The 69,701-nt window shown below is 40.8% G+C and overlaps 6 protein-coding genes and 1 long non-coding RNA gene across 11 annotated transcripts in view; 3 read left to right on the top strand and 4 right to left on the bottom strand.

Moving 5' to 3' along the window:
• Nucleotides 1–6,489, bottom strand: part of ssh2b (slingshot protein phosphatase 2b) — a 20,736-nt gene extending 14,247 nt beyond the window's left edge. The window contains exons 1-2 of the mRNA XM_080041060.1: nucleotides 6,234–6,489; nucleotides 2,434–2,477 (exon numbers count right to left, since the gene is read on the bottom strand). Coding sequence (XP_079897186.1) covers nucleotides 2,434–2,477; nucleotides 6,234–6,296 — 107 coding nt within the window. The 5' untranslated portion in view covers nucleotides 6,297–6,489. The remainder of the gene's footprint in view (nucleotides 1–2,433; nucleotides 2,478–6,233) is intronic.
• A 4,356-nt stretch (nucleotides 6,490–10,845) lies between these two features.
• Nucleotides 10,846–15,006, top strand: nsrp1 (nuclear speckle splicing regulatory protein 1). Its single transcript, XM_080041073.1, has 7 exons — nucleotides 10,846–10,866; nucleotides 11,772–11,862; nucleotides 12,035–12,091; nucleotides 12,267–12,395; nucleotides 12,519–12,726; nucleotides 13,196–13,298; nucleotides 13,432–15,006. The coding sequence occupies exons 1-7, from the start codon at nucleotides 10,847–10,849 to the stop codon at nucleotides 14,198–14,200; spliced, it is 1,377 nt and encodes a 458-aa protein (XP_079897199.1). The 5' UTR covers nucleotide 10,846; the 3' UTR covers nucleotides 14,201–15,006.
• A 120-nt stretch (nucleotides 15,007–15,126) lies between these two features.
• On the bottom strand, nucleotides 15,127–21,992 carry LOC307260760 (calpain-1 catalytic subunit-like). The gene is made up of 22 exons (XM_080041069.1): nucleotides 21,909–21,992; nucleotides 21,551–21,816; nucleotides 21,319–21,406; nucleotides 21,088–21,209; nucleotides 20,855–20,988; nucleotides 19,792–19,984; nucleotides 19,635–19,709; nucleotides 19,390–19,475; nucleotides 19,173–19,244; nucleotides 18,784–18,941; nucleotides 18,338–18,495; nucleotides 18,125–18,136; nucleotides 17,804–18,006; nucleotides 17,019–17,109; nucleotides 16,835–16,915; nucleotides 16,655–16,712; nucleotides 16,469–16,524; nucleotides 16,255–16,323; nucleotides 16,025–16,103; nucleotides 15,812–15,925; nucleotides 15,643–15,695; nucleotides 15,127–15,291 (listed from the first exon to the last, which is right to left on the bottom strand). Exons 2-22 carry the CDS (start codon nucleotides 21,788–21,790, stop codon nucleotides 15,265–15,267), a joined length of 2,169 nt encoding a protein of 722 aa, XP_079897195.1. The 5' UTR covers nucleotides 21,791–21,816; nucleotides 21,909–21,992; the 3' UTR covers nucleotides 15,127–15,264.
• A 10,030-nt stretch (nucleotides 21,993–32,022) lies between these two features.
• LOC307260767 lies at nucleotides 32,023–36,590 on the bottom strand. 5 transcript variants are annotated; one of them, XR_013845195.1, is made up of 14 exons: nucleotides 36,360–36,590; nucleotides 35,740–35,808; nucleotides 35,502–35,548; nucleotides 35,234–35,300; nucleotides 34,961–35,029; nucleotides 34,695–34,763; nucleotides 34,429–34,482; nucleotides 34,163–34,231; nucleotides 33,899–33,971; nucleotides 33,598–33,636; nucleotides 33,320–33,400; nucleotides 32,811–32,863; nucleotides 32,577–32,621; nucleotides 32,023–32,264 (listed from the first exon to the last, which is right to left on the bottom strand). It is a non-coding gene; the product is annotated as an uncharacterized lncRNA (long non-coding RNA). The 5 variants fall into 5 exon arrangements; XR_013845199.1 differs by having other exon boundaries at nucleotides 35,502–35,543; XR_013845196.1 differs by lacking the exon at nucleotides 34,429–34,482.
• Nucleotides 36,591–37,903: 1,313 nt separating this feature from the next.
• On the top strand, nucleotides 37,904–43,171 carry rab34b (RAB34, member RAS oncogene family b; the record flags this gene model as incomplete). Its single annotated transcript, XM_080041074.1, has 10 exons — nucleotides 37,904–37,951; nucleotides 38,635–38,726; nucleotides 39,416–39,481; nucleotides 40,409–40,510; nucleotides 42,030–42,094; nucleotides 42,183–42,234; nucleotides 42,358–42,439; nucleotides 42,590–42,680; nucleotides 42,811–42,918; nucleotides 43,056–43,171. 10 exons carry the CDS (start codon nucleotides 37,904–37,906, stop codon nucleotides 43,115–43,117), a joined length of 768 nt encoding a protein of 255 aa, XP_079897200.1. The 3' UTR covers nucleotides 43,118–43,171.
• Nucleotides 43,172–44,040: 869 nt separating this feature from the next.
• Nucleotides 44,041–61,120, bottom strand: supt6h (SPT6 homolog, histone chaperone and transcription elongation factor). Its single transcript, XM_080041059.1, has 37 exons — nucleotides 61,021–61,120; nucleotides 59,787–59,897; nucleotides 59,515–59,691; nucleotides 59,022–59,095; nucleotides 58,691–58,874; nucleotides 58,509–58,590; nucleotides 58,039–58,288; nucleotides 57,781–57,882; nucleotides 57,500–57,613; nucleotides 57,283–57,372; nucleotides 56,174–56,316; nucleotides 55,829–55,974; nucleotides 55,603–55,710; nucleotides 55,183–55,463; nucleotides 54,894–55,048; nucleotides 54,247–54,442; nucleotides 53,910–54,049; nucleotides 53,577–53,694; nucleotides 53,398–53,474; nucleotides 53,155–53,290; nucleotides 52,844–52,981; nucleotides 52,242–52,409; nucleotides 52,014–52,141; nucleotides 51,672–51,879; nucleotides 51,310–51,457; nucleotides 50,982–51,124; nucleotides 50,757–50,897; nucleotides 50,402–50,597; nucleotides 50,082–50,227; nucleotides 49,400–49,492; nucleotides 49,156–49,263; nucleotides 48,902–49,026; nucleotides 48,503–48,615; nucleotides 48,326–48,403; nucleotides 48,069–48,244; nucleotides 47,340–47,620; nucleotides 44,041–46,000 (listed from the first exon to the last, which is right to left on the bottom strand). Exons 2-37 carry the CDS (start codon nucleotides 59,884–59,886, stop codon nucleotides 45,808–45,810), a joined length of 5,256 nt encoding a protein of 1,751 aa, XP_079897185.1. The 5' UTR covers nucleotides 59,887–59,897; nucleotides 61,021–61,120; the 3' UTR covers nucleotides 44,041–45,807.
• Nucleotides 61,121–61,434: 314 nt separating this feature from the next.
• sdf2 (stromal cell-derived factor 2) lies at nucleotides 61,435–67,927 on the top strand. Its single transcript, XM_080041075.1, has 3 exons — nucleotides 61,435–61,661; nucleotides 64,138–64,334; nucleotides 66,334–67,927. The coding sequence occupies exons 1-3, from the start codon at nucleotides 61,478–61,480 to the stop codon at nucleotides 66,631–66,633; spliced, it is 681 nt and encodes a 226-aa protein (XP_079897201.1). The 5' UTR covers nucleotides 61,435–61,477; the 3' UTR covers nucleotides 66,634–67,927.
• The last annotated feature ends 1,774 nt before the right edge of the window (nucleotides 67,928–69,701 follow it).

Here is a 69,701-nt window from a genome sequence, read left to right as displayed (position 1 = left end):
AAGTCGATTCCCCTCCCGTGCTTTTATATTGGGACAAAGAGAGTTGTCCAACTAAATATCCTCAAGGTATAACCGCAGCTTGACTAAACTATGCATGTAAACATACTGAGTGATAGATCAAGGGTATCAGGAACAGTTTAGGGCCATAAAAATGCCCTCAGTCTGTAGCCTCCTAGTGGTCCTTGGACTAGGTTGCTTGCAGTGTTGGGTCCCATCTCTCAAGTTCCCCTACTTACTGTTCTCTCATTTGAGCGCTGAAATTCACACCGTCCAATGACAAATAGTGAAGGCCAGGATGTGGTTGTTACACCCAGACAGACACCAGACACTCCTCTGTTGCTCTTCCGTCTCCAGGTATACAAACACACCGATGGTCACCCTAGTGATCACATACTTTACATATATAATAGAGCGGTCTTAATCAATCTGCCAGAATTCATACTAAACACACCACACATATGGTTACAACACAGTGAGTGAAGATGATTTATTGCGAAGGCGCACAAATGTAAACTGCAAGGTGAACAGCAATGTGGTGAGACTACTAATTTAAACAAATATTCACATTCAGACAAATAATTCCTTCTGATTCCAATCTTTTTTTAGATAATATATTTTTTAATCTCTTCAATTGAAGCCTCCTAATAATTTCCTCTTTCCCCCACAGATTTCTCTTCTGTAGTGCCCTCCAGTGACGTTGCTGCTTTAGCCGATGTCACTATTCTGTTGATATCACCGGCTCTAACCAGCAGCTCTATTCGCCTCACTCCAGTCTGAAGGGATGTCACTAGCTGTGTCAGAGATGAACTCTCCTGCACAGACGTCAGCAATGTGGGGATTTTTTTTTTCAGTATTGGAAAGTGTGTGTAAAACTGTGTTAAATGTTTATCTATATATGCTTAATGTGTATCAATAAGTTCGCATATTTTTTTGTAACAATGGGCGCTAAGAAGGGACGTGTGGGTGGTGAACGACATCTCTGAAACCACTATTTCAATGGCTCAAACTAATTATCATAACAGGCTCATTTCCCTTCACACACACACTGACCATCTCATGCCTTTACAAATAGAACACATATTTGTCCAAACAGCAGATACATAGGGAGTCCCTACCTAGAGGTGACCAGAACTAATGATAAATTGACCCATCTACCTATATCTATTACACCATTTCCACCGGCAAAAAATGTAGTATTTCTAGGACTCTGCAGCCGAGAATAATCCGTTACAGTATAAACAGCTCCTAACTGGAATAGTTAGGCAATTAAAGAGAATTTACTATATGTCTGAACTTGATATTCAGTTATTGGTATGTGCTCCTTTGGAAAAATAGCATGTCCGTACAAGTCACAAGGTCACGGTGTTACAGATATTCCATAGTTGAGTGGAACAGTAGACAAATCAAGCAGCAACAGGGCTCCCATTGAAAATGTCACATTTAGCCAAATGTATGGATGGATTCATTACTGGGGCGTATAAAGGACAATGGTCCAATAATATTAAGATTTCAAAACAAGATATTGAACATAATATTTATACTATTTATTTTCTTCTTCTTTTTTTCTTACAAAATGCTGTGCTTACACACGAGTCACACACAGACTGCTCCAGTGTGTGAGTCTAGATTACACTCCCAGCTGCACAAATACAGAAATCCCTGTCAGTTGGAGGGCAGCACAGAGCTCCAATGACCAGACAGACACACAAGCAGCACTCTGACTTTGGGAGGAGCTACCAATCTGCCCTGGGATCAGCAGTGAGGCTCCCCTGACCCACATACCCAGACCTGACTCACAGTGAGCCTGCTGCCCTCTAACGGACAGCCAGCAAACAATAGATCGATCTCATACCAAGAAGATTTTAAGATTACATTTTTCTTATTTAAAAGGCCAAAACAAAACAAAGGAGAAAGAAAGAGTGATATTGTGACCAAGTTTTCGAAAGTGTCAATTTCTGGTGGTCTAAAAACAGGTGCAAATGTGGTGGGATGAAACAGGATAAACCAGATTCCCAACCCCAGTTCAACTCCCGAGGCAACAAGGGACTGCACATGATTGTTTTGCCACAATAGCACAACAAGTCTTTGTATTATTTAAAAAGGAAGGAAGTCCTGCACAGCCAGACTCATTTAATGATTAAACATCACGTGCTGCTTCTGGTTAAGTCCATTTTTGTCTAGGTCAATTCATTTCAGGTCAGAGGTCAAAGGCAGCAACATAACACACCCTCTGTTCAGACACTTGAGCAGATGCTATCGTCTCTTTAACCAGCTTGACATGGCATGCTGGTATAATATCACTGTGGTCCACAAAGTCATATCATGTTTATGAGGTGACATTTTACAGCTCAAGTCAGGGAAAAGCAGAAAGGAAGGTGAAGCTTTGTCTGAGACAGAGCCGGTGCTGCATCACAACATCTGTCAAGTTCTTACCTCCTCGGCTGAGAGCGACGATCATCCTCCCCACTACCGGACTCCTGCAGAGAGAATATTACGTTTAATAAAGTGTGCATATGATGTAATAATGGTCGGTCAACAACTGAGTTACAACACAACATAACATTGCAAACAACGTTTTTGATGTTTGCTTCACAATGATTGCGGAAAAATGCAAAACTGTAACACTCAAACTATGTTTTCATTAGGCATTTTATTTCAAACATTTTAAAAAGAGTTTCTACAATTAACGGCAATTTGAAAATATTCCACTTTCTGGTGACAATTCGTGTTTTTAGTAGGAAATACTTTACTGTATATAGTAAAAAATATATTTATATATATTTCTAAAAGTATTCATAATGTCCATAACGTTGATCTAAGCACTATTTTTTTATGCTATGTGTGAAGTGAAACTACTACTAGCTTGAAAAATTCTGTGTCGATAAAAACTACCAAGCAAAGCCCGCCTTCCCAATACAGTATCCAGTAGTGACTGAGCAGAGACAGAGGACAGAGTTCAGCTTCAAATCAATTTGCACACTCTCCAGGAAGATGACCTCAGTCTGTTTTTAAGGTGTGGCCGGTCAGAGAATAACAAATTCTCACACAACAACAAAGTGGGTAGATGAGGACAAGAGAATAAGAGAATGAATAAAAATCCAAATCAGCACAACGTTGAATATGAGACTTTGATAAATGAGAGGGGGAAAAGATTAGTGTCCGATTAACACCTGGCACTTATCTTTTGCTGCCTGGCTGGCACTTATCTTGTTTACACGGTATGAAGGCTTAACTCTCCTTAGTAATATTACAAAACCATTACCGGCTTCAGAGCAAGTGGATTGCACGTTGATGAAATGCCTTGATGAGCAGAAATGACAAAAACACGGCTGCCTCCGTGCGTTTGGTCTGAATGAGTGGGTGAAAAAACACATCACAGTCCTTTTTTTATCATGAGTGTGAGTGTAACACAAGCCCCAACCTCAGCGATTTTTACCAGCATCCAATAAGGAAGTGACCAGGATAATTGGATGCCGTGTGAATAATTGAGGTCAACCCGGATGCTATGCTACATCCATATTATTTACTATCTATGGTGTAACACAGTATAAAATGGTCAGTTTTGGCCTCCCTAAAGCAAAGATGACAGATTTACTGCCTGGTCTTTTGCTCACCGTCTCTCTCGGCCATATTATCCAAAGCAGGTTTCCATTGTTGGCTCTCAAACTCAACATCACAAGGGATATTTAAAACACATCTCGTGGATTGGTTCCAGCATCACATGTTTATACATGAGGTGTTTAACAATGTGCCAATAGTTGTTTCCTGCATTCAGTTTCACGTCCTATACTTCTTATATCTTACTTTGTGTTACTGCACACACTTTGTTTATACTGTAAACTACAATAGTGTAGTAGACGTTTTAGTTTTAGTTTAGTACCAGATAAAACATATTTGCCATGTCATTGCTTCCTATGTTGTTGTGACTTATCACCCGACCTTTGTTCAGATTGGAAAACATATATTTGCATATATGAAAATGTGAGAAGATTTTACAAACTTATGGAAATGTATGGCCTGGATGTGCAGGATTGAAAACAAGTATGTGCTACACTGGGGAAGTTACACCACCTAGTAGAAACTAGTAAAGGCGTGTGGAGTGCAGAATGTGTGTTTTCCCTGCAAATACCCTTATTATGAAGCAGACACGCAGCAGTGAGGCTGAACAGGTTCATGTAAAGATGGGGGAGACAAACACAGATAGCAGGCATCTCAAGAGACTACACAAGCAGACAAACACACATACACACACACAGACACAAGACATGCTTCTGTGCAATGCGTTATCACTGTGTGTGTGTGTAGTGAGACTGCGCGTTGCAACTTGAAACTTGAATATTTCCACAAGAAAACACATGACATCCTTCACCACCCCTGCCTGCCTCACCTTGCTAAATTACACATCTTCCTCCTCTGCAGCTTGTACTCCTGTTGTGATTATGGACTCCTGGTTCACTAACACATCTTTTATACACATCACGATAATTAAAACAAATAGAAAAAGATATGCACACGCTTTTGACGCTTGCACCTCTTGATACGGATTGCTCAATTCTGGTTTCATCCATGCTTTTATATGTTTCAAGTTGTTCTGAATGACAGTCAGAAGAAATTCCACTAAAATGCGTGTTTGCAAGACAGTTATCATTATGCCTAGTACTCACAGAACCAGTTTTGCTCGGAGAAGACAACGAGGTGTGAAGGACAGGGTCTCTTTCAAAGCCACTAAATCTAGAGAGTTTGTGACAGGCATTCTCGGTAAAAGATAACCTCGACATGTGAAGTTCAAGTATGTGTTATTGGACATTTGGGGGTAGAATGTACTATATTTTTTCCAATCCCAATCCTTAAACTTGTACTGGGTCCAACTACAAATGAAAACGCCTTTCCTTATTTCACTGTACTGTAGGGTTCGTAAACTGGCCAATTCTGTGAAGCAATAAAGCTGTCAAATATCAAAGATTTTGCTACATGTTTTTATATTCTCTGCCGATTATGTGAAATCAATAGGACTGTATGTTAGCCAGCTAGACATGCACTTTTTCTAGTAACTCATGTGAGGTGAAAAAACCTTAGGCTATATCTTCTGATCCCTATTTCTGACAACATTGATTTGGCAGATATTAAATTCACCAACACATTAGCAAAAACAGACATTACAGTCTGGTTATTTGACCCAAAAACACTATCACAATACTCTATATCAATATCGCAATTTAAAATTATACTAATACACAATGTTTGATATTGGATTTTTATCCATGGCAGCCATTCTTATTATTAATAGTAAATAATTAATAAGTAGTAACTAGTATTTAGGAGTAACATAAACACTGCCTTATCGACCAACACTGGGAAGTCAAGAGCTATCAACATGTATTGCCTAATTCAATACTGACTGCTCCACTCTGCCGAATACAATACAAAGCAGAGTGTGTGAAGTTATCTGAAAGGGAAACAGTGAGCACCTGCTCCTCGCTTCACTACACGCACACATGAACAGAAGCAGACAGGTATGAAGCATGCGGACGAAAATATCAGAGAAAAACCCATGTCCACAGCCTACGTACCAGGACAGCAGACAACAACTATGCAAGAGTAAATACCGGCATTCATGCATGTCACAAGGTGCTTATTTCGAGCGGAAGTGCGTGGAAGATTACTTGGTAGAAGGCTAAACTACAGCCCTGCAACTTAAAACCATGACATCCAGCTGTGTTGCTGTCATAGACGAACGGAAAAGGGGTACCAAATTCAACACACTATCGAGGATAGTCGGAAGTTCCTCTTATCTTGGATAGTAGTAGTAGGCCTATAGGGCAGGACTAACTGACTCTCCAGATGAACCTTTGAGAGGGCGGAAATTGCCCACAACAGGAACCATGTCAACAGTGGAGCATAATAAAAACTGTAGCCTACTGTGCTTGCTTGTGAATGCCACTAACAACGTTATTAAAAAAAACTGCGAGTTCACTAGGCGGCGAAAAACGACCCCAGTCTGTATTCTTATGTAAAGACCAGACATTGACAATAATGTGACTTAAAAATGATGATATTTCACGCATGCGCAGGAGTACAAAGGCAAGGCACTTATGACATTTAGCAGCCGACACAAAAAAAAGACAGCGGAAATGAAGCACGAAATCGCTCTCGATAGCAATGATGATTTGCTGCTGGTGGTGGTGGGAGCAGTAGCGGTAGTCAAGGACGTGTTCAATAAAGGCGGCTCTTACCGAAACGCAGGGGCTGGAGCTGGTGCTGGGGGTCGGTGAACGCTGCACGGTAACCAGCGCCATTCAGCGACCGGGAAGCGGACACCTGAGAGGAAGCGACGGCGGCCAGACGAGCATTATTGTTAAGAGGGGACGAAACCACCGTTGAACACGGGTTGCTGGTCTCCCCTCGTTTTTCTTTCCTCCCCCTCTCTCTCACTCTCTCTCTTTCTATCTCCCTCTCTCTGTCTCTCTATCTGGTCGGAGACTATTTGACTACTCCCCGGCTGTTTCCTCTGTCAGCGCCACCTGCGCATGCGCAACTATCCTCAATTTGTCAATCTAGATTAACCCTGTGTGCTGGACGTAAATTAACCAACTCTAAGCAGTTTCTTGTTGTGACCTTACAAACATGGTAAGGTCACAACAACCTTACTCACACTACTTTTTATTTGGTCACATCTATTAAAAGATTAAAGGCCTACTTCACCGGTTTGAATATGAAGGTGTGTTGAATTCTGAGATTCTATGTAGTATAAATGTGCGAATAAAATTGAAATCGGTTCATCCTAGTCTGAGAAAAGGCAGAAAGAGTGTTTTTTTAACCCTATATTTCTCTTTCTCGTGACATCACAGCACGAGAAATATAGGGTTAAAAAAAACGTACTTTGTAAATATTACAGTGATGTCACAGTAAAAGACATCACAGTAATATTTAAAAATTACGTTTTTTTTAACCCTATATTTCTCTTTCTGTGATGTCACGAGAAAGAGAAATATAGAGTTAAAAAAACACTCTTTCTGCCTTTTCTCAGGCTAGGATGAACCGATTTCAATTTTTTTGCACATTTATACTACATAGGATCTCAGAATTCAATACACCTTCATATCCAAACTGGTGAAGTAGGCCTTTAAATTAAATAACCCCCGCCGTTAGGAACTGCCCAGAATAATAACATTCAGGAAATGTAGCCTATCCTTAAAAAGAAAAGTAAGACAATACAGATGAGTAGCCTATTGTTGGAAGTAGAATTTGTCAAACATGGTTACAAAAACAAACAAACAAAAAAACGTCCCACAAAGAGTTAAGTGAAAGGACACTGAGATGTTTTCTTTTACAGGGTGCAATCACAGCATGACCATCATGCAAAATGTTTTGTTTGGAAGTTCAATACCCACGCTTGTTTATTTGCCATGGAAATATTTTAGGCTATTCAGTATCGGTGCATCTCTCAGGATAAATGGATTTGTACAGTGGCTCCGGCTGTAGTCAAATAGGGACATTCAAATAGGCCAAAAGGCCTTCTCAATCATGTGGTGCTGAAGGAGTCCTTAATTAATTGGACCAGTCCAAGTTGTAGTTCAGTTGGAATGAGCAGACATGTTTCTCAATGCATTGTAAATGCATGATGAATAAGAATTTCTATCCAACTAGAACACTTGTTACTGGAGTCCAGAAATGTTTATTGAGAATGGACAAAATCGATGCTGCAGAGGCTGAAATATCCTGACACTTAGTCCATACCATAGTATTGGTGAAAGAAAGAAAAACACTGGGTAGCCTACTGCATTGCCCAAGATGCAACTAACAAGTGTCTAGAGACCCTGCATTCCTCTTAAATGTTAATGTCTTTCAAACTGTATGTCCCATGTTTATAAGCTCTTGCCACAGAAGAAATTATGCTACTGTTTTTTGAGTAATTCTCCTCATGATGAATAAACTGATCTTGATGTGTAAAACAATTGAATGTCCCTTTGAATTATGCCTTAATATGCTTCATCATAATGTTTTTGAAAACGTATTTGCATAAATGACACATTTACTATGTGTATTATGGATACTATCAATTTAATGCACAGGTATTAAACTAAGAGGTGTAAATTAGTTTACTACTCCCTAAACGCACTCTCAAGTCTTGAGTCACAACTAAATTACCAATTGTAGTTATGTGTTGGTTGTGTGCTAAGGTTTACTGTACAACTACCACTGAGAGTCTGCATCAGTTTATTCTCATGGATTGGTTTAAGGGAGTTGGTCCAAGCCTGTATTTGATAGAAGATATATAGAAGAGGCCTTCCCTTCCTATCTGCCAGCTGCATTGAAGTAGGTGCAGTAGGGGGAAAAAATGCCTGTGATATTTTATGACTCCTGAGGACTCCTGCCTGTCTGAACACGCAATGCTACTATCTTCACTGCCCTCTAGAGCACAGATCAGGGATAGCTGCAACTATAGCCTGTCTCAAACCACACTCAAACAAATATTATGTGTCATCAGCAAACGTATAGCACATCCCGCACCGGATACCAATGCATGCACGTTATTCACAGGTGCACGGCTCCAGCACTACCACTATCATTAAAGCTGCTGCAACCTGGTTTCCATCCTATTTTCTCCTATACACACATAAATAATACTAGCCTGAAAAGTTGACTGAGTTGCTAAAAAATTACAGATGTGGGTGGAAATTCAGACCACTGGAGCCAGGCTAACACATGAAAATTCCAATAATTCACCACATTAGCTTTTTGTCAATAGCATTTTTTCTTCTTTTTTACATCATGAAAAAAATATAGGAAAAATGTGTCTATTGATCTAAGTTATTGATTCCTAAAAGGTATTTCAGTCCCTTAAATTTACCATTTATTGTATAACTTCATCTATCCTCCCATCATTCTAACTTTTAATGTATCCCCACATCCCATCATACATTTTTTTTACCACTCCATACACTCATTCATCCATCGGGCAGTGTTGGTCATTCTGTCCGTAGCCTACCAGAGGGATTAGCAGCGAGGCTGAGCTGAGATGGAGATTAATACAGAGATAATGGTGTTGTGGATTTAGAGTCACAGAGGAAGCAGAGGGAAATGCAAAGCTGCAGCTTCAATCACAGGTGAGACATTCACCCTCTGATATGATTTAAGAGAATTACCTACAACAGGTTTAGCATGGAGCAGCTGTCAGAATAAAAAAATAACAAGGAACACGAGCAAAGGGAAAATTAAATTAGTGCATTATCTTTGAGAAGGACTGTAAAGCCACAGATAGTCAGTCTTTGTTCTCTCTCCAAAGATAATAACATACTATCTTGCACCTGTTATGTTTTAAAGAAGTCTTCGTGCCAATGACTTCCAATAAAGTGAGGAGCCCTGGCCCTGTCTGCTCAGTGTAACTATTCTCAATTATAAATCCATCCACTTTAGTTAAAGGCAAGCTCTTTGGTGCTAGGACAAATATGGTGTGGTCACAGTTATAGAATAGATTTATTGTAAGGTTTCAGGTCATTGTGGTAATAAAGGCTACATTTTAAGGGGAAAACACATTGTATTTATTATTTAAACTATTGAGTTATTTGTAAAACAGCATGCTAGTGTAGGCCAACAAGATTTATTTTATGAATTTTCAATGCTGCTTTATTTTTATGTTTTAAATTGGGAAATACATGTTCCAAAACGACCAATAACCTCTGTATTTAAAAAGAAATCAAGCAAGTAGGCTCAAAATAACCATTAATGAAGTGTAGGCTATCGCATCACAGTAGGCCTATTGTCCATAATAATCGCACAACAGCCCCTCATCCAAAAAGGAACTTTAAAAAGTTGAATTTGCACTTTGATGTGCATACATGTTAAGTGTATGGTCCATTATTTGTATTTAGTGTGTCTGCATAATATTGCACCAGTAGAAGTTTTCTTTGCTTTGTACTGTCTGCATGTTTGCACAAAATTTGTACCTTCACATAGCAAACAAAATTGCACAACTGTAAAGTCAGTGTCTGTTGTTTTTTTGTATTCAAATAAGCATTTGTTTATTTCTATACTGTGCATTGGCATCTTTGAGCAAAATACAGCCAAAACTTTCGCCACGGCGCGCCGCGCCTCCCATGACCCTGGACTGTGACCCCTTGACTTAGACATTTTCTGGGGGAAACACTGTAAGCTGTTGCACTTAGAGTAGCCTACATTTATTTCTATGTTTTTTGATAAGCTGTTGCACTCTTAGTAAACCTAGGCCTACCTGCATTTTGATAAGCTGTTGCACTTTGAGTACATTTATTTCTATGTATTTTGATAAACAGTTGAAGAGTTAACCTATTGTGTTTTCCTGAACTGATAAGATTGTTAAACACTTAAACAACAGGCAGCCTATGTTAATCAAATAGGGATTTTTTTTGATAAATTGTTGAACTCTATTTGATAAAATAAAGACAATATATGCACTCCTATGTCGTTGTAGTGTTTTACAATATATGTAGCTATTGATGTGATGCTCATCAATTTTAGGCATTTTTTTCTAGACCCTCATTTTGGATGATTTCCACCAACCGGCCCCCATTCAAAACTAATTGAATAGCCCTGCCCTATACTATGGATAAACCAAACGTTCCCGTTTTTTCGTCTGTCCATTAAAGTCCGCACATTCGCAACAGCCGGAAAAAACACACATTTTAGTGAATACAATAAAACAAATATAACTGCTATAATTATAAAAACCCATTCATGTGTAGGCTACGGTAGAAACATTTCAAAAGCTGCTGAAATGTTACGTATCCGAACGAAACTGATCATGTGTTAAATTCGTCAAATTTTGTGTGTCGAATCTGTCGAGCTCGTTTACAGTCAATGGAGCAAGATGGCGGTCCCTACAAAACAGTAAGTTAGCAAACATGCTAACGTGGGTATGATATTGTGTATGATATCATCTTAAACCACTTGGTTTGGATAGTATGGTTATAGTCGTGATAAAGAGCCAAACTTGTTCTGTAGCAGCCGTGGTGTTACAGCTCGGGATAACTTGTAGAAAAGCGGTGTTTCTTCAAGTTCTGCCTCTCCTGCCTGTTAGCGAAATGCTAACGTTTCGCTTACCTTGTGTTTGAATCACGTAAACGTTTACAGAACTAGAGTTCATATTGTTTGTTATGCTTTAAATATGTGCCCTTGGTACACCAAATGTGCCATATATTTATAAACTACTTAATTGTTACCCCGAAAACACCGCTCCATTTACTTTCCATGTGTGTCTTTTAATAACGTTGTTAGTGGCAGGGAAAAAATGTATTGCAAATGTTATCGTTTTTCGTTTTTTATTTGTTGGTGCATGACGTATTGCACCCTCAAAGATGTGTGAATAATGTTTGAACAACATTGCAGAACATTGCTTGTCTCAGAAACAAAAGATTTTGGAAAATGTAAAGTGTTTATGTTGATATTGGCAAATTGCAGACATTCAGTATTTGGAATTTAGACTGCTTTGATGTAATTCTAATACCTGCATTTTAAATATAAGGGACCGTTTGTATCTAAACGCTTGAGACAAATGCCTAATCTTCATTATACAGTAAAATATGAAACACTCCACAATGTCCTTTGCCCTTCATGCAAATGGCTGTCAGTTATGGTGTCATATGCACAGACGCCTTTGCCCCATCATAGCAATCACCTTTCCCATTGATCAATGTAGGCCTGCAACATTTGGAAAGTTTAACATAGTGATGTATTTCAGAGGAACTTTGCTGAGCATGATTTAAGAAGCCTTGTTTTTCTCTGATTGTCCACAGGTACGGGCTGATCTTGCCGCAGAAGAAAGGGGCGTCAAAGATGGCGATCCTGCAGAAACCCTCTGTGTTTGGGGATGACTCCGATGATGAGGTTGGTAGACTTGATTTCATTTGTGTTGTTCACCAATCACGGTATGAGATTCAGTTTATTTTTTTGTTATGGAAATTAACAGTTTTCTTTAAAAGAAAAGAAAAAAATCATGAATCAGCTTCCATTTTGGCAGACTTCTGTCCAAATAACCCTAATGCATCTTGTTCCTCAGACAACGGTTGGTGAGAGTTTGCAAAGAGAAGCTGTCAAAAAGAAGATGATGAAGCAGGTGAGAGGAAGAATTCAAATACTTTACATGATCACCTCATGCTATAGACTCTTTGGTCTCCTCAGTGATTTACATTTTTCAGTTTTTTTTTCTCTCTCTCTCTCTCTCTCTCTCTCTCTCTCTCTCTCTCTCTCTCTCTCTCTCTCTCTCTCTCTCTCTCTCTCTCTGACCAAAGACACGTTTGGAGATGCAGAAAGCCCTGGAAGAGGACAGCACTGTATATGACTACGATGGTGTATACGATGATATTCAGAACAAGAGACTTGAGAGCAGCAAAAAAGTTCTGCAAGGCGCTGACAAAAAGGTAATGCTGTCTTTTGTTGATATTGTGTTCTGACGTGCTACTGGTGAAGGAAAACCAAAGTGTCAGCTAGAACTTATTCTTGAACATTAACTTTTTTGCTTTCTTTTTATTCTATAACTACAGCCAAAATATATCACCCAGATACTAAAAGCAGTCGAAGACCGAAAGAAAGAACAAGAACGAAGGGATGAAAGGAAAATCCAGAAGGAAAGAGAGGCGGAGGGAGAGAAGTTTGCCGACAAAGACGCTTACGTTACGTCTGCCTACAAGCAAAAACTGCTGGAGCAGAAGGAGGAACTGGAGAAAGAGAAGAGAGATGCAGCCATCGAAGGTTAGACTGAGACTTTACTTTATTATAGGCTGCAGGCAGATAGGATTTTATTGTAAGTGATATGATGAGACTTTGAACCGTAAACACTTTAAACCACATTTGAATGGAGCTCAAATTGTATTGACCCAAAGCAACTATTTTGTCATCCATGAGCAACTGAAAATGTAGAACAAGCCTGCTTGTGTTTCAGATATTCTATTGAAAGATTACTTTAATCCTTTCAATATATTTTATTGTGCTAATGCAGTTTCATACGCACTGTATCTCCTTCCTTAAGGCACTTAAACATGCTAACTTGTTACCATTAGTCTTAGTCATTTCCTATCGTTATCCTTTATTTAAAATTTTAAGGCTTTTTTTTTTAAGTAGCTGGACAATTTCAGCACATCACTAAGACCCTTCTATAGTGTAACTCCCAGAACTGAAATACATCTGTACTTTACATTGATTCTCACTGATTTTTGTGTAGCTGCTTTGGACGTGAAGAAACAAAAAGACCTGAGCGGCTTTTACCGGCACCTGCTGAATCAGACCGTGGGAGAGGAGGCGATACCGGACCGCTCGGCAAACAAGTCAGTCGTAGCTTCTGCATTGCTCATTCATCCAATAAACACAACGAGCACACACACATACTGTTGTAAACTATTCTGAGTTCTTACCTATTTTTTTTTCTTCTCTCTGTTCCTGCTGAACGTGTCAAAACAGAATTGACACGTCAAAGCTTTTAAAAGACACAGAGAAGACTTCACCTGCTGCGTCACCTACTTCCCACGACAATGTCCTGAGTTCCGGCAGCGACAATGAGGAGCAACGTGAGCAAAAGTCTGGCTTCAGCAAGCCCGGGGCAAACTCCGCCCACTCCAAACGCCAATACAGACAGCGGTCGCCTTCGTCAGGGAGCGGAGAGGAGGGGCAGAGAGAGAAGGAGAGAGACAGACACAAGAAGAGCCACAGAGACTCAGACAGAGACAGGGCGAGGGACAGGGACAGAGACCGGAACAGGGGCAGAGACAGGGACGACAGGCGCGGAGGAAGAAGAGACGACAGAAGGAAAGAGAGAGAGCGAGGCAGAGAAGATGACAGAAGCAGAGGCACAGAGAGGGAGGACAGGCACGGCAAGAGGGACAGGAGCCCCAAAGACAGAGAGAGGGACAGGAATGGGGAGAGAGAGAAGAGGAGGAACCCAGACGAGGACAAGCGCAAGGATAAAGATAGGGAAGAAGAGAAGGAGATTGTGGTGAAGAGGGAAGAGAAAGAGCCGGAAAAGAAGGACGAAGAGGTAGAAGCCGGAGACCACGGAAAGGAAAGAGAGGATGGACAGAAAGGGGAAGGCGAGGGAAAGGAGGAGGAGAAGGTGAACAAGTTTGTGAAGCGCAGCACGGATCAGACGGTGAGCTCGGCGAGAGAGAGGTACATGGCCAGACAGATGGCACGCTCGGCCTGTAAGACCTATATAGAGAAGGAGGAGGACTGAGAGCCGACAGTAGCAACTACATCCCTCCCAAAAAAATCACTGAATTGCACCTAACTTAAATCTCAGTTGAAGATGTCATGAAAAGGCTGATTACTTAATGTTTTTCTTTGTTGTTAACAAACACCCAAAACCAACAATGAATTAGTTTCATTTTCTGTCAATTTTCTGATCTAGGACTTGTAATAAATTGTCAAAAAATATATATAGTTACATTTTATTTATTATTTCAAGGCTCAATCATTTCCTGTAACAGCTGAGGACTTTAGTTTTTTTTAAACGTTAATAGATTTGAGTATTTGTTCGGGACTATTGCCAGGAGGGGATGTCGTGGATGAATAAACATTTGGTACACCTTTGGGTATTTACAGAACAAGACAGTGTGGAATTGGCTCAAAATAACTCATGTTGGTTGTACTCTTTTCGTGGGATTTGTTGATAATAAGGAAGACGTTAAGAATTGATCCCTCACTCACTGTCCCCCATCATACACTGCAGTGGACATATTTGAACAGCAGAGTGTGCTCATGGTCTTCCGTACCAAGAGACAGACTTGGACAATGCTTCTTCTTTTTTTGACATGAATAGGGGGATTTTTGATTTATTGTTGTGAACTAGGAACACTGACTTGTACAAATGACATAATCTTGTAACATCATACACATGTCATCTTCTTGTAACATCACACACAGGAATGAGTGTATATAGGGAAGTATGGAATGACACGAGTCATTGATGTTGTGTTTGATCACTTTTGTATCTTTCTGATGTAGTCGGTGATGAGTTAATAAAATCAATTGTGGTCCACAGTTTCTTCTGCCACTTCCTGTTTGTTCTGCAGTCGTTGGCTGTGTGGTGTTAAAAGTGCGTACAAGAATCAAGATCACGACTCGTAATTCAGAAGGTAACAACGTTTATTCCACAAGGATTATTGTGATTTATTATTTGATCACAGAAACGTGTTACTACTTTAAATGGGTTTGCACAATGAGGATGTTAAATCTTAAAGAGGCAGCATTTGATTGTAGCACTGGTTTGCCTTGTGTATCTCCTGTGTCAGCTTTGGTCTAGTTGTACATGGAGTTCATGGACCACTGAAAGCAAAGAAAAGTTTGGTGAATTTTTAGTATCCTTTAATGACTTATTACTACACGGAAAGGACCATTTACTTCAATGGTGGAATGTAAGTACACTTACTCATGGGCTATACATTACTTTTTACATAGTATGCTGTTTCTACAACACTACAAAGCAGAGGGAAGTATTGTACTTTTTACTCCACATTAATTCAACAACTTTTATTCTATGTATGTTACTTTACATACATTTTACTTGTAATACCTACATTCTTTAATGACATTATCAATGCAGTATTAATTGTATTTTTATGTAGCAATGAAAAAAGAACATGTTCATAAATGGCATTAAGTGAAAAATAGACTTACCTCTTCCCAGGTGAAGGTGATCACTCCATCTGTAGACTTGTTGTCGAAAGTGGCTGGAAAGAAAAACACAAACATTACTTTTTTATTCCACACAGGCTAAACAGTACTGAAAAAGCTAGAAGTAATCGTCGTTTTGAAAATTTGGAGTTTGCCATCCCATGTTCCTCACTTTTGGTGTTTTCCAAGCGTAACATGAGAGTGATGAAGGACTCCAGGGTGGTGTATGAGTTGCCTGAATAGCGGAACATCATCATCTGCACCATGAAGTCATTGGTGTCAATTCCTGGTATGGACACAAGGACAAAGTGACAAGTAAATATGAAGCATGTTCCTCTTTCTTATTGTATGAGCATGAGGTTTTAGGTAAGTTTGACAATGTTACCTGCTCCCTCAATTGCCTTCCCGAGCTCAGCTTCAGACAGGGATCCACCGTCATTCGAATCGTAGCGATTGAACAGTTTCTGCAAAAGAATTTTTTTTAAATCCCCCAAAAATGTAAAAGAACATTTCAATATGCGTGCGCTTGATATTGTTATTAGGAATTGCATTTCAGAGATCATCGGTGCCTAGGGTAGGCTACATAAAACTCATACTAAAATAAAAATTAGTTACCCTGAATTCCTCCATCTTTGTCCAGAGAGTTGAGAATTCACTCAAGGTCATTGTCATCTTGTGGTCGGTCTTTTAGCCTACTCGTTAAGGATTCAAAACAATTTAACTCTGATGAATCTGTGACTATCTGGCATGAGAGTGTAGGGTGATTAGTGAGACAAGAAATAAAAAGTGAGGTTTAAAAAATATAAATTTGTCTTCTTTGAAAGGATACATCCACAATAGAACACATGCTCATGCAGGTGTCCAAACCAAAGCCGTTCCAGGTCCCTGTGAATGGTAGACACAGAATTACTGGACTGGTTGGATCTTGACTCGAGATTTATGACAAAAAAAACATATTTTTTTAAAGTTTTGAAAATGACGCATGATAGCCCCCCTAGGCTATAAATAAACTAACCATGAGGGAACTTGTCATTAAGGAGCTTCCGGAGCTGCCTGGCATTCAGCTCTCCATTCTGATATCAGACAGAGAAACGTATTAAAAATGTGATCGGTTGGTTGATATCAGAAAAAAATAAGAAATTGACAAGCAGACGGATGAGTGGATAGAGAGAAATATTTCAAACAAATGCCACACCTGATTGGCGTAGAGGTTGAATATGGCACGGGTTGAATTGTCAGTGGTGTTTTCCTCAGGCTTGTCAGTTTCAGTCGGTATCTAAAGTTTATGGATCAGACATGAAATTGGCAATCTAAACAACTGGTCCTCTCAGTGACAGATAAAGTATGCTACAACACAGTATTTCATTCCATAGGCTTACCTCTGGAAGAACTAGATTATCCTCTTCGTCGCCGTGGTCGTGTCCATCATCATGATCATGATCATCATCATCATCTTCTCTTTCATGGGGACTGGATGCAGAGAAGACAGTGTTTAAAAATCACTTTTCGTTTCCATCATGCTATTGGAGCCAATGTCTAGACTATAAGCGCTAATGTTTACAATGTTAATGCGACCAAATACCAGATCAGATGGCAAGAGGGCAGTTTTGGACATTTTGGGGCATAAGGAAAAGGCGATATGGCCCTCTACCTCCCCAGTCTCCCCCTTTTTAATCCTGATGTATCTAAACAAGACCTACGAGGAATCTTTCAAATTCAAATGGCTTTGTTTGCATTAAAAGTTTCAAAAACTATGTTACCAAATCCTCAACATACAATTTGTACAGTAAAAAATAATAATCAGCAATATAAACCTTAAAAACATTAACATTAATATCAATGTATGGGGGCACTTTAATAGCCTACATGATACACTGATCTATTAAGTATTCTAATATAATTAAAGCGGATGTTTTTTTTTCAGAAATAATGAATAATTGGCGAAAAGTTAGAGAAAAATAAATCACTTAAAAACAATATCAACCATAGGTTTATGAGGCTATTTATTGGGCCCTTGATAGCTTGGACTGAACCCTAACCCTTAGCCAAATGATAAGTCCGCCTCTGTCAGACGGTTCATATTTAATTAGGGAGGATTCTTTAACTTCAAATCCTTGAATTCCCCCCCAAAAAATATATCAACAGAGGACATGATCTTCCTTACGTGATCTGAACGTCAGCCTTGGAGTAGACGGTGAGAACAAATTCTCCCTTGGTGTAGGGCTGCATGGTGGAGGGCACGATCACATACTCGCCCAGCTCCAGACTGTGCGACTCAATCAAATCCCTTTCCCTGCTGTAATTCTGGGTATCCTTCACGGGCCTGTTTCTTCTAAAGAAGGTAGAATCCAGACGTCCCTTTGGTGTCTGGGAAGAATATGACTCTCATTAAATGGAAAGAAGTTAGTTCCTGGAGCATTGAATTAATCACATGACTAAGGTTGTTTAAATGTTGAGTTTTGCTTTGTGTAATGTAAGTTCTTACCCCTTGCGGAATCTGTTGGGAGTGAAATGGGAAGAAGAGTGTCATTGTGCAGTTTTTAAATGGCCGGATAACTCTTTGTCACAGAAATAGGCTAAAACAATGACAATGTAAAGAGCGTCAATGACTTATCCCATAACTCAGCTGCAGTGGTTTAAGTTTTGTATCAATATCAATATCAAATCAATATGTAAACTAAAAACTCAGGATGCAGACCTGGAAGAGGGTAAGGGCGCATGGGAGGTATCTTTCTTCTTTGCGATTCTGCTCCTGAGGTTTCTGCATCAGAGAGAGCAAGATGTTTTGGTCGTCCTTCTCCTTCTTGTTTATGATGGTCACCTTGATGCGGTACTGAGGATTGGTCGCAAAGGTGGCTACAGGGTAATGAGAAACATGAACAATGCAGGTGACTCTTTAGAAACAGTTTGTGTGTGTGTGTGTGTGTGTGTGTGTGTGTGTGTGTGTGTGTGTGTGTGTGTGTGTGTGTGTGTGTGGTGTGTGTGTGTGTGGTGTGTGTGTGTGTGTGTGTGTGTGTGTGTGTGTGTGTGTGTGTGTGTGTGTGTGTGTGTGTGTGTGTGTGTGTGTGTGTGTGTGTGTGTGTGTGTGTGTGTGTGTGTGTCGTGCAGGTTGTGGTTTAATGTGAAAGAATGAATTAGGCTCACATTGGTTCACGTTGCCACCGGCAGATCTCCCAGGCGCCCAACTGCCATCGTAAACCATGCACTGCCACTTGCAGCTCAGATCTCCATCGAGGAAGTTGGGGTTCTCACAGCAAATGGACACCATGTTGTAATAGTAACAGAAGTCCTCCAATTCCATCCTGGGAGGTAAAGGCAGGCGCAGCAAGAGAGACAAAAGAAAACATGTCCAGAAAAAATTAATGTCTACATCCGAGCTAAAGAAGAATATATAGAATATAAAGGTTCTACTGAACATTCGAACATCATCTCTGTGTGTGTGTCTAATGTTTTTATGACAAGGAAACATATGGTTTGATCTCACTGATTGAGAGTTATTTGTACAGCAGATAGCAGTGAGAAACACTATTTACCAGAACTCTCCATCGTTGCGGTCTACGCATTTCTCGCGATCTTCTGGGCTTACTCTTTTCCACATGTCTGACCTGAGCACAAGAGGAAAAAATTAACAAGTTTCAAACTGCAACAGCATTAAAACCACACATATGTTTCCATCTGTGAGCTATTTTATTTTTCTATTTAGCTATAACGCGCCGCACATATGATTGGATGTATATTCAGTTCAATTACTTGTCACTCCACTTTCCGTTCCACTCAGTTTGGCCCCAAGGGTTCATGATTCGCACCAGCATCACATTTTGGCCACCGACGCGGACCTAAGATGAAATGATTAATTGAGAGGCTTCAATCAAAAACTTGTAATGTTTCTCTTTTGGCAAAGTCAGCCAATCATTTCTGACAAAATCTCCCTGGCAATTAAACCCCTTTTATTATTGCCCTTTCCTAAGTTGCTGAAAATCTGCATATTTCTTTACCTGATGGGTTCCAGTGACAGAATAGGCATGGGCATCCACTATTCCAGTGTGCGCTACAGTGTTCACAATCTTATCCTGAAAACAGACAAGGCAGTTAAATCAGACCAATGGCTTCTCATTGAAATAATTGTTGTTGTTCTAAGAAATGTGTCCTTACCCCTTTTGCAGCAGTGCCGCAGCAAATCATTGAGTTGCACCCGGTGGCTCTGCTCAGTTGGTTCCACAGCTCAACATCATGGCCCGGGGTGTGGACCTTCCCGAGAAGGTAGGTCATGTGCACGCCTCCGCTGAAATCCTTGCAGGCCTCGGAAGGCAAACCAGCGTTCATGTCTCCATATGTACCACACACTCTGAGGGAGACAGGAGGGGAAAATATTTAGCAAATTTGGCAAATCTAGCATCGAGAGTCTCGATTCTTTCTGGTGCATGTGCTACAATTGTTACACTACTGCACTGTGTGCAAAAATTTTAGGCAAGTTGTATTTTTGAGGATTCATTTTATTATTGAACAACTACAGTGCTCTCGGTCAATCCAAAATGTTAAAGAACCTGAATGTTTACGAAAGTAAAAGTCAGGTTTTGTCTTTCTCACGAGAATATATATATGTTTAGCTATTATTAGGCAACTATTAGTATGCAGAATTATTCTGCAACTAAATAAAAAACGAAAATGTGAGAATAATAAAACAACTAAAAATTTACAAATAAAAATTTCCGACATTATTTTTTCATCCTTAAGGCCTTTACTGGCTAGCCATGCAATTGAGTACTTCGATGCATGTGATGGAGTATTGTCCTGCATAAAAATCATGGTCTTCTTGAAAGATGCAGACTTTTTCCTGTACCACTGCTTGAAGAAAGTATCTTCTAGAAACTGGCAGTAGGTTTGGGAGTTGATTTTGAGGCCATCTTCAACCCGAAAAGGTCCAACTAGCTCATCTTTAAAGATACTAATAGTTGCCTTGTTTTATTTAGTTGCAGAATAATTCTGCATACTAATAGTTGCCTAATAATAGCAAAACATATATATATTCTCGTAAGAAAGACAAAACCTCACTTTTACTTTCGTAAACATTCAGGTTTAGGTTCTTTAACATTTTGGATTGACCGAGAACACTGTAGTTGTTCAATAATAAAATTAATCCTCAAAAATACAACTTGCCTAAAAATTTTGCACACAGTGTACATTAGTTTTTCTTATGAGTGATTTGCATTCATACTTGGCATAGGCTTTTTCCAGCAGGGGAACCCAGAACTCGTTTCCACCTTTTGTGTGCACGGACAGGAGCTTATTGTCAAGAAATGGCAGGCTGTCATCAATGACAACATCCACCCACTTGCCGTACCTCCAGAACTGAAAGACAGAAAGGACAAGCAGGACATTTCAAGTTAGCTGATGATGTAGTATGTGAAATCACTGTTTTCCCACAAGCATCTATCATTAATCTTTTACCCTGAAGTGAAATATCCCTGCATAGTCTTGGGACTGGAAGGACTGGTCCATGGGCACAACTTGCACCATCAGGCCTTTGTTGAAGGTCAGTGAGTTGATTGCAGACAGAAACCAGCAGTTACCTGGTAAATGAAGAAAGCAAACATTTTTGTTCAGCACTGCCAAATTTTCACTTCAGCAAGGTTTTCATTTTTGTTGTCATTAGCTGTAAGCTGGATATGCAATGCTTACCAACGTTGCCTTGACCAAAGTCAAACCGTGAGGCTCCTTTCTTACAGAAAATGGGATCATCTTTGATGTTTTGTCTTTTCAATATGTCCTGGACAACATAAGAAGGGAAACAAATCAGATACCTTCGCAAACACCACAATGTGAATATGTTTGTATACTGCTGCTGTACATATACAGGTATATTATTAGATTAATTTAAAGAAGAAAAAAACACATTTCTACACAGTTTTACCCGAGGTCGAAGCCACTCCACTTTGTTTAAGCGCCATCTGGCTAAATCAATGTCTCCCAGAGATTGGCTGCTTGGTGGGAAGTCGCCATCCACAAACAGTCTCCCTCTGCGGAGGTAGTTAGCTTTCAGCTGTGCATAGTCTTGGTAGTTGAACTTAGTAGGGTTGGAACTGCTCCCCTCGCTGCCATCCTGGTAACGCATGTTGATGATAGAGGTGCAAGAAGATCCATTTTCAGGCATGGTGACAAGAGGCTTTAGGACAGGCTCTGGCATACAGGTAAAACAGAGAAAAATAAGAAAAATTTAATTTCAAGTTGAAATGCAAAAGCATCTGTCCTAGATGGATGGAGATAATTACCTGTGAGACGCTGACGACCAACTTCTGCTTCTTTAGACGAGGAACAGACTTGGAAGTACCGAGTCTGGTCTTTGCAGCAGACGGAACCTCACTTATATACACAATATCTTGCGTAAGTCCTGAGTGTAACACGCCTAAGGATGACCTGACCTATAATTACAGGGGGCGGAGAGGATTCTTGCAGAGAAAATGTTCTGGTGTAAATCATGTCTTCCACTAAAGCTTCACCTGTAATTTAGGCCTTTAAACTTCACAACTTTTTTGTATCTGTTCTTAATGTGTACACCGTAGCACCAGGGGAACACATACATAGGCCTACATAGTATTATTTAATGGAAATAATTACAATCAAGTCTACCATGAAACTTGAATGTATATCTATACCCGTTTGTTTTTGTGCTGCTAGAAGTTCACACACTTGAATTACCTTGTTTTTTCAATTTTCTCTTAGAGTGGACATGGCAATCCCGCTTTGTCTTGGATGCTTAGCTATTCGACGATGTATCAAGTCCATATTTTATACAAAAAGATACAATATACTTGGTTAGTATCTCTCCCAAACTGCAAAATGAGTTTGATTTTGAAACATACTGCACATCATTAGTGGCATTGTGTCTCATGTATCTCAAACATATCTTCCTTTAATCATTTAATAAAACAACAAAACGCAGAAGGAAAACATTTAGTAACATACGAGATATGTCAAAACTGTCAACTCTTTATCTCTTTTCTTTTGAATCAGAAATGGAGCAGTAGACACAGGTTTTGGTGTGGAATTATGCTACAATGAAAAAACTAAAGAAAAATGGACAAAACAGTGTGATTATGTAAGATTTGGCATTAACTGAATTAGGAAAGTCTGCATTCAGAAGATGGGGCAAGTTGACATTCAAGTTTTCTTTTAACAAGAATCTGGGGAGTGTGCCTTTGCTAGTTGTTATGCTGGTGGGATTAGTGAAAAATGCCACTGGCAAGATTTGCACCTGAGAACTGTCACGCACATAAGGAGCTACAACTGCAGGTTATAGGAAAATAGGTCAAATGAAAGAAACAATACAAATAGAAGGTGCAAAATTGTTAGATTCAATGTATTTTCAACATAGTGATATAACAATATCTATGTCAACAAATATTAAATTCGTTGCAAGTAAACTTTAGAATTTTTATAAGAAATGCATAGAAATCAGGGTAGCTTTAGATAAACTACATTACAGATATGCCACTGGTACTTTTATTCTGCCCCCTCCCTCCCTTTAGGAACCCCACAGTGCCATAATTGGATATGTTTTATGATGATTTCATGCCAGTTTGGAAATATCTAGTATTGCAGAATGAATGCACTAAACTGCTCATTCTGATTAAGTACGGAGTAATTCCCCCAGAGCCAGCCGAATGTAAAGATTTGAATGTGCACACCTGCTGCAGGAACAATGTGAGCTCAGGAAATCCTGACACTTGGCAGTAATCCTTTCAGCAAGGTGTTTTATTGTTTTCTTTCACTGTCAGCCCTCGGCCAAAACGTGTCAACATATATATATGGAGCTGCAGCGCTATATGCAAATAATTTTGAAAGAGGTCTTGCATAATGCCGAGTCAGCACGCAAAGCAGAGATGCATAGGATTTGGAATCAGTTGAAATCAGCCCAAAAACAACAATAACTTCAGTAGCAACAAAACTAACGGCAAGCTTACATGCAACAACGAAAAACTTCCTGGCTTTGAAACAAGCATGTTCCTGACACTATAGTGATAAGATTATTGAGATAATGATCACGTTTGTAAAGGCATGTCAAAAGTGACTTTGTAATGTATAAGGATATAGCTCAATCTAATATTGGATCCCGGTTTATGCTTCTTCACAGAGTTGAAATAATAAGCATACTGAGAAGCAGTTTAGAGCTTGTTTTTTTCTTCTCCAACTGACATGTCAGTACATGGCTGGCTCACATGTCATTCTCTGCGAGAGAGACAATATGGACTTAGGCATGCTGCCTCTGTAGAGGTTACATTTGCCCCCGGGGAAAACATGCCTTTCCACTATAAATCCTCTCATGTCAATCAAGTTTTGTTTTTCACAATAATTGTATGAAGCAAAGAATGGGAGCAGGATTATATGGTTAAGAGAGAGACAGGAAACAGGGCACCAAAAAGCTAGAATACTACTAGATAAGAAACTGCAAAGCAAAGATAAATCACATTGTTATTTGCACGAATAAGAAATAGACAACACGTTTTAAAGGCAGGGTCCCTGTTTATTTTCATGGCAGCAGTAGCTCAGTCCGTGGGGACTTGGGTTAAAGAGTGGAGGGTTGCTGGTTCCAGTCCAACACGGATCAATATTGGAGTGTGGACTGATACCTGGAGAGGTGCCAGTTCACCTCCTGGGCACTGCCGAGCAAGGCACCGAACCCCTAAACTGCTCCGAGCACTGTCTCTGTGAGACTGGCCGCACATCACTCTGTGTGTGTGAGTGATATGTAAAATAAAAAAAACAGAGTGTTGAAACTGAATTTCCCATCGGGGATAAATAAAAGTATTTCTTCTTTTTACAGCTTCTGGCATTGCTTCATAGGTGTGTAGCCCACTTAGAGATTGGTTGGCTGATACCCAAGCATCTGACTAAAAAATCTACGAAACCAAATAGCAGAAAGCAGGAATGTGGAAGTGTGTCTGTCAAAGATTATATATGTCGTATTGCAGTTTACATTAGAAAGAGGATAATGCTCACAATGTAAATAATTATACATAGGTTACAGCATATGTCAGTCACATTTGAGACTGCTTGACAATTTATCTGCAATATCTTTTAATTAACCGCTCATTGCTTTAATTAGAATGGTTGATAGGATATGACTCCTTTCCATGAAGCGTGAGTTTGAAATGTATTGTGTATCAATCATAGAGGTATCAATTCGTTATTTTTTAATCACAGGTTATCGATTCCTTTTTATGCAAATTATTCTAAATTACTCCAGCACCCTGACAATAATTGGCTATAGTTGCTAAGTCTGTAACATTTGGTGCAGTACAGGGTTTTTAGAGCTCTCTTTTTGAAAACAACTGCCTGCTGTGAGAGTGAGAGTTAGGGATGTACATCAGAGTATGAGGGCCTGGGCCACACCATGAAATTAAATGTTTTCATCAGAATGAAGTCAAAATGTTGAGAACAATCTAAATGATCTGCTGCTGATTTTTTCAGTTATTTGTTTACTGACATGAAAAGATAACCTTGAAGTGAAATATCCCAGCACTGAAGCTATGATCCGAAGGCACCATCTGTGCCATTAAAGGTTTACAAAGAGTCAATGCTCCATTGTCCAAGCAGTTGCCTGCAGGCCACCATGAGTACACTTACGTTTAATTACATAATGGTACCTAGGCAGGACTTACTTTGGAATGCCTTTGTACCTGAATTAAATACATTGTAAGGTTGCATTCCACCACAAAAAAAAATAGTTTTTAAAACATTGTAAATGGACGGACTGCCTTAGACATGGTCTAAGCCACTGCATACTTCTGAGCTGCTCTGATGTAAGATCCTACAGTTTGCTCAGGGAGTCCAGGTTTGTTAAAATGGTCTCATCCTCAAATGTACTCCCTTTACAGAGTGTCCTTGAGCATCTTATAATCTTGGTCTTTGAATAACACTGGGTTAGATCGGTTTTCTTCACCTCCGTCCGTCCTATTTAATATGGAGTGAATCTACTTCACAATGATGGAAGTCATGTTGGAGAGCAGTAGCCGAGGTGTCTGAAATCAGATGAACTGCAGCTGGTCGACAGCTCTCAGGTTAAAGTGAACTGGGCTTGAGTAACATCAAAGCAAAAGACAAATAAAGAACCTAAATGTGTAAAGTCAGAGCATGGCTGCTGGCAATGGTTTCAAAGTATAAACTCTGGGTGACAGGACTAGGACATGTGAAAGCTATTTTTAGGCTACTAATGCACCGCACATGCCAGATTTACAATATTCCTAGATATACAGTTCAATGCAGGCCAAGCCTAGGCCAAGCCGATGATTCACCAGCAATTCAAAGACACTTGAGTAGATTGCAGATAGTATGCAGGTATCGACAGCATGCCCGACTTGGCAGGGATCAGCATGGCTGCACCTCTGAGGAAAAGCAGTAGGATGTTTTAGCACTTAGAGATGTGTTACATTTTCTACCAGCCTGTGTTATGTTTCCAATTGACTTTAAGCTAAGCCTTCAATCATTGTTTAGCAACGCTAAATTGGCACAGTAGGCAAAAGGCTGTAGTTAAAGCAAAACTCTGTAGATAAAAAGTGTGAAGGGGTTGTGTCTTTTTTTTTCTTTCCAAACCAAAACTACAAAAGCAAATGGGTGAAGAATGGACTACACTGTGTGTTTGTGTGTGTCTTCTCTGTCTTATCACAAACTTTATGGTTAGAATCAAAAGGTTTATCCAAACCCCAAGAGCAAGTCATTAGCTCACTGCATTAGTTTGCCGGATTACAGTTTACATTGTGAATATCCATGTTCAAAACTGGAAACATCCACTTCATCCAACATGCTGCTATGTCACTGTTTAAGCTGACAAACCCCCAAATTAAAAGGCTTTTCTCTTGAGTAAGTATAGTCTTTAGCCTCAGTTATTTAGCTTTACTTTTAGCTAGATCAATTGCGTACGACTTTTACTCATTTTAGCTTGAAACATTTGCTAAGTTTAGCCTACGTTACAGATACAGTAGCTTTAGCGATGACTTTACCAGAATTCTCCGTCATTTTGCACTTTCCGACATGTCTTTGCTGAGTTTTCTACATAGCTGACCTTCGACACAAACTGTGTTTCATGTTACGTGTGTTGCAGGAATTTTTACAATTGTGCCATTAGTTTCTTGCAGGTAATTGCATGTTATTGTTATTTTCCACAGACAGCTGCTTAGTTGTAAAGCTGTCTCTGTTCCACTGTTTCTCACCCTACAGGTTATTCGACTTCAGTAACTCTGTTACACAAGACATATAATTTTCTTATTGCTGGATAGTGCAGGAGGTAAACTCGCTGACTTACAGGAGTCAGGATTCAATCGGCTGTGGCCATCACAGATAACCTGTCATCTACAGTGTGCTCCTCAGATAGGCTTCCTTTAAAAGTGAAGAGACCTGCTCTACAATTAATCACAATAATCTGATTGACTTGACAGATGTGTTCTGATTAAACAAAAATGGATGTTGGCATAGCATGTGCAATCATCACATTGGTTTGCGTTACTACTGTCTACCTTTCTTTATACAGGTCCTTCTCATATAATTAGCATATTGTGATAAAGTTGATTATTTTCCATAATGTAATGATAACAATTGAACTTTCATATATTTTAGATTCATTGCACACCAACTGAACTATTTCAGGTCTTTTGTTGTTTTAATACTGATGATTTTGGCATACAGCTCATGAAAACCCCAAATTCCTATCTCAAAAAATTAGCATATCATGAAAAGGTACTCTAAACGAGCTCTTAACCTAATCATCTGAATCCACTAATTAACTCTAAACACCTGCAAAAGATTCCTGAGGCTTTTAAAAACTCCCAGCCTGGTTCATTACTCAAAACCGCAATCATGGGTAAGACTGCCGACCTGACTGCTGTCCAGAAGGCCATCATTGACACCCTCAAGCAAGAGGGTAAGATACGGAAAGAAATTTCTGAGCGAATAGGCTGTTCCCAGAGTGCTGTATCAAGGCACCTCAGTGGGAAGTCTGTGGGAAGGAAAAAGTGTGGCAGAAAACGCTGCACAACCAGAAGAGGTGACCGGACCCTGAGGAGGATTGTGGAGAAGGGCCGATTCCAGACCTTGGGGGACCTGCGGAAGCAGTGGACTGAGTCTGGAGTAGAAACATCCAGAGCCACCGTGCACAGGCGTGTGCAGGAAATGGGCTACAGGTGCCGTATTCCCCAGGTCAAGCCACTTTTGAACCAGAAACAGCAGCAGAAGCGCCTGACCTGGGCTACAGAAAAGCAGCACTGGACTGTTGCTCAGTTGTCCAAAGTACTTTTTTCGGATGAAAGCAAATTTTGCATGTCATTCGGAAATCAAGGTGCCAGAGTCTGGAGGAAGACTGGGGAGAAGGAAATGCCAAAATGCCTGAAGTCCAGTGTCAAGTACCCACAGTCAGTGATGGTCTGGGGTGCCATGTCAGCTGCTGGTCCACTGTGTTTTATCAAAGGCAGGGTCAATGCAGCTAGCTATCAGGAGATTTTGGAGCACTTCATGCTTCCATCTGCTGAAAAGCTTTATGGAGATGAAGATTTCATTTTTCAACAAGACCTGGCACCTGCTCACAGTGCCAAAACCACTGGTAAATGGTTTACTGACCATGGTATTACTGTGCTCAATTGGCCTGCCAACTCTCCTGACCTGAACCCCATAGAGAATCTGTGGGATATTGTGAAGAGGAAGTTGAGAGACACCAGACCCAACACTGTGGATGAGCTTAAGGCCGCTATCGAAGCATCCTGGGCCTCCATAACACCTCAGCAGTGCCACAGGCTGATTGCCTCCATGCCACGCCGCATTGAAGCAGTCATTTCTGCGAAAGGATTCCCGACCAAGTATTGAGTGCATAACTGAACATAATTATTTGAAGGTTGACTTTTTTGTATTAAAAACACTTTTCTTTTATTTATGAAGTAGTTCAAGCCTTTTATTGTTTTAATATTGATGATGTTGGCAAAAAATTAAAGAAAAACCAAAAATCCCTATCTCAAAAAATTAGCATATTTCAGCCGACCAATAAAAGAAAAGTGTTTTTAATACAAAAAAGTCAACCTTCAAATAATTATGTTCAGTTATGCACTCAATACTTGGTCGGGAATCCTTTCGCAGAAATGACTGCTTCAATGCGACGTGGCATGGAGGCAATCAGCCTGTGGCACTGCTGAGGTGTTATGGAGGCCCAGGATGCTTCGATAGCGGCCTTAAGCTCATCCACAGTGTTGGGTCTGGTGTCTCTCAACTTCCTCTTCACAATATCCCACAGATTCTCTATGGGGTTCAGGTCAGGAGAGTTGGCAGGCCAATTGAGCACAGTAATACCATGGTCAGTAAACCATTTACCAGTGGTTTTGGCACTGTGAGCAGGTGCCAGGTCTTGTTGAAAAATGAAATCTTCATCTCCATAAAGCTTTTCAGCAGATGGAAGCATGAAGTGCTCCAAAATCTCCTGATAGCTAGCTGCATTGACCCTGCCTTTGATAAAACACAGTGGACCAGCAGCTGACATGGCACCCCAGACCATCACTGACTGTGGGTACTTGACACTGGACTTCAGGCATTTTGGCATTTCCTTCTCCCCAGTCTTCCTCCAGACTCTGGCACCTTGATTTCCGAATGACATGCAAAATTTGCTTTCATCCGAAAAAAGTACTTTGGACAACTGAGCAACAGTCCAGTGCTGCTTTTCTGTAGCCCAGGTCAGGCGCTTCTGCCGCTGTTTCTGGTTCAAAAGTGGCTTGACCTGGGGAATACGGCACCTGTAGCCCATTTCCTGCACACGCCTGTGCACGGTGGCTCTGGATGTTTCTACTCCAGACTCAGTCCACTGCTTCCGCAGGTCCCCCAAGGTCTGGAATCGGCCCTTCTCCACAATCCTCCTCAGGGTCCGGTCACCTCTTCTGGTTGTGCAGCGTTTTCTGCCACACTTTTTCCTTCCCACAGACTTCCCACTGAGGTGCCTTGATACAGCACTCTGGGAACAGCCTATTCGCTCAGAAATTTCTTTCCGTGTCTTACCCTCTTGCTTGAGGGTGTCAATGATGGCCTTCTGGACAGCAGTCAGGTCGGCAGTCTTACCCATGATTGCGGTTTTGAGTAATGAACCAGGCTGGGAGTTTTTAAAAGCCTCAGGAATCTTTTGCAGGTGTTTAGAGTTAAAGCCACTACGAGTAAGTCGGCACGTTGGCGACACCTTTGAACAAAAGCGGTAGTATTATTACGACGCCAGCTGTCGTGAAGCTGTTTTCTAGCTCGTGCAGGGCGTTCAGATTCAAATAATCAGGAAGCAATATGGTGCGTGTCCGTGTGTTGAAAGCAAAGTGTGAGGGCACCGGACTCTTTTCGGCTCCGTGAGTCTATGGGTGACACAGCATCAACTAATGCCAGTAAGTGCTAAACACACCTGATTGCAATGAGTTGATGCATTGTCACCTCTCACGGAGCTGAACGAGTCCGTGTCCCCACACAAAGCGAATGAACGAGAGATGGCAGTTAGTTAGAATGGATCACGATGAGGTAATGTGTTTATGTTGTAAATAATGACTATTTCAGATGAATAATGGTCATCTGATGATGCTGGTGAGGCAAAGTAAACTTTGTTTTAGTAGGCTACCGCTCATTCATTTAGGAGTAAACACTGCAGTCTACGTTCGCTGTGTGAAATTGTGTATACGTTGCTTGGCAACGCCCTCCCGCCCGACTATCACTCTCCCTTTTCGCTTTTCTTCATTGCATTTTCTTTTTTTTCTTTTATGGTTCAGCCCCGTTATCAGTCATTATGACGACAAACAACTGTCTCAAACAAGGCTCCCGCTCCCCTTCCCTCACCTGGAGGGATAGGCTTCTCAAATCGCGTAACTGCGCCACACTGAAATCTGTGACCAATACGGATATGTGACCATAGAGCATGCACGCGTGAACCGAAAATCGGACTGGGTGTACGACCAGATCAAATGCAGTAATAAAAACTATATAAAAACGTCTTTCTTTGCACTGATGGTCTCGTTTGCTGTTAAAGGTAATTTATGATTATGAGAGGAAACATGAGGCTGTTTAAAAGATATTTAAAAGTTACTCGTTGCCGCTTTAATTAGTTGATTCAGATGATTAGGTTAAGAGCTCGTTTAGAGTACCTTTTCATGATATGCTAATTTTTTGAGATAGGAATTTGGGGTTTTCATGAGCTGTATGCCAAAATCAGTATTAAAACAAAAGACCTGAAATATTTCAGTTGGTGTGCAATGAATCTAAAATATATGAAAGTTCAATTATTATCATTACATTATGGAAAATAATCAACTTTATCACAATATGCTAATTATATGAGAAGGACCTGTATATAAAAACCACCTTTTGTAACAATATGGCACACAAATGGAAAGGAAATTAATGCATCATTGAATTAAAGAACTACACTTATCTGATATGGACACACACACCTGAATCATCAAGGAAATCATTTTACTGACTCAAACTTTAAAAAGCTAGAAGACTAGATTATTTTTTGAGAGTTCAAAATGAAGGGCTGAAAGATTCTACAATTCCTGGAAGAACAAATTGATATTCATTTTGTGATGTTATCATTCAGTAAGCTCCATGGTAACACAGCGATTGACAGGCTAACCTAAATGCTCTGTAGCTGGACAGAAACTGCCCTCTCCCAACCCTCTCAAAATACAATAACGTTTTGCCTTTACTGTTGCAGTCGCGAACACAAAAAAAGTTGGTCCGCGTACTGTCCCCCCAAAGGCCCATTCTGAGCCAGGAAAACCCGTTATTTATCACATGCCAAGTTCTGCTTTCCTGACGAACATTAGCCTACATGCACCTTATCAGGTAGCGGATATTCACCGATGACAAACGTGAACGAACATCCAGAATTGCCTCGTATGCTTTAAAGTAAAAATGTACTTGTACTGTCGTGTATAACAATTGTTTTGTTGTCTAGTTATAACATGAACGCGTTGTTTAGTTCATTTACGAAGCTAGAATTCTTTTACACCAGTAGATGGCAGCAAACGACCCATAGTGACCATTCCCATACATAACATCTACTTTACAGATATCCATTTTAAGAAACCATTACATCTCGTTCAGGATTTTTAATGTGTCTGGTAAAAGATTGTGCAATCAATTGCTTTAGAAAGTTAAATTTTTACTACTACATTTGGGTTAGCTGCAACAGGTCACAAAAATAGGACTTTCTAGAGATGTTGCATGAAATACAGGACCTTTCTGCACCAGTCTTACTTTTGATGTTGAGGAACATTTGGCTTACTTGTGCAAGGTAGGAACAGGAAATGTACTCCAGACAAACAGTTTACTTCAGAAAAACAAAGTCAAACAAATTACCTTGGTACATATATGTTATTGCAACCATGTCAACATTAAATAAGATATGGAGAAACATGTTCTAGTCAGAGGCTTTGCTGCACACAGAAGTCAAATTTAGATAAGCTCATCTACCCCGTGTCATTGTTGGCTCAATGAAGTGACACCGTAGCAAATTCCAGGCTGTTTTTAAACTTTAATTACAAATATTAACAGTCTAAATGTACACACAAACTGTTCAACACATGGACATCCATCTTCAGATCTGTGTCCATGAGTCCTCTTGACATCTAAAGAAACACAGGAGAAAGATTAGACTTTGTCTAAATAAAGTGCTTGGAAAACTTTTAGTCACCACTGAACTGGGTTGTTCAGCTCAGTTTTACAATCAGCAAATTCATATTACAATGAAATCCAATGCAAGAAAGTGGGTTGATTAAAACCGACAAATCTTTCTTGCCATTATGAATTACATTTAACGTAAAACCCAATTCAGAGCATTAAGGTTTTTAAGTCACAAGTTGAGTAAATCCTGCTTGGTCACCAAGTTAAAAGGACATCATATCATGGTTGCATTTTTCTTTATTAATCACATGACTTACCACATGTAGCTTGCAGGTTTCACAGAGGCAACCGCAGAGCCAAATCTGAAAATAGAGCGAGTTGGTGTCAAGATAATTTTTTTTTTATGCAAGTGTTCTGTAATTCTGCCTGTTATGTTCAGAAAACCAATGATCACCACTAACAATCTGCCGGTAATTCCAGCTATTTCAGTTTAGATTTCATCACTACAATGGACAGTTATTTGCGTACCAACAACTTCAAGCTTTTGTTACCTGTCATATCCACTTGACAGCAGCCTTCAGAGGACAGGATTGGCAGAATGACCCTGAGCAAACAAATGTGGAAAATTAAGACTTATAAATAATAAAAACTTCCTTTAAATAACTTTGAAACGACTCAGAAAAAGTGGATTAGACAAATCGTCAGTTGTCGCATCGGACGGCACTTCCTATTCCAGTTCTCATCACTGTCAAAGCTGCTGAAGGATTCATTTACTTCTGGACAAATGCACTTAAACCACCTTTGTACAACATCAGGCAGAGCACATGTATTAAATCAAACTATTGATATCTGGACAAAGTGGATTAAAATTCACTTAACTTTAAAATGTTAATCTACTTAATACAATTAAGTCAATTTAATAATCAGAAAGGGTTCTGTGATCAAGAATGCAGAAGTTTATGCAATCCAGATGTTTAAACAAGTACTGAGAGTTGTCATTGTACAAAGGTGAGTTTAAAAGCTTATGACCATTTTGAGGAGGGTATCAAAAGAAACTTACAAGGACAGTCTCAAACATCAGTTGCACCCGATGAGATGAACCACCCTTTTTCGGAGAATCATTTCTGCTTACCAGCTCAACCTTGAGAAACCAGAAAAAATAATTCCAAACTTGTGAAATGCTTTCATTGATAAAAGGTCTTCTCAGACAAGTTTTGCATTCGTGTTCAGAAAACCAATGATCACCACTGAACAATCTGACGGTAATTCCAGCTATTTCAGTTTAGATTTCATCACAACGAACAAACAGCTAATTGAGTACCAACAAAACGTTTTTACCTGTCATTCAATGGACAGGACCAGACTGGCAGAATGACCCTGTAGCAAAAACATATTTTTAAAATAAGACTTTAGAAAATCATTCATAGATTAGTTAATAGAACTTTGAAAATACTCAGAAAAGCAAAACATCTTGCTTTGATAAGTCCATCTCAGACAAGTTTTGTATTTGTGTTCAGAAAACCAATGATCACCACTAAACAATCTGCCGGTAATTCCAGCTATTTCAGTTTAGATTTCATCACAACAGAAGCAACCAGTTGCAATTCTATTATTATTAAAGGGATCAATAAAAACTCACCTGCTTGAATTGATCATCTTCAATCAGCTGTTTAGTTGGGACCATCAGCATGGCAACTTTCACAAGTTCTCAGCTACAGAAGAAAATGAAGTCATAATTAGAGAACATTCAATACAATTTAATGCTTTAAGAGCAGCATCTCATGTTCAGAAAACCAATGATCACCACTGTACAATCTGCCGGTAATTCCAGCTATTTCAGTTTAGATTTCATCACAACAGAAGAAACCAGTTGCAGTTATTAAAGGGCTCAATAGAAATTCACCTGCTTGAATTGAATCCTCTTCATCTGCAGAGCTGCATAGTAACTTTATGGCAGCTTTCACAAGTTCAGCTACGGAAAGAAAGGGACATCATAATTAGATAACATTCATATTTAATAACATTTAAAGCTTTAAGAGCAGCATCTTGTGTTCAGAAAACCAATGATCACCACTAACAATCTGCCGGTAATTCCAGCTATTTCAGTTTAGATTTCATCACAACAGAAGAAACCAGTTGCAGTTATTAAAGGGCTCAATAGAAATTCACCTGCTTGAATGGAATCCTCTTCATCTGCAGAGCTGCATGGTAACTTTATGGCAGCTTTCACAAGTTCAGCAACGGAAAGAAAGGGACATCATAATTAGATAACATTCATATTTAATAACATTTAAAGCTTTAAGAGCAGCATCTTGTGTTCAGAAAACCAATGATCACCACTAACAATCTGCCGGTAATTCCAGCTATTTCAGTTTAGATTTCATCACAACAGAAGAAACCAGTTGCAGTTATTAAAGGGCTCAATAGAAATTCACCTGCTTGAATGGAATCCTCTTCATCTGCAGAGCTGCATGGTAACTTTATGGCAGCTTTCACAAGTTCAGCTACGGAAAGAAAGGGACGTCATAATTGGATAACATTCATATTTAATAACATTTAAAGCTTTAAGAGCAGCATCTTGTGTTCAGAAAACCAATGATCACCACTAACAATCTGCCGGTAATTCCAGCTATTTCAGTTTAGATTTCATCACAACAGAAGAAACCAGTTACAGTTATTAAAGGGCTCAATAGAAATTCACCTGCTTGAATTGAATCCTCTTCATCTGCAGAGCTGCATGGTAACTTTATGGCAGCTTTCACAAGTTCAGCTACGGAAAGAAAGGGACATCATAATTAGATAACATTCATATTTAATAACATTTAAAGCTTTAAGAGCAGCATCTCATGTTCAGAAAACCAATGATCACCACTAACAATCTGCCGGTAATTCCAGCTATTTCAGTTTAGATTTCATCACAACAGAAGCAACCAGTTACAGTTTATTATTATTAAAAGCATCAAAAGAAACGCACCTGCTTGAATTGAACATCTTCAGTCAGCCTGTTTAGTTGGCACCATCTGCATGGCAACTGTCAGCTACTGAAAAATTGGAAGTCATAATTAGAGAACCATCACATTTATCAACATTGAAGGCGTAAAGAGCAGCTTCTGATGTTCAGAAAACCAATGATCACCACTAACAATCTGCCGGTAATTCCAGCTATTTCAGTTTAGCTTTCATCACTACATTTAATGGCAAAAGCAAATTTTTCACAAGAGGAACTGCACTATTAAACCAACCTCAGTAGTGACGTTCCATTCTGGGGAGCAGGCCCATGCCGACTGTTCTAAAAGAAAAAAGTTTCTTAATCATTAATTGGTTATCATCTGCAGCACTGGGATTTAAATGGTAGTTTGAGGCTCAGAACAGTGAGAAAAAAAAACATCGTCAGTTGTCGCATAAGACGGCACTTCCTATTCACAGCTTTCATCACAGACACAACTACATCAGATAGTTAAGTTGACTTCAGTCACGCACCTTCTAGGGGACACGAGACCCCACATACACAATACTACTCCTGCAAGGAGCTGCCAGGTTTAGGTCCACCTGAGAACAAAAGAATAAGACGGGTTAATGCCTGGGAAAACTAAACACATATGAGGATTCCCACAGCTGTGTTTAGATATTTGAATTTGAAGTCTATACATTATTAAAGACCAAATTTAACGAACTGTAGAAAAGAATCTTGGGTTTGTGGACAGTAATGCATGAAGCCAGACTAATAGTACATAGAACAGCAAATGTTCAACAATATGGATTAAAATGTTCAGGTATTTTAAAATACACTTCCCATGTCTGAGCTTGTTGAGAACACAAGTCACATTATTGATCACAATTAATAGTTTTACGTTTGCCTTAATAACATTTCATATAACTGTCCTTCCCAAAATAGTGCTATTTGTCAACATTTAAGTTATGGCTCAATGACAATGATTCTACATTTTTGGGCCAGTAAATTTCGACAAAACACATGGGCCTCCAACTACTGACTTTGTGGGGGGGAGAACGGTTGAGAAACACTTCCAATGATTGTATTAAAGCACACATTTAATAGGCGAGTGAACATGGAAAGAATATTAGCATTCACCAAAACTCACTTCGTATTTCATCCCTTCCATATTTCAGTTGGTCCCTCGTGGCTGCTTGAGGCCCGTCGCTACAAAGCTAAACCTCGTCTTCAGCAAATAACGTTTTACCTGAACTCACTAATTATTATTCAACTAACGTACAGTTTGGACGATTAATACAACCGACTCTTATAATACTGACCACGCTTAGGACCTAATTATAAACCACTGAAGAATACAAGCACGACAGCAATGGAGGGAAGTGAGTTGAAAAGAGGTGGAAACATCGTCGGCGAGGCTTTTATACCCAGAGCGTCGCATGAATATTACGTTTTTTTAGTGGCGGTAAAGGCCGACGTGAACAATACTCTGTCGCTACCTGCTGGGCCGGAGTGTGAAGATCATGAACGTTTGTGTGTGTGTGTGTGTGTGTGTGTGTGTGTGTGTGTGTGTGTGTGTGTGTGTGTGTGTGTGTGTGTGTGTGTGTGTGTGTGTGTGTGTGTGTGTGTGTGTGTGTGTGTGTGTGTGTGTGTGTGTGTGTGTGTGTGTGTGTGTGCGTGTTTGTGCGTGGCTGCGTGCGTGTGTCATTTATGAAATATCTTCCAACCTCAGTCCTTTCACCTGACGGGGACGGTCAACTGAACACGCCAATAAAAAAAATATAGGTCCTATAGGCTAGCCTAGGCTTACGCTAAATAAATTAAATATGTTATATGAAGAAAATTTATTATTTGGGTGTAGGCCTATAGCCTACAGAGGGAGAGCTATCATTCATCAGGTAGAACCTAGTTGAGTTAGGAGAGTGTGCCGCCACACAGTGGTGCTGTTTCACGGTTAGGCCTACTTGCAAGTTTTCTTCACTAGGCTAATTATAAAGAGAGTCTCACTCATCATTTGTGATTATGTTTGACCGTCTTGAAACCCACTCCGAACAGACTTCGAATAGAACATCACATCTTCTAGACGGGACACATTTCACTTCAGCATTTTACCCTTCAACACTTCCAGGTAGGCTAATTGTGTTTAGTTGAATTAAACTCTAACTCTATATTTAGACAGTTCTTATTTGACACAAAGTTCCTGCTGATGCTCCATCCTTCATTTGCAAAAACGCTTTTTCCACCACTCGTCCTTTTCACATTGTACAATGAAAAAAGTCCATTTAGAAAAAAGTTAAATGCTGCGTTTCTAAACAACAAAATAGCTAGCTACCTCTATATGATTTTTTTTTACCTGTTAGAATCTAGATAATTTGGTCCCTGAGATTTTATCAGGGGCATTATGTTGAAGGCAGTTAACTGAAGATTTTTTTTTTAAACTCTGGTAGCCTACAATGTATAGCCTAAATCCAGCTTATATCCAAACCAATGGCCTATATCATCTCTCTGATATTTGCTCTATTTCAGGAAAAGGTTGGGGCACATCAATCGAGTCTTTTCCTGGTTTTCTGGTGGTGAAAAGAAGATTAAGTTAAGTGTGTATTCTTGAAGTGGAGGTCAGAGAGGCAGCTTGAAGGTGTTAGTGTGTGTGTGTCTGTGTGTGTCTGTGCTTGTGTGTTGATCCTCTGCAGCAGCATGTTGCCACCTGTGAAAAAGGACCGGATCATAACTCATCTTCCAAAGGTTAGTGCACACACACACGCACACACACACACACACACACACACACACACACACACACACACACACACACACACACACACACACACACACACACACACACACTTGCTTATGGCTGTCCATCGTATTTGATGATGACGTTGCTCCACTTGAGCAGGGTTATTATGGGGGGTTACGTTGGTGCCATTTCATGTGGCTATGGAGGCCGATGCGCGACCCGCATGGTTTGCCATATGTGGGGCAGATGTAGTCTGTACATGAGAGGGGGACCCCTGCAGCGTGCTGGTGTCTCTGTGCACACCGCTGTATTCTCCTCTCAATGGTCTGCTCCTGTAGATGTGCTACACCCTGGTGGCTGGCTGAGCGCCATGTGGGACGGTCGGCAGCCAGGCTTTCCAGGGATGCTGGCTGGATGTCTCCAGAAAACGCTCAAGTTCGTAACGCTCCCTTGTGAGCGAGAAATGTTGCACCACCAGTATGACGCATGTGTAAATACATTTATAGGAAGTTATATAACCTTAAGCTTCAACTTTGGAACTACATGACTTTCATTGGACAACAACAATTTAGTGGATACAAAATTAGCCAGATGAAGTCAAAGATGATTGTTTTCTTTTATTGTCCAATGTGCCTTGTCCCCCATCACTTTCTTTCTGTGTTTGACTGTTTCCTCTCTTTCTTTAAAGTTTTTCAGCCCAAATGCAGCACTGCACACCAAAGATGGCTTCCACCCACAGGTGCGGGCCGTCTGCCAGGCACAGAGGGCTGGCACGGTGAGGTAAGTTCAGACGTAGAAGGGTTCATAAGAGCACACATATTATATGTGTTTGGACTACATGAATCCGTTCTGGCGAGGCCTTTTGAGTCATGCTATGTCCACTGTGTCAGCTGACAGCATCACATCTGACTGCATTGACCTGGTGGTCTATTAGGTTATAAGGCTGCTGATATTATTAGTCTTTAAACAAGAATTTTCCTTCCCCGTCATGCAGAAAAATATACTGGCAGAGAGCAAAGCCAGTCTCTGCTCTATTGTTGCATTCAAATGAGATCTCCACTTAAGGATGTGTTGCACTTTTTATATATTTTGTTTAAATAAATACTGCATCCCAGCATAAGCAGATAATTCTCTTTTTAATATGGTCAAGAATGCCTCAATCAACCCAAATGCCCCCAAATGTGTGAGATCAGTGGGGAGGCTGCTTACATCAATTTAAACTAAGAAAGCTATTACAATTATTCATTTTTTTATGTGAGAGCAGACTGAGGATGGTTGAAGGCTTCCTGCATTTAGAATAAAAAAATATCAAATTAAAGTTTTAAATCTAAAAGTTTAAGGTGGTTGTGCGACATAATATTAAAGGCTTTTAAATTGTGTCTACATGTTATTGATAAGGTTGTCATGTATTTCATGCTGTCAGACTGTCAGTTATTGTCTGGAGTCATAATCGACTATGCCTGTTGCAGCTTCAACCTCGCCAAGGTCATTGTAGTGGGAGATGTTGCCGTTGGGAAGACGTGTCTGATCAGCAGGTAAGAAATAGCCATGAACAGATGGAGGATTATGTGGCTGTTTTTTCTTCAGATGTTTATTGTGTTACAAGTTGAGGTTGTGGTATGTATTTCTGATACAAAATTGTTTGTATTCCCCACATGTTTTCATGACTGAAAAATGGTTGAAGAAAAAAGCGTATTTCTCAGAAGCAAATATTGTAGTTTTCATGCCACTACATTGGCCTGACAGCTTTAGTAACTATAGGGACTTTTCAAGATTAGTTTTTTTTACAATGTTTCTGTCGTTTCTTTAGAATTTGATGCATTGCTTAGACTTCCCAACCTTACACAGCTACACCAGTAAAATGCAACATAAAAGTTAATACAGCAGAAATATTAATCCAGGAACATATATGATAACGCTAATTACTTTTGATAATATAAGTACATTAAGCTAATAATACTGCCATACCTTTAGTTAAACAATGTTTTTAATGCAGGACTTTCCCTTGTGTTGGAGTATTTTCACTGTGTTGTATCAGTATTTGTAAGTGCTGGAAATCTCTTGGCTACAACCAAAAAACATATATTTACACAGACACAGGTGTGACGTACTGTTACTTTAATGCATTACGTCCAGCTTGACACAGCAGTGATTTCCATTATAAAGCGTCATTAGATCTTACAAAATGGAAGTCTGACCGAAAAAGTATTACAATCCAAATGTATATAAACTTCCTCCAATAATATAGAATTTAATTAATCTATGTGGTGAAAGTAATTTATAACTTTGATAAAATCAAAAAAAAAAATCAAAAGAATTACCAAAATAATCGACTTTGAAAAACCACACACATTTCCTAATCAGAAAATAGCTAATATTTTGAGAGATTTAATAACAATAATTAGTACTGGTTGTTAGTTGAGGCTCTTATATGTATAATCCTTTCTCTCTTTCACTGTCAGGTTCCGTAAGGGTGCATTTGATAAGAACTACAAAGCAACCATTGGGGTGGATTTTGAGATGGAACGTTTCGAGGTGCTCGGTGTTCCCTTCAGTTTACAGCTGTAAGTATGTCGCGTCACTATATGGCACTCACTTCATAGAGCACTACATAATCTGGATATTTCCGTTGACACACGGCCAGGGCCGCCTTTATGCACGGGCTTACCTGGGCTGAAGCCCCAGGGCCTACGAAGATCAGGGGCCTCTCAAAATTTTTTTTTTTTTTTTTTTTTTTTTAACTTTCTCAATATAGGCCCCTGATCTAAGAAGGCCCCGAACATTGTCATTTAAAACAATAAATTATTGACTGGCTCATGATAGGCCCCTAATCTTCGTAGGGGGGGCGGGCGTACGGAGAACAGGGGCCTATTATGAACCAGTAAAGAAAAAGGAAAAAAAATCACATTATTTTTGGCCTATGAAGATCAAGGGGCCTATCATTCACCAGTACATTTGTTATTTTTGTTTAAATAACATTGTTCGGGGCAACGCAGATCATGAGCCTATATTGAGTTGAGCCATAAAAACAAAACGAAGAATTCAAAGAGAGAAGTAGCTTTGGGATAAGGGATTATTTAAAAAAAAAAAATGGAATGCTGAATGACTGGATTTTTTAAACCTTTATATTTTTGTTTCTGCTTTTTGGTATTTCTGTCAAATTATTCCAGAAAATAGCTCACATAGGACACAGTTGATTTAGCCTTAGTTTTCTTCTCAAAGTGCACCAGATTGATGCATTTTACTTTAAAAGGTTCAAATTTTTCTTCCGGGGGGGCATGCCCCCGGACCCCCCTAGAAGGTCCTGGGTCCCCACCGCTGTCTCTTCAATAACTTGGAAAAACACTGTAACCAACCATGTGTGTTTGGTTATTAAAAGTCATTATACCAGGAGGGGTTTAAGTACATGATACCTTAGGTGATTTTGTATTTCATCAATAGAGATATTGTGGTGTAGACAAACATGGCTTTTACGCATCTGTATTGTAAGACCGCCGCCCGAGGGGGGGGGGGGGGGGGGGGGGCCTACGAAACCTCTCAGCCCCAGGGCCCAGTGGCAGGTAAAGGCAGCCCTGCACACGGCACCGCTTTCGGGGAAATTTCTTTTAACCCTTCGTTTGGAGTGTGTGTCCGGAAAATCTCCGTTTGGAGGGCCGTTTGGCCCTACGCCTACCCCTTGATTCCAGAGGGAATTGGGACAGCCCTACCCCTTCACGTGAACGCGCAATTCGGAGGGGTAGGGTGAAGGGGTGAATTGGGATTGAGCCTAACAAAATCACATTAGCAGATGACTGAAACTACACAACAACATAACTCTTTGCTCAAATATCTCGAGAACTATTGGAAGGACTGCCATGAAAGTCTCTATAGCCATTTGTGGCCCTCAGAAAACACTGAAGTGTTGTTTGAATTAAACTGATAAGTGCTGACTAAGGTCTACTATGGCTCTTTATTTAACTCCTATAAAATCTCGTCTTAAGTCTTTACCACACATTGCATGTTACTGGACAATCTTTTCTTACACTCTTCATCTCCACCCAAACACAACAAGAACAAATTGAAGTTGCTTGTGATTTCTTTCAGGTGGGACACTGCAGGTCAGGAGCGGTTCAAATGCATTGCTTCAACATATTACAGAGGTGCACAAGGTGAGTGTAGTTCCTACAGTTACACCTCTCACCTTCTGGTCGTGCTCCTTGTTTCATTTGTGTTCATGTTTGTCTCCCTGTACTGTAGCCATTATAGTGGTGTTTGACTTAAGCAGTGGGAGCTCCTTAGAACATGCCAGGTGAGAATTGACCCATTATGAACCTTTTACTATATACCTTTAAAAGGCAGTTTGAAGTTTAATAAAAGTGTGTTTGTGTTTGTGTGTGTGTGTGTGTGTGTGTGTGTGTGTGTGTGTGTGTAGGCAGTGGCTGGAGGATGCCATGAAGGAAAATGACCCATCCAGTGTTTTACTGTTCCTTGTCGGTACCAAGAAGGACCTCAGTGTGAGTGAAATGTATCTATTTTTGATTACCAAATTGACTCATTTGTTATTCAACTAATCTTTCTTTTCAGCTTAATCTGGACCATAGCTGGTTCTTTGCTTCACCACTTTGCTGTTCCCATTCACTGTATCTCTGCGTTTTTCTCCTCAGTCTACTGATGAGTTGTCTGGGATTGAGCAGGAAGCCATCAGACTCTCTGAGGAAATCAAGGCAGAGTACTGGGCCGTGTCTGCAAAGTCAGGTGAGAGTCAAACCCACATTAACATGAACAAATCCCCCTTTCCACCACCTGACCCAGCTTTTACATTTCTTTTTGTTTTATACTCACCTAACTCTTTCCGTCTTTTTTTGTTTGTATTTTTTGGTTCTAGGTGATGGTGTCAGGGATTTCTTCTTCCGTGTGGCCTCTCTTACTTTTGAGGCCAATGTCTTGTCCGAGCTGGAGAAAAGTGGCGCAAGGCAAGGCGGTGACATCATCAGTGAGTCAGCTTTCACGTTTCTGTAGTCCATTTGTTCCCATTGGAGATGTTGTAAATCACAATCTAACTGTGGCTTCTGCTGTTCATCTAAATGGCAAAAATGTAAAATGTGTTTGTTTATTCTGCGTTACCCACAGGGCTCACTGACCGAACAGATGATGACCACAAACCGAACAAGAGGAAGACAAACTGCTGCTGATCAGAGAGCTAATGACGGCCTAGATTCAATGCACATACAGCACAAAAACACTGATGGGGGAAATCACACCGGAATGTGGACTCTGCATTCTCAGTATTAAACCCATGAATACACCCTGTAACATGTTTTAATTCTGACTAAATTGTGTCTTTTTTTGGTGTTCTGCAAATGACCTGAGAGGGAATTAGTAGTGGGATTGACATCATGCAGACAAAGTTAGGGCTCTTAACAAGGAGGCCTCTCAGGAATGTTTGTACTGATGGCCAGGGTTACAACAAATAAAGCTTTGTGTTATGCTATGGCGAAGTAAACATGTATCAAAAGAGAAAAACAATTACCCTTTAGATCTTTTATTAAACTGCTTTTTGCCTAAATACTTTTCTAAACTTGTGTCAGTCCATCTGTCTGTATGAAGCAACATTGCGAGGAAAAAATATGCGCCAGACCTAATGCATTTTTGAGGTATTTGTAAGTGGTATACTATCATGTGTGTGTGCTGCTAATGTGATGCATACGCTGGCTCCCATGACAGCGGTCATACCCACAACGCAACTCTCCCCTCTGACACAAAGAGTTCCCATGATCTCATAAATAGAGGGATTGTTCACAGGGATTCAAATTGATTTTCTCACTCAGTCAGAAGCAAGAAGTATGTCTCTAAAAGCCTGCATCGTCTCTTAGTAAACTGTAGATAAACTGTTTTTTATGACTGTCGTTCTGTAGCCATACAGAAGACAGAGTTCACAAAGTGGGACAGTTGCAAAAATTCTTCACATTCTGTTCACAGCTAATTGGATTTATACCATGAGGGAAATCAAAAATGCAAACACAGTCACACACATGAATGTGTACATCATGTGTCCAGACCACCAGTTTGTCTTAAATTAGCACAAACAAGACTCAAGGTTTAATATGAACACTTTTATTAAAGGGGTGACAGGTAGAAAAGGTCATCAGCAGTGCCAGAGACATAATTTCTCCTCTTATCACCAACCGCTGCCGACAACCAATCAAAGCGTCGCTGAGAAAGATGCAGTTATCTTAATTGGCCAACAGAAGTTAAACCATGTGAGTTTACGCATAAACCATTATTTAAAAACAATATGTATATTACGGGACCATGATACTTTGGAAACCCCAAAATGATGCACACCATTGAATACCAGTGCTGCTTGTTTGTACTGTGGCACAGAGGCACCAGCCACAAAAAAAAATAAAAAGGGGAATGCAGGGTGGCCTAAAACTGCCACACAACGATCACAAAAGAGATGCTTTTTTATATTCATTCTGCTGAAATATTTGCGTGCAGTTATGAATAGTATACAGAGTTAGGACTAAAAACACAATGCAAAGTCAGCTTGGTAATATCGTCTGCTCATAGTGTTACGGTTTGAGAAATTTGAACTCATTCACTAAAACATCTCAACTTTACTGTCTGGGACTGAATTGCAGCGGCGATGTACGAGGTGATGACATCCTACAAGGTGGCAAACATCATCACACAATGTCAAAGTGAATTACTCACTGAACCGCAAACATTTAAAAGACGCAAGGGATTCAAATTTGAGTCCACTTTTTAAACGAATAACCTTACGACACTGCCGTGGATGCTTGCTTGACATCAGGGCGGTACTTCCTCTTATCGTTACTAAAATCAACTGCTTTAAAATGGGAACTAACTTCTACTGCACTGCTTGGCATTCTGGCAGATGTCGTCACAAACAGCTGTTACTTTTAATGTGTCACTCTGTAAGTGTCCACACAGTATTCTCATAGAGGTCAAATAAAAGTCAGCAATACACAAGAGGCTATCTACACGAGCCAAAACACAGTAAGCTGATCATAATACAGCAAGAGTTGGTGACACACAATAGCAGGGAAACTCAAGCTGACAGACGTTTTCTCCTTAAATTGATTTTATCTTATTAAAATCAGCCTCATCCCTCACATTTGACATGTTGGTGTGTGAGTGTGTCTGTACAGTCACACTGTGTTCACTTTGATAGATGTGAAGAGTGCAGGCTTAATGTTCAGACAGAAAGAAAAAAACAGTCTTTATTCATTCTGACGCATTCCATACAAAAAATTAAATTTCCTGATTGGCTTGGCAAAGCGCTCTTTTGGCAACTGCTCACAAAAATCCAGCAACCGTAAAGGAGAAAAAGTGGATTTTGTACTATAACTGTGCCCCCTCTGTCAAAACCATTCATGGATCAAATTAAAAGCAATAACACAAAATAAAGACAGAAGGACATCTTGTCTGACATAGTCTGTGTAGGTCCATATCCTATATGTAACTGCTGTCAGATATTTCAAGTTTTTTTTTTGTCAATGTACTGACTTTCTGCATGACTTATACAGTGTTATTCTGACTATTCAAAATACTTGGCAGCCAGAGGAGTTGGCTGGCGGGGAAGAGGTGGGTGAGTCAGGAGGACAACAGGAAGGAAGGAAGGAGCTGAGATGAAACCAGACTGATAAACTGCAACTACCAGATCAGGAGGTGAAGAGAATGTGTGAATGGACAGTCAGTCAGCTGGATGGTGTAGGCTCCCGACTGTTGGTCAGCTGGTTGAAAGGGCTGATGCATTGTTGGAGATGGTGGGTGGGTTTATCCAGATGAAGAAGCAGCACAGAAGATGGAGTGTGATAGGGGGGTTGTAGCTAGTGACGCCCCCCCCCTGTGTGTCCTATCGGTCCATTTCATCCAGCAGCGGCGTGGCGTCTCCAGCGATAGACATGGGCGTGCTCTCGATCATGGGACTGGGCGACGGTCGCGGCGTCATCCTCTGGGCTTTCTTCCGCCCCTCCGCCTCCTTCTCCTTCAGCCACTGCTCCGCCATCTTGCCCCAGTCCACGGCAGAGGCGTTGCTGCCGCTGGCCCTGCAGGGAGGTAACACAGAGGGGGAGGTGTTTGAGTCAGGGACAGTGTGGGAATAGAAAACAGATATAAGGGCGGGCTGCTGCGCCTTGAAATGATACAGACTGTGGGTTTAGCACCATCTGATGGCGGAAGACTGTAATTCTACACAACTGGTTGACTTGTCTGTTTGAGTTTCATACTGCTTTGTGAACACATTAAAAGGGGGAGTCAGCGATTCTAGAGAATGTTGGAAAATTGCAAAATCACTTTTTGTCAAAAATCAGAGAATATCTCGGCTGCCTTTCTGTAAAGTGTAGCCTGGCGCTACCAGACCATCGTACTTCATTTCATTTGTACAGAAGGTCTGGAAGTGCTGTAATTGGCAAACGTTCACTCACTTGGAGGCGGGTGTCTGTTGAAGTTTAAAACTATTGGATCTGCGCAGTGCCACTCTGGATTATCCAACCAATCGCATAACATTTGGTCGTGAGCCGGCTGTTGACGGTGCGTTCAGGGAACTCGGAAATTTCCGACTTCACTACATATTGTAGTCTATGGATCTACCGGTACCTGGCAACGGTAACTTGCTAGAGCTTAACGTTTAGTTATTTGGATGAGAAAGGTTGTAGGCGTCCATACTTTCCCGAGCAGATGCACTGGAACACAGACAGGTCGGAACTCGGAACTAACAAGTCGGAAGTTTCCGAGTTCCGAGCGTAAGGGAACGCAGCATTCAACTGAAACTGGAACGCGACTTCGACCGCTTCGACCCTCATCGTTCTCAGCCACTTCCTCTGTTCGCTGATTGGATACTCAGAAATCTGTTCGGAAAAATCTCACTAATACGCCCCACCACCAGACTGACTACTGAAGGGAAAATGAAATTTGGGCGGAAGTAGGTAGGCGGGCGGAGCCAGGCTATGTAAAGTATGCACACTGAAATAAAAATCCAGTGGTAATACACAGCCTAGGCTCTGTAAACAGGCATGTTGCTAGCTACGATGGGGCCCCTTAGTTTACATACCTGTTTACAGAGCCTAGGATGTGTATTAACAAAAAAAAAATCCCAGCGCTAACATAAAGACAGGTAGCGGATCTAGGGAGATATTCACTGATTTTGACAACAAACGTTCTCCAGAACCACTGACTTCACCGTTAAACACCGTGTATCTTGGAGGTGGAAAGAATATCTGACAGAGCATTTATGTTATACTGTACAATAATAATCAGTTTGACAGTGACCGAAAATGTTTTTTTTTAATATAACAGTAGTTGAGGATACAAACAAGATGATTTTTCAGAAGACAGACGCTCAGATACATCGGGGGAGGGGCCCACACATATCCACATGTTACTTACTTTGGCGGCTGCTGTTGTGGCGTGCGTCCTCTGGATGAGGTGGAGGACGACGGCGTGCCAGACGAGTGTCCCCCGTGGTGACTGCTGTGATGCGCGTGGTGGCTGCTGCTGCTGTGGTGAGACACGTGGCTGCTGTGTGGGTGGGCGTGGGAGTGGGTGGACTGCGGGGTGGAGCCGGGGTACTGCGGCGTGCCCAGGGCCTGCTGCTGGCTGGGCGTGGTATAAGAGTAGCTGGGCGTCATCAAGGGCGTCGCAATGGGCTGCTGAGGCGTAGCAAATACCTGCAGAGGAGGGAGGGAGGAGGTGGGACACTCTTAGCAGACAAGCTAAATGTGGATTTATTTTGGTACAAAGTATGTGGCTCTTGTGTGTTGTGCATACAATAGATCAACTGACATTGTAGCTTTATGAAAACGATCTAATGGCTGTGTGGAAACAAGTAGTTGTCATCTACGTATATAGAGAGCTAACAGTATTCTGATGATTTAATTCAAAGATAGAGACACACATGCAATAAAATATCAGCAGGACAAATGTTTTTGGAAGATCAGCTGGTGATGTGTTTACAGCCTTCTATTTTTCATTATAACATGATCTGAGGTATCTGTATATTGTATCTAGTAAAAGAGCTAATATGAATGTTAGACCAGTCTGTTAGGAGTAACCAATATCCCCAAAACAACTTCTTTCCTTCCATAGTAGTTGTCGACATTAAGAAGCTGCACATACGTGATAAGCAGACGAGCTCCCTCCTCCTCCTGTGCTGCCGCTGTAGCCGTACTGGCTGGAGCCCCACTGCGCGGGGGTGGTGTTGGGGTTCTGGCCCTGGCCCGTGACTGCGGCGATGGCATTGAACATCTGAGAGGTCATGTTGCGTGGGAGGGCATTGACAGCTCGCGTCAAGTCTAGAGAAGAGAGGAATTAGGGAATTGTAAAATGTACTAAAATAAACAACATTACTGCGCGTGAAAGAAAGCAGGACTCACCGGCGATGTTGATATTGGCCGGGGTGGCGTTCAGAGATGCAGGTGTCCTGGTTCGGCTGCTGTTGCTGGGAGTGATTCCTTTGACAGAGTAGACGAAGAAAGATTATAACCAACAATACATTTGAACTGTTGTAATATATATTATACCGTAAATAATAAGGTATAGAACTTCCATACCTGGCACAGGCTCTTGGTAATGGTCTTTAAACCAACGGAACAGTCCGTTTACTGTAGGGAATACCTGCGAGCGGTAGCGGAAGCCATCTGGGGTGATAGTCACATACTCAACCCTGGGGGTAAAAAGAAAAAAAAATGTATATGTTGCCATTGAGTTTTAAAGGTATGCAAACCTTGTCAGTCAAAACAGTGAACACCTAATAAAAAGGTTTTGCATTCAAAAGCTTTATATGCAGTATTTGTCATTTTATATGTGAGATTGAACTGCTTTAAGGAAAAGCACCATTAACAACAACATTATTCCACTGAATCCGTCCAACTTTATTCAATATTTTCTACCCGTGGCAACATAACCGTGAGTAAAAACAGATGAGACAAAAAAAAAACATATTTGCTCACCGTGGTTTTCCTCGAGGCTGGTAACCCAGTATGAATTTTCCAGGCAGTTCTTTACATGCTGCAATAAAGTATGGAATAAAAGTAGGCTTCTCCCTCTTCGTCCTGACCAATAACTCCTCCATTTTCTATCAGAGAGAGAAAAAGAGAGAACGAGACAAAAGGAGATATGAAAGGTGCAGCTTGTGGTTGTGTCGTACTGTAAGAATAATACTCAAAAGACTACAAAATAGTCAGTAAGGCGAATCAGTGTATACCTCCTTGCTTTGGACCTCCTGGAAGTTCTTATGCCCCAGTAGATCTCGGGCAAATGACGCCATTGGCTGAATGTACCGAGCGGTGATTTCATCCAGATCTTCAAACTCCTGCAGAGAACGCAATACACCTTTTTAAGAACATGCAGCAGCAATAACATAAGAGGTTTATACATTTCAATCGCTTCTGCAGGATTGATTATGAAGCACAGGATCCTGCTCAACAAAAGAGGAGACAACAGCCTACTTCATTATTGATCCAGAGAGTGTGGCCCAAGCTGAATGCGTTCTCTTTGCCTTCTTCTCTCACGTCCACATGCTGGTAGATTCCATCGGCCACCTACAACACATCGCAAAGAGTCAGACAGGAACATGTATCAAAGGAAACTCTGTTTAGTGACTGCTTTATTGACATACAAATGCTATGATTTGCTTTAAATGTTTAGTCTTATTTTGTTTTTATTTAAAAATGTGGAGTCAGCTATTCTGGAGAATGACTACGCAGTGTTAATACACAGCCTAGGCTCTGTAAACATGCATGCTGCTAGCTACGGTTAGCCCCCTTTGTTTACATACCCTTTATTTACATACCAGTTTACAGAGCCTAGACTGTGTATTAAATTAGTTTTAAGTGCACACACACACACACACACACACACACACACACACACACACACACACACACACACACACACACACACACACACACACACACAGTACAGAAGGTAGTGGATCGTGAGGAGATATTCACAGATTTTTGAGAACCTTTAATCTCCTGTGATATGTAACTGCCAAATTTTGCTCAAATTCCATGACACTATGACATATTTTATTACCTTGCATTTTCCCCCCATATCTATCCATTCAGTTTATTTTATTTTTATTTGACCATCTATCGCCCGACTGTACCGCTCTGACAGTTTTCTTACTTTCCAAGTGACAGTGAGGTGGTTCTCTCCTTTGCTGCTGGGTCTGATGATCAAGTCTCCCTGGTCCAGGGATTCCATCATCTTCTCTGCCTGGTTGAAACTGATATTGTGGAAGTTTGGATGGGCGATCACACGCTTTATATATGCTGGAGAGATTGACAGAATGAACAGACAAGCGGCATAAGCGCAGTGATGTGGAAGTAGGTATGGTTGGCTAAAGAAAGTGTATGGTGAAGAACAATTTCCCAAAAGTAGCACAGTGTTAAGTTCTATTTGCTAGTCCAATTCAGACAAGTTTTTATCAATGCTGTTAAACTTACGTGTTCTCTGTTGTTTCTTTTTGAGCTCCTCCTCCTGTTTTTGGTCTTCGGTCTCTGTGTCAAAGTCGTAGTAGCTGTCTTTCGGGAGTTTCCACTCATTGGCCTTGTCCATCAAATCCGAGGTGCGGCAGGTGAGGTCCACGCTGAATTTCTCAATGTCGATTTTCATGATGCGGCAGTGAACCGTCATGCCCACCTGAAGGAGGAAGAACAATCGAATATTGCACCGGTTCCACAACAAGAAAAAACAATAGGAGTACATATAGAAAGGACAGAAATAGGCAACAGTTTATCGTAGATCTATCAGGATTGTCTCTCTCTCTCTCAAAAACATTCATATCAGCAAAGCCTTTACCTTGACCCTCTCCTCGGGATGTTTGACCACTTTGTCACTGAGAAACTTGGTGGGAATGAATCCCTGGACGCCATTATCTAACCTAGACCGAACCCCTATGGCCTGACCTGGACATGAACCGCTGTCAAAGTGATTCCACACCTAAAACAAAGCACAGAGATGTCAGACACTCGGCTGTTTTCACGCTTCAAGTTATACAAAGAAGAAATCCCAGGTGTCTGGTACCTCGCTGAGTTCAGGGAAGTTGTCCTGCTGGCAGAAGGGACACTGCCACAGACCTGTAGAATCGTTACGAATGGCCTGGTCATAACTCTCTCCCTGAGGCCGCCGGTGAGCGATACCAGTCACTATACTGGTGATCAGCTTACCTGGAAGACAAGGAGGAAAAGACATCAACCATAGGCAAAATAGCAGCCTTTGGAGCTGTACTTCTACTGTGACTGTTACTTTAGCAATATCACAACTTTAACCAACCAACTTCTTTGTCTGGGGGCTTTTATGATCTTTGGTTAAGTTTAAATCAAGAGAGAAACTCGAGTGCAATGTGTAGTACCAATATAAAAGGTCTCTGGAGTCTCCTTGGTGAGCAAGTTGAAGACCTCCTCAGTGTTGGGGACTCTGTAGGTAACTCTCAGGTCTTTGTACCGGCAGCTCAGCTCTGCACGGATATCATACAGAGTGATTCCCTTGTTACCGTAACCCTACAGGGACAAAACAAAGAAGAAAACAAATTTTGTTCGAGATGAGAGGATGTGAACTTTCCTTTGGCTTCACAGGATCCCAGAATTCACAGTGGTGTCTGACATGTGTCTGTTTGGACTCAATATAAACAGGTACTATGTATTCTGCACTGTAGTATTATTTTTCCCCACAGTGAGAGCCACCCCCCCCCCACACACACACACACACACACACCTGTCTCTCAAGCTCTTCAGCAAAGGCATCCAAATCGAGATCTTTCAGACGTTCTGGATTTTCCAGGATCTCCTCCAGGGCTCCGGCTGGGTTGGCATCTTCTGCCGACTCATCATACTCCAGCGCGTCCACAGCCATCTTGCGAGCCCACTCGTAGGTCTCAGGGTGGACACGAGATCCATCCAGAACCTCGATGTAGGAGTCAGTACTGTGTGGAAGGTTTGCGAGAAGAAACAACAATGATGATGATTTAAAATAACATCAAAACAGGCTAAATAGCAGATCAAAACCAAAATGTCTGTATTGTCTGAGCATATAACAGACCCCCTACGCAATACGGACCTGTCCCCAAGTGATGCCGTGTCGATCTTGATGAAACCGGCACAGTTGATAAAAACCTTGGGTCCCATGTGACACATTGTGACCAGCTGGGTTCTGTTTTCCAGACGGGTGTTGTTTTGCTTCAGAATCTGCACAAAAACCACAGCAGTTGTCAGACCAGCAGATACGGCGCTATACTTTCAGATATGACACATATCGTACACAAACGACGGCAGCAGAAACACATACCTTAAGCAGTTGACAGCCCTTCCTCAGTCCCAGGCCACAGACAAACTGGACCAGGCTCTGAGTGTGAGGATGGGCGATGGCTTTGTTCACATCCACTCCGACCTCATTGACACGGTTGATGAATTCACAGTACAGAGCACAGAGCAGATCTTCCTTCACCACATGTTCCTGAGAAAGACGGAGGGGGTAAGAAAAAAAAATACTGAGTTTCACAAAACTGAGTTATGCTGAGTCACTCACAATTTCTCCATCTCTATATTCACGTATTGGTTAATACATAAACAGGAAATATTAGTGAGTGGTTGTTTAATTAATTTAATATTGTTGCAAAAACAAAGCTTGTGATATGTAATAATAATAGGTCTTTGTGATACTACAGAATAAACATTTCTCCTCTTACAAATTATCCATATATATATAAAAAAAAGAAGTTCCAAATCCTATCAATCACCAAAATAATTCTATTAGTATTTCTGTGATGTCACAGCAAATGCTGTAAATCTGACGTGACGCTTTCAACAAAAACATGCTTCAACAATAAACAGCAATAAATACATAGATACATAAAACCACACAAATCCACAAATTGTTCAATCTCTCACCTGCAGTGGGTGTAGTTTCAGGCAGAGAATATCCTCATCTGAACTGCATACCTGAGCATACTCCATCAGAGGATCTTGGATCTTTCTGGCTATCGACACAGCCTGTCGCAGCAACGGAGGGTAATCCCTATAATCAGCCTGCACAGAGAGAAAGCAGAGGCTCAAGAGACAATAAGGAGCAAAGTGCACACATGGCCACATCTTTTATCCACCTGTTAGTGAACTTGCTGTGTTTCACTGCCACAGTCCAACAGAGAAACTACTGAAGTGCCAGTGTATGGTGGATGGAAAGTGTGGTGTAAAGAACTAACCTCAGACTTCTTGCTGTTCATGTACAATGTGGCCAGTTCATTGTCAACAAGTTCCACTCCCACAGCAGGCAGAGAAGACTCTTGCTCAAGCTCGCTGATAGTCCTCTTGATGTCCTCCATGATCATTTGGGCATCTCTGCACACATGGCATGTTTTTGAACATTTCATCCTCAACTGCATTATACATTTGTTAATGCCAATGTGAAGCTTTTCGGAACACACAGAAAGAAATCAACTATTTACCGGTTTTCCCCAGCGACAGCTACCACGTGAGGTTTCTTGCCTGACAGGAACTTCTTGAGATTTTCGATGTCAAAGGCCTAATAATGAAACACAGATTAGTGATCTTCTAACATGTTTTTTTTCTTAAACATAAAAGTCTGTTGACAGCACAGAAAAACAGCCATGTTCTTTGCTTGTACCTTCTTCTCTCTCTCATCCTCCCTGAAGGCGTTCCTTCGCTTCATAAAGTAGGGCAGACGCAAGAAGTCAACCACCTCACCTTCCCCGTTGATCAAAGCGCAGAAAACTGGGGTGTCTCTGTCAGATCAAAGATTGTATGTAAGAATATAATGTTAAATAAGCGTTTGATTAATTCAGCCATCATTACTTGGTCTTACACGGATGAATTTGAATGTGTATATATCGGCGACATTTTAAAGTGAGAAGTCTACTGTTAATGGCAAACATTGTAGATACTTATAAATATATATCGGGGGAAAATAAAATGTAAAACAATACTGTAGGGCCCATACCTGCTATCTGCATACGCTACACCAAGCACCCGAATGCCTTTGCCCTGACTCTCATCCATCAGATCATCGTCTTCCTCAACCTGCTGATCTGGCCTGTAAGGAGCCACCTTCAGCCAGTTATACAGCCGACGACAACACGACTATGAGAAGAAATGAAGAGATCATATTCAATTTAAAGGTTATAACACTAATAAAAAATACATTGGTTAATGATTTTGTTAATATTTTGCTTTATTTATTTTACCAACACAAATATTTTTGATAAGACAAATTCTATGAGCATTACTGGAACAATGATGTAACATCACTATGAATAGATACAGATATGACAAATTACCCTGACAATGCTCTCTTTGGCCTCGGCGATCAGTTTGCTCTTGAGCTCCTTGGCCATCTGCGGGTAGAGGAACTGAGTGAGTGCTCTCTCTATGGCCAAGGTTCGCTGCCTGTTCCACTCCTGCACCTGGTGACTGAACTCGTCCCTGTAGTAGAACTGTTTGATCTCATCAAAGTACGTCTGGTCCCCAGCAAATCTGAGAAGCATTGGTGAAGACAGAGAGGAGCGGAGACAGAAAGGAGTGCTTTAATATTAAGAGTCATAATTCAACAGAAACACAAACCGCAACTTTAAATTTGAAAGAAATGAACTCAGGGGACTTAACCTACTTATCAACCCCCTGTTTCTCCAACATCCAAGCTAGGTTTCTATACAGAGGCTTAAAATGGCACAGTCACATTAGATCTTGAGCTTGGTAAATGTCCTAAGGAGGTGCAAGATCTCAATGTGTTTAAATATTTATGATACGCCGCATCTTGGTTATTAAACTTGACCTGAAAATGTCTAACAACCTTAACCCCTGGTCTGCCTATAATCATGTATTAACATGTCTGAGGTTCCTCCTATGCCGATATAGCAGAGCAACGTCACTGAACACATACTCCTCTATATTAGTTTTCGGTCCACAATATTGTCCATGCACTTACCCTTTGACCCCTATAAGGTCTATACAGATGTCAATGGAGAGCAGGCCCTCTTCCTCTGCCAGGCACATCTTCAAGAACTGTTCCCCATTCAGCTCTTTTACAGCCTTGTTCTTAAGATACTTGAAGGAGTAGGCGAAATGAGCCTCGTCAACCTCCTACAGGAAGTAAGCAAATGAGAAGGCAGGTTAAGAATGGCACAGTTCAGAACAACTAAGAATCTTCTTAGAAATAGATGTCTGAGATTTTTTTCTTAGTTTTCCAAATGTATGTGAATCAAATGTGTCCACACCTTTTTGCCCTTCTTCGTAGGCTTGATGTTGATCTTGGCCCTTTCCTGAAAGGTCTGTCGAAGAACATGTCTGACCAGAGGCTCACGAGCAATCTGCATGGCCACCATGTACCTGGTTCCTTCCAGCACAGTCTCAGGCGTGGAGAACTGACTGCAGACATAATCTTTGGCCAGCTCCACAGGCTCGGCTGGGAACTGCTCAGTCTCGTGACGCTGGTAACTGTCTCTCAAATTTTCTCCAAACTGCTCTGGAGTTAAACCAAACTTTTTAGCCAAGCCGTCTGCAGTTAAGGAAGAAAGAGGAACACATGATTAAGTTCTTCCAAGCTAGGGGAGTAAAAAGGTTATAATAATATTTGGAACACTGAGCTTGAGGACCTTGCACATGCGAGGTATAAAAAAAAGGAAAAGGAGACTGACCAAGTCCTACGCTCTGACATATGCTGTACATGTCTCTACGAGACGCCAGCTTGAGATCAGGTCCTTTCTGTTCTTCTTCTTCTTCCACCTCCACTTCCTCTTCTTCACCTAAAGAGACAGCCAGCCCAATCAAAATTGTGAAAACAAGATGGACACTCTAAATGGAATTGAACAATTTGTCAGTCACTGTCCAACCAAACGGTCCATTCAGACACATCCACCTTACCATCCTCATTCACTTCTTTAATCTTCTTGAGCCTCTTCTTGGTGGACTTGGCAGCGTTCTGCATCTTGGGGATGTCTCGACCATAGTAGAGCAGAAAGTGGTTGTACACATCGCCCAGCTCTTCGAGAGTCTGCACGTCTTTCAGCCTGTAGAAAATGATTGAAATGAAATGAACAGGTTTCAATAATAAAGGATAGCTGAATAGCATTGTTCATCGTCAAGCACCTACATTTCATCACATTCATTGCCTGTAATTATTTCTTGCATAGTGCAGTCACAACCAAACACTTTACATAGGAGGGGGTTATTTTTCAACCACAGCCCTCCAGTGTTTTCAGAACGTACCTCTCCATGTCAGGGGTGTCCAGAGGACGGATGCCGTCAGCCAAAGGCTTGTCAGGGTCGGCTGAGATCTGCTCAAACTGGTAGGACTGCATCTTCCGAAACAGACGGGTCAGGTTCTGCTTTCTGGTCTTCAGCTGAGTCCACTGGAGGGTGAACATGTACATGTCAAGAAACCAGAAGTGGCATACAAACATCAAGTTAATCAAAGCAAATAATTGACATTAACTTAAAAACTAGACTTAACCCATTGATGACTATGGCAATCTAGGATGCATGTCCTTAATGCCTGAGGGTTTTCAGAAAAAATAGTACGAATTGTCAAGTCTACCAAAACCTTCATTTCTAAGCCTGAGTAGCACATAGAAACATGAAATAAAATACATTTAAAAGTTAAGGTTCACAGGTTTTATTTAAACATGCTCCCTTAGCGCTTACAAACCAACACATTTTTCTAAAAATCATCAAAATTAGATGGGGGAGAAAAAATAATAATAATAATATAAAATATTTAAAAATAATGTGCTAAATGAGGTTATAATTCTGCTTCCTTTTAGCGTGGATAGTAGTGACTGAGTGTGCAGTGGAGGGATAAAGATAGACAGATATAGGAAGGAGAAGATAGCTTTATTTTATTTTTTAGTTCAGTTATCACTGGCACCATAAATCCGACTTCCAGTACAACTGGAACGCAGACTGACTCCTGCTGTCGGGAGCCGATCAGCTGGTCCAAACGGCTGTATACCACGGAGATGAAAACGAAACTGAAACTTAACTATCGCCTGGATGGGCTGAATTTGAGTTGGAGCTGCAAAATATAGCCTAAATTCATAAATATTATTAATAAATAGATGCAATGTGTTGTGTGATTTTCGTCAGTAGCCTATAGTAGACCTAGATTCTGCACTCCGAACGCCAATAACTGTTCTGTAATACACTATCGCCGACACAGCTGGCGTATTTTTTTTATTATTCGGCAAACCACACAACTTTTGGGTGGTCACGTGGTCTTAAAAAAATCAACAAAACCCACCTCATGTGTATTTGAACCAATGAAGGTGCTTTCCGTATATAATCCAATCCCTTTACCTAAAAAGAAATGCCAACTATACCTTTTCATCCCACTGCCAAACCTTCCACAGGTCATTGATGTTTAGCTCTGGCTCCACATACTCTTTCCTGTAGAAAGCTATGAATGGAACCTGAGAAAGCAACCGGATCAAATTGGTTCTTTAGGAAAATAAAACATTTAGCATGTTTTTTTAAAAAGACATTACCTCAAGAAAAAGGAAAACAATTATGGATGGGGTAAATGTGAGCTCATTGTACCTCAAACTGTTGATTCCTCATAAAGTTGAGGGCCTCTTTGATCTTGGCAATTGTGCTGGGGCCTTTCCTGCTGAAGTTTGTCGTTGTCCCCCTGTCCAGATAATCTGTGCTCTCCTGTATAGGGTACAGGGGAAAAAAACAAAGTTGTAGGTTTGCATCTTGATAAAAAAAAAAAAAAAAAGAGGAAAAGATTAAAGGAAAAATCCAAAGATTTATCCCACAAAAGCGGAATCCAACCATGACGGAAAATTCAACTAATGTGTGTATGGCAAGGGTCGTACCTGCATGGAGATAGTAAGAGTGGAGAAGCCATGTCTGAAGATCCACTCTGCTTCCTCTTCCAGCTCATCGTCCTCAGCAGGTTTAACAGGGATGGATCTTAACTATTAGGCAGAGAACAGAGTCAGGATGACAGGCACTCAACGGCAGGCAAAGACAGAATAGATAATCCTGCCTTTCCCCCAGAGACAAAAAGCTGTCAATATAAGCCTTCATGATCCATAAGCCAATGTAACAACAGTGCACCAACACATACACACCTGGAACCTCTCGGGCATGTCTGTAGTGCGGATCTCATTGTCCTGGTCAGTCATGTGACTACTTTCCAGCTCACTTGGCTCGTAGATCTCAAAGATGCTCTTCTTTTTCCTTTTTATTTGTTTCTTGGGTCGGTCCCAACCCTCTTCATCCTGGTCCTCTTCCTCCTCCTCGCCCTGGTCGTAAGCGTCTGCGTCAAAGTCCGCAAAGTCAAAGTCGCCACCGAAGATTTCCTGGGCCTCTTGCAGGGCTCTGTGGGCCAATGAACAGTGAAGAGGAGAAGCAGTGATTATGTGGATAGTCATTCTGTATTTATTCTCTTTGCGTTTTCTAACGTATATCAATCTGATATTTGAATCCTAATAGGTCATTTAATATTGCAAGAAAAATTGAGGCAAAACAAATAATATATTTTTCTTTTTAAAAAGGAAAAAAAAATCTCTAGATTTGCTTTATAAACTACGACACTCACGCATCGGTGTATCCTGAGAACTTCTTGCCCCTCTTTTTGGTGATGGGTTGGCCATCGTCATCCACAATAAAATCGTCTATATCTGTGGGACATAAGCACAAATTGTAAAACTAATCAATTCCATTTCACATCATTTAAGAAACTCTAAAGACAGAGCTGAATATTCCTTCTTGCTGGCCTACCTGACTCCTCTTCTCCTTCCCCTTCTTCTTCTTCTTCATGTTGCAGAGGCTCGTCCACAGCCTCTCCTTCCTCCAGGTCTCCATCTCCGTCACCATGGTGAAAGATCTCGTCTGCGATCAAGTCCTTCTCGTCATCGTCTTCTTCGTCATCGTCCAGTGTTTTCACACGGTCATATTTCTTTTTCTATGACAAAAGAAGGTACAGCATCAGCACTGTTAGCTAAAACTTTTTCAAATGTATAAAATAAAATGAACATTATGGAAGTCAGGCAAAATGTGAGAGGCTAAAGGTAGAATTGTAAAGTTACCATGGAGAAAAAAAGATTATTACCCTTCTTTTCACTTTAACACCCAAATTTTCCTCAATCAGGTCAAGATCATCGTCATCCAGGTAGTCGTCATAATCTGTCAAGAGGAAAAATCTCAGTCAGAGGAAACTTCTTCAAGACAAGTTTGAATCTAACACCGTAAACACAGTGCTTTCGCTCTTAAATGTGATACATGTGATTATTTGTTGAAGAAATCAAATGTTGAGATATAGGAATTGAGGGGAAAATCAACTTTGATAAATCTCTTTTTAATTTGGCACCTGAAAAGGTGGGGTCAGCAATTCTCTAGAATGCTTGTTGTCAAAATCACCTCTTGTTAAAATCAGCGAATATCTCCTCATGATACACTACCTGCTGCGAGCCACAAGCTAAACAGCAATAGGTGTATTTCAGGAGTTTCAGAACAGTCTTTTCTTCCACAACTACTTTATACTAACCCCACCCTGGACCCTGTATGATTGAGGCAAACCATTTAAAAACACTTGATAAACTTACTGCGCTTTTTCCGTCGATGCCTCACTTCCTCCTCTGAGTCGCTCCCCGCTGCACTCCCACTCGCACTCCCACTCTTTGGAGCTCCTTCTTCCTCCGGCTCCTCCTCTCCATCATCAATGAGTCCACGGAGATTTCCTCGCTCATCCTGGTCTTCTATGTTCTCTTCTTCCTCTTCATCTGTTGAGAAAGGCCCAGATAAGTGTTGCACAAACGGCATACCAACCCCCACCTATGAAACACATAACCAGTGCTAAAACAAATTCAAATCTCACCTTCTTCCTCCATAAACCTCTGGGTCTTTTTAGGCTTAAGGTCTTTCTCGTCCAGCTCCTCTTCGGATTCCTCAGCCTCGCTCTCAATGAAGTCCGACATGACTGAGGTTCCTGAGAAGAAAAATTATAAGCTGTCAGTTAATTTACTCAACATCATCCAAACACTGCTCTGTTCTCCCAGGCTAGTCGCAAATATAAAACCCAAACACACACGCTGTAACTCATAAGACATGTTCTTAACGTATTTGCAGTTTCTTTAAATCCCCCTTTGTCTGACATTACATATTCTTTCTTGGGTTGTTTCAGCTCTTCGTTAATATCGGATAATTACATCTCTCACAATATACACCTTTTTAGCCAACATCATCTTTTACAATAGAGTTCTGTGGGTTTGAACAAAGCACGAGTGTTTACTGTCTAGCTACTCAATATTTGATTAGTTAAAACCCTTTGATAATGCCTCAAAATGTAAATATACGAAAAGCTAGGACGACATGAAAACAATGTATTCTGGAACATTGACGATGGTTTGATGTATATTGTGTTATCAAACAACGGTAACCAATGAATTGCTCATGAACAATACCGTAATTGTATCTAGCCTGGTGATAGTTTTCATATCACACCATTGTTATAATGGCCGCCAGTAAACAAAAAGAAGAATGTGAGCTTAAAAAATGTAATACACCTATCGTTGTCGCAATGCGCACACACTGCATTCAAATAGACGACCGGCGACATTGCTTACTTTCAATCTGATTATTGTATTTTACCTTGTCCAGGTGTTGTTAGTTAGTAGTTAGCGGGAACATGTTCGGTGCACGAACGTTACAATATTTTATGATTTCTAGTCAATAACCTTGGTTTACGTTACAGCACGAGTGAGCTAGCGACCACCGTCTAGGCTAAGTTAGAAATGCTAGTTAGCTAGCCTTTAGCTTTGTTACTGGCATTACATTTGCACTTAGCTAATTTAAATTATATTGTGCATGGCAATAATATAGTCAACAAAAAAAGATCCACAGTAGCGGATTTACCGTTGTAATAATTGACCAAGGCCCATGAGCCAATTTAACGGTAGTCAACGCTTTAGCACCCCTATGTTTAGCACATCACCGAGTTAGCTTAGCATTAGCTGGAACGACAACAACAACCAACTGCATAAAAGCGTTAGCCAGTTAGCCGAGCAGCAAAATGCAAACATCTCACATGACCACGGCGGAATTGGACTTACACGTCTCACTGTGTGGTAAATTCCGGAAATATTGACAGTAATAACGGGGCTGTGTTGTGTTTTTGTGTTTCAGGGAGCTTGTACTTGTAAAAAATGGCCGAGAACGAGTGGCGTGAAGAGGAAACTTCCATCCTTTTCAGCGGCGAGGTGAGGCCCCCTGCTGGTCCATCTTGAAAGTACTCAAAAATAAATAAGTAATTAAGACTGCACCATATAACCAGTGTTTATATTTGAATGGACAACTTTGAAATTGCCATACATGTCAAATAGCTCGCATACACTTCAAATAACCCCAATTTAAATCAAGAGAGCTACTAAACTCCATGCAGCGACTACCCCAAGCCGCCAGGGGCGCTATTTCGTGAGCTTTATATAACCACACGGTACCACTTTAATGACGTAGCGAAAAAATAACAAGAAATCGAGAGACATAGCAGCTGTTCGAGTTTTAGAAGGAATGGGTCACTTAAAGTGTACTGTTCCTCCAATCTATCTATCGACTATTTTGTTGTCGTTGTCCTGTATATGTGGGCTGTCGTTCGGAACGGAACTGAGTTTTGTGACATGCGGCTCAGTCATTAAACTCTTAAATATAAAGCACAATGTGAGACTACACTCACACGACGTACGCTACGGGTCTGGTGAGTCCTCTTTCATTACACGAATATTAAGCATATGGAATGGCTTTTAATATAATTTACTCTGCATTAGTATTGTTGAAAGAGAATTGGCTGATTTCTATGTTTAAAGGTTTACCCGTATAGCCTACATTTGACAGGCTGACTTCGCTTCATTACTGTGTAGCCTATGTGTTCAATCAAACAATGGCATAAATATACAGTACAATATTTATGATGACATAATGTCTTTCAGGCCACATTTACAAAGCAAATATTTATGAAATTCAGTAGAAAAAAAAGACATATACGAAAAGGTTTATATTGTCCTTATAATAACTCATCCCTTTCTCTTAATTAGCCCAGTAAACAAAATAATAGTCCGATTCATATTGACGATTAAAATCAAAATTTTATTTTCTTCCTGCAAATATAGCCTACAGCAGGGTAAGGTGATTCAAGATGTGTATGTATTTGTGTTTGTTTGTTTCTTGTTTAGTTTACTTAACCTTTTGGGAGGGGTGTGCTCCTCATAATGTCATAAAGGGACATTACCCCATGCTGGTATTAAACCTAAGCCAACACAAATTTAGGCTGGTTGCCAACTCCAGCCCTTGGGTTCAAAGTCAAACAGAACACAAACTCACCAATTGAACTCTTTATAGTGTTTTTACCATGAACAAGCTGAGACGGCAATACAAGAAGAGTATTAGCAGTAGGGATGGGCATTTTAAGAAATTTCCTTGCTCGATCATCGCTAGAATTATCGAGCAATTATCGATTAATCATTAACTTTTTCTATAGGCTATATTAAAATTCCCGTTGGTAGAAAATACAAAATGCATGTTTTTATCAATGAAATCTTTATTCCAACAATAATGTATAGGCCAACAATAGTACAAGACAGTTAACTTGAAGACCTACCTACAACTGTTTAACAGTTTTAAAATAATAAATACAGGCATTATAGGTTATAGGCCTATGCGGCGCTCGTAAAGGCCGAACAATGCGCCTACTGGCGCTCTTAAACATTTGGAAACGCTTCAACAAGACTAAATCTGTATTCCAATTACTATAAGTAGCCTACTATCGGCCAACAATAATCAAACAAGGCAGTACAAGTGGGCATTAAACTGTATAACTGTTTTGAAAAAAAAGGGAAAAAAAAGGCCGACATATAGCTATGCCTATAGGCTGCAGCCGGCGCTCGGAAAGGCTCGCAACAAAAAGATGAGCCACACATTTAGAAACAATTGCATGAACTAGCCTATATAAAAGCAATACCTTAGTGAACATATATAAGGCTGAACTTGTTGCTAAAATGTCACAGTTTTTGACAAAATGTAACGACTCTAAGAGGCACCAAGCCGAAAGAAAAGCGGAGCGAGAAACACATTAAGAAAAAAAAGAGCGACTTACATACGGTGGTGACTGTCCCCACTGTCCATAGCATACAGTACCTCCAGCCTACATATTTTTGTTTAGGAATATAAGCATGTTAACATGCTCGGGGGTCAGACGCGAACGCAGCCTTGTAACTGTCAGTCCAGCAGCAGAAAACACCCGCTCTGACGGGACCGACGTTGCGGGGATGCAGAGGTATTGTCGCGCCAACTTTGACAGCCTGGGGAACCTTCTTCCTTTCACTTTCCACCAGTCGGTAGGGTTGCAATCCAGAGGTGGGGGGGTATCCCTCAGAAAGTTATTAACCTCTGTGTCAATGCCAGTGTCCAGTATAGTGGAGTATTGCTCCCCGAGGAGTAGTGCCATATAGCGGAAGCCTGTGTGGCGGCGGCTCCAGTGATTGCGCTCCCTTCGTCCGCGTGCCGCCCAGCCTGCTCGATAGCCTCCTGGCCTGTCTCCACTGCCTCTCCCAGTTCAACTAATTTTGCATGTGTACAGTGCACGTCTCCGTTTATTACATTAGAAATAATAAAACATCGTGCCCTGGTGGTTAGATTTGTTATTTCTTCCACATAGTGATATTCAATTAAATGCTTCAAGACTCACAGTATGCAATACAACGTCCTTTTGATCGATAACAATATAAATTGATCGACACATTTCTTAACGAGCAATTATCGAGCATCGATTAATTATGCCCATCCCTAATTAGCAGACAGTCTTAAACATCCTTTTGCATTGAATTTAAATTCCAAAATTCTAGTTTGTTTGTTCTCTCCGAGTCTCCTAATGTTTGTTCAGTTTCAGTATCACTGCATTGACTGCAATGCCTTTCTTGTGTGTGTGTGTGTGTGTGTGTGTGTGTGTGTGTGTGTGTGTGTGTGTGTGTGTGTGTGTGTGTGTGTGTGTGTGTGTGTGTGTGTGTGTGTGTGTGTGTGTGTGTGTGTGTGTGTGTGTGTGTGTGTGTGTGTGTGTGTGTGTGTGTGTGTGTGTGTGTGTGTGTGTGTGTGTGTGTGTGTGTGTGTGTGTGTGTGTGTGTGTGTGTGTGTGTGTGTGTGTGTGTGTGTGTGTGTGTGTGTGTGTGTCTGCGAGACAGGTAGCGGTCAGCAGTCTGTAACAGGGGTGACCGAAGTGGAAGACAGTAACAGCTACTGGAGTGTTCGAGGGACAGGTGAAACCTTTTGCCATCGGGGCACCCCGGTCCAATGCGGTCAGGCGATCCGCCTCACCCATGTCAACACAGGCCGTAACCTGCACAGCCACTACTTCACCTCCCCGCTGTCTTCCAATCAGGTAAAGGACAAGTGTTATGTGAAGGATTTTCCAAACAGCTCCCTGCAGACACCGGGAAAGATATGTTGATGTCTAGAAATAAGGTTTTGACATTTCAGCAGCTCAACTGAAAAAAGCAGATTATGAGTGTGTTTGAGAAATGTCAGATGATCCACACATTATCTGCCAAGTCAAAGCCTCGTGGATTCATTTCAGTACTATCACCAATGTGTAGTCAAAGATGTGAAAAGAGGCTGCCTTTCACTTTTAGTGAAAGCTCGACCATCACTTTGGTCCTGAGTTGACACAGCAGCTTTTACACTTCATGAAACTAATAAACTCTGTAGAAAAACAGCCTCTGGTCACAAACACCTCTCCTCTCTTTAGGAAGTGTGGAAATGCTATCCAATTTAATAGGGTTGGAAACACATTTTGGTACACCAAGATCGCTGTTGCTTTAACATCTCTGGGTATATTAGGTGATTGTTAACAATTTGTTCTACGGCACTTTCTGATTTCTAGGCTTGTTGCATCAATGTGATCAAATTGGATCTGCTTGATCAGCCAAAAATAAACACATTTAATCGGTAACCAGTTTATCGACTGAGTTTACAGGACGTAATTGCAGTATTTATCACTATGGCAATAGAAATGTACACATACCATAATAGAAGACCTATACTTCATAAATCACAACAGTGTAATTTGTACTGTAGCCTTTCTGTCCTGTCTCATAGGGGTATCAGCAAACCCTTCACTGAAAACTAACAAATGTGCTGACAGGAAGCCAGAGAGAACCAAAAATCAAGTCAGTTGATGACTCTAGTTTAACAACAGGAAAAATTTAAGAAGGACAGAACATGGAAAACAGACAAAGGCACAGTAGTATTTAAGGAAAAAGAACCAGTGCATAGCCCGCCTCATCTAAACCAAATTTGCTGTAAAGTTTATCAAACTTAACTGACGATATCTTTTATTTGGATTGATAAATATGCCTAAGTCTTTTCAAATGCTTAGTGTCATGCAACTAAGGGCCCACTCACACTAGGGCCGTTTGCCTGTTCCATGCTGCAGGAAGATTCAGCACGATTCCCCCCCTCCCCACTGGGGCCCACACTGCTCGTGGCCTGGGCACGATTGCACCTTGCCTATGTCACCGTGCGCGTTTAGGATTTGGAGCGTAGTCTACTTGTAGGCTATACGACTGTTTGTGAATATTTTCATCCGGCCAAATTTGCATCAAATATTCCACTTCCACATTAGAGCAACGAGAATCTTTAAGCTATTGTTTTTTTTAAATATAGCCTTGACGTAATAGGTCGCGGTGAACAGTCTCATATTTGTGCAGCACGCTGTTTATTATTAATATAACGGCCCGTCATCAGACACACGTACCGGATGGTTTTATACACATCGATCGCTCCATCAAGTAATCCAAGTCAGAACTTTTTGTATGGGCAGAGATCGTTTTTTTTAAGTGTCTTAAGTTAAGTAAACACAAAAACCTTTTTGCTTTGCTTTCTGCGCTCACCTATTTAGCTCTCTCCCTCTTTTATTAGCCCACACCTAGGCCTACACACACGTTAATTCTCACACATTTTATGTAGCTACAAGTCCAAGTGGTGGGCAATTCTGGTGCCGACTAGTAAGGCAGCGGACGTTAACGGACTATGCATCCTTAATAAATTCACGTCAGGAACGCCGCCCGTGCGCTTGCTTGTGCGCGTGTCATCGCATTAGCATCTGTACTTTGGCCACGGCACCTCTCCCAAGTGTGCCGTGGCCAAGGGGCTGTTCCGTGCTGAAATACGGATGGCGTGGTCACACTAGCCAAACGTTCTAGACTTTAGTATGCAAATGAGCTCAGGCACGGGGCCGCGGCCCTAGTGTGAGTGGCCCCTAACTCCCAAAATTACACGGCTCAAAGGTTTTTGTGGATTTCGGTAAAAGTTAACCAAAAGGCTTTTACAAAAGCAAGGTTCCTCATCATCTCTTTTTATACCTGTCTTAATGTTCACAGGAGGTGAGTGCCTTTGGCGATGAAGGGGAAGGGGACCACCTGGACGAGTGGACGGTTCAGTGTGGGGGATCAGTGTGGAAGCGCGAGGAGGCCATCCGCTTCCGACACAAGGCTACGGACGCGCTGCTCTCGGTGACGGGGGAGCAGTACGGACGGCCCATCCACGGACAGAGGGAAGTTCACGCCATGTCCAGCCCCAGCCAGCACAGCCTGTGGAAGGCCATGGAGGGCATCTTCATGAAGCCCAACGAGAGCCCCGCGGGCAACCGAGACTACAGTCACGCACACACAGAGTTCTGACCTTCACCTCTCTTCCCTGCTTCTGTCACGTCCCGTTTCTCTCTGTTTGACACTTTTTTCCCCCCTACTTTTCTGTCTCCTCTTCCCCCGTTTCTCGTCACATTATTCTTTCTCATTTGCTTTCGACTGCCATCCTTTGTGAGGAGACTGTGCCAAAATCTTTCATGAATGGGGGTACAGGATGGCCTTCACATTTTAGGAGAACACTACTTGAATCCTCAAAGATCCATCAGCGGCACACAGAGAGCTAACAGTATTTGAATATCATTATAGTTTGCCTTAACAAGGTACAAGGAGACGTCAAAGGTATTAAAAAGAAACGGTTTTTGACATTTTATATCCAAGAAGAGGTGTTCCTCTCAACTGTTATTTATTGTAGAATAACTGCCATCAGCAGTCACACTACATCACAGGAGGTAGGCCAGGTTTTGCAGATGAGTGCATTTAAGTCATCAAGGGAGCCTTGTGTTTTGTTGGATTAAAAAGAACAAAAAAACATTGTTACACTTGTGCCTTTATACTTTTTTAAGAAGTAATAGGTGTGTACATTGAGGAGCCTTTTAAACTTTTGGAAAGATAATCATTGTATTGTGTTTCTATGGTATTTGTAAGCGATAGATATTCTACTCACAATAATGAATAAGCAGTGTTAATGGTCAATATTTTTTTTCCTCCTTTTAAATTGGATTCAGTGTTACATATAAATCTCCCACTAACTGACACAATAGAATAAGCAGTATTGCCTCTGGGGGTGTCGTTTATGTTTCATGCACATCATCATCATTGTTTGATTAGGTTCCGAGTGTTGGGAGAAGTACAGTTTTTTTACATTCATGCATATGTGTCAGAACAAGTCTTTATTCAAGAGGTTCATATGAGCGAGCAAACATGCAATGAATACCTCCTATTAAAAAGATTTTTTTTATGCATACCAGTGCGGTAGTGTGACTTTATTTTATTGGATTTTCTGCTTTTTTGTTTGGTTAGCAGCAAAATGGTAGTGGATCACTGCACAGGTCGTCCTTTCTGTATGATCACTTGAATCTCCTTATACTGCAATAACAATTCCCCAACACGAATTATGAGAAGAGAGCTTAACAAGACTGAGACTTAAATGAACACAAAAATAGTGCAAAGACCTCTACACCTAAAGCGCTGCCAGGAAGAACGCCAACAGGATCATTAGAGACCCCCATCAACCCAGCAACAAACTGTCCTGCCTGCTACCGTCTGACAGACATTACGACAACACTTGACTAAGGGGCAGCTTCATCCCACAGGCCATAAGACCACTGAACTCTTCAACTCCCTACACTTTCATTATGTTAACATCTGTTCATCTTTTACATCTGTTCATTTATTCATTCTGTATATGATTCTATATTTCTGCTACATGTTTTTCCTCCCCACATCATAATATACAATTATTGTGTTTTGTTATGTTGTTATTCTATTTTATATAGAATACACAATTCTTAAATTTAATTTATTTTTTATTTATGTCATAGAGATTCTCTTCCACTTCATTTTTGCATATTGCATAATTGGAAAGGGGGCTTTTTAGACCTAAAAATTGTATTGCCAACTACCACGCCTGTAGCCGTCTTGCATATGATGAAGAAAAAACAGGACCATTTGAACCTCTTAATTTCTGCCTGGACCATTACGCCCAACCCCATGCCTTGTTTGTGCACTTAATGGCGAGCTTTGGTTCATTATCTGGTGGTTAATGGGATTGGGGTTCATTTGCTGCGAGGCTGTGCTCACTCATATTTGACCTGTGCTCCTTCATTAACATGATTCAGAGTGGTGGCTGATGCCAGCATGCGCCACAGGAAACTCATTTCTGACTCAAGTTGACAAAGCGTGTAAATTCACCTCTAGCCACCACGTGCTGCATCAAGTTCAATAAAGTTTTTATGATGCAGACTACAATAGTGGAAGGCTTACCTTTGGAAGGCTTTGAGGAAGTACACTCAAAGCAGTTCTGTTTGTAGCCCTACATGGACCTGCATGTGTTGTGTGAAGGTGATGTCAGCTTTCTGCTCCTCTGACTCACAGCTCCTTTATGTGCACTCTGGTTCCTGAGTGAGGAAAGTGCAGGAAAAACTGCAGTGTTGTAGGCCTGGTATTTCAAATGACACTGCAGCGATGATAAGTGAAAAGAGAAGCAACAGACCTGCTTTATACAAAGTTTTAAATGAAAAACAGCTATTTATGCTGAGCAGCTTAGCGTAGAATTGGTTTTACATTAATATTGCACATGTTGGCCAATGCCGAAACATTTTGTTCAAGTCAACACAGATGCCTTATTTTTTTCTATCAAAACAAAGTTTTATTGCATAAACATATACGGATATACATTTATTTTTAGATTAAACAGATTAAATTTGTTATTTGCATTTTTAAATATCCATTCAGTTGGTGACTATTGCTGTTTTCTTTCTCCTTATCAAAGCAGCAAGCCAAGGTTTGTATTACATATCCAAGTTTTTATCTCTACACAATGTACAAGGTAGGAAACATGTTTTGGTAAAAACAAATCCCAAAAGCAATATCCAAAAACATGAAAATAATGAATGATGAGATTCCATTTTGTTACAGATGTACAGTAGAATAATGTAAACTTCAAAGATATTGAGAAAAAGTATTTCTAACAAGTTTTTCTCACATGGCCATGCCAGGACGTCTGAAGGGCACAAATATTAGAGAATTGGCGAGAATGAAGTGGTCTATGCTGGTTTTAAAAGGACCATGATAGCATTAATAGACAAAGGTGAATACACGGTCCAATGGTCAAATGTCAATGTGCTGGGAATATCAAAGACATAGGCTGACTAACAAGATAAGCTTACATGATACAGCAGTTTAAAGAGGACTATGAGGCAGTGGGAACATTCAATGAAAACCTAATGTGACACACAATATATTGTATTCAACCCTCCACAGTGAGGCCTACATGATGACATGAAACAGAGATGATGCTGATGGCAATGGCTTTGTATTTGCATATTTATGAAAATGCCCTCTCCTGCACTCTGATTTGATTCAATAGCTGGTAAGAACTA

Source organism: Ammodytes marinus, assembly GCF_949987685.1.
Source record: "Ammodytes marinus genome assembly, chromosome: 14".
NCBI classification, from domain to species: Eukaryota; Metazoa; Chordata; class Actinopteri; order Uranoscopiformes; family Ammodytidae; genus Ammodytes; species Ammodytes marinus.
The sequence above is the reverse complement of the archived record's forward strand: the minus strand, read 5'-3'. Positions and strand labels throughout refer to the sequence as shown.

What these genes read in the sequence shown, in the direction of transcription:
- nsrp1 (XM_080041073.1), top strand. Translation starts at nt 10,847, where the DNA reads ATGGCGGTCCCTACAAAACA. An exon ending in ATGGCGGTCCCTACAAAACA is followed by an intron (nt 10,867 to 11,771) that starts GTAAGTTAGCAA and finishes GATTGTCCACAG; the next exon opens with GTACGGGCTGATCTTGCCGC. An exon ending in TGCAAGGCGCTGACAAAAAG is followed by an intron (nt 12,396 to 12,518) that starts GTAATGCTGTCT and finishes CTATAACTACAG; the next exon opens with CCAAAATATATCACCCAGAT.
- LOC307260760 (XM_080041069.1), bottom strand. Translation starts at nt 21,790, where the DNA reads ATGCCTGAAAATGGATCTTCTTGCACCTCTATCATCAACATGCGTTAC. An exon ending in ATAATCTAGTTCTTCCAGAG is followed by an intron (nt 16,916 to 17,018) that starts GTAAGCCTATGG and finishes CATAAACTTTAG; the next exon opens with ATACCGACTGAAACTGACAA. An exon ending in GCATGTGTTCTATTGTGGAT is followed by an intron (nt 16,324 to 16,468) that starts GTATCCTTTCAA and finishes GTAGGCTAAAAG; the next exon opens with ACCGACCACAAGATGACAAT.
- supt6h (XM_080041059.1), bottom strand. Translation starts at nt 59,886, where the DNA reads ATGTCGGACTTCATTGAGAGCGAGGCTGAGGAATCCGAAGAGGAGCTG. An exon ending in CCAAAGAGAGCATTGTCAGG is followed by an intron (nt 54,050 to 54,246) that starts GTAATTTGTCAT and finishes TTCTTCTCATAG; the next exon opens with TCGTGTTGTCGTCGGCTGTA. An exon ending in ACCTCACTGTCACTTGGAAA is followed by an intron (nt 49,493 to 50,081) that starts GTAAGAAAACTG and finishes GATGTGTTGTAG; the next exon opens with GTGGCCGATGGAATCTACCA.
- sdf2 (XM_080041075.1), top strand. Translation starts at nt 61,478, where the DNA reads ATGGGTCACTTAAAGTGTACTGTTCCTCCAATCTATCTATCGACTATT. An exon ending in CGACGTACGCTACGGGTCTG is followed by an intron (nt 61,662 to 64,137) that starts GTGAGTCCTCTT and finishes TCTGCGAGACAG; the next exon opens with GTAGCGGTCAGCAGTCTGTA. An exon ending in CCCCGCTGTCTTCCAATCAG is followed by an intron (nt 64,335 to 66,333) that starts GTAAAGGACAAG and finishes TAATGTTCACAG; the next exon opens with GAGGTGAGTGCCTTTGGCGA.